General features: G+C 53.5%; 3 protein-coding genes across 3 annotated transcripts in view; 2 read left to right on the top strand and 1 right to left on the bottom strand.

Annotated features, from left to right (window-relative positions):
• The first annotated feature begins 25,096 nt into the window (after window positions 1–25,096).
• On the top strand, window positions 25,097–31,326 carry LOC123346014 (C-type lectin domain family 2 member D-like). Its single transcript, XM_044983204.1, has 5 exons — window positions 25,097–25,868; window positions 26,593–26,700; window positions 27,983–28,152; window positions 29,575–29,678; window positions 29,912–31,326. Exons 1-5 carry the CDS (start codon window positions 25,733–25,735, stop codon window positions 30,180–30,182), a joined length of 789 nt encoding a protein of 262 aa, XP_044839139.1. The 5' UTR covers window positions 25,097–25,732; the 3' UTR covers window positions 30,183–31,326.
• A 569-nt stretch (window positions 31,327–31,895) lies between these two features.
• LOC123346034 (killer cell lectin-like receptor subfamily B member 1B allele A) lies at window positions 31,896–51,175 on the bottom strand. The gene is made up of 8 exons (XM_044983233.1): window positions 50,902–51,175; window positions 49,260–49,646; window positions 41,177–41,272; window positions 38,147–38,308; window positions 37,161–37,315; window positions 36,485–36,597; window positions 34,489–34,617; window positions 31,896–33,927 (listed from the first exon to the last, which is right to left on the bottom strand). The coding sequence occupies exons 2-7, from the start codon at window positions 49,402–49,404 to the stop codon at window positions 34,494–34,496; spliced, it is 795 nt and encodes a 264-aa protein (XP_044839168.1). The 5' UTR covers window positions 49,405–49,646; window positions 50,902–51,175; the 3' UTR covers window positions 31,896–33,927; window positions 34,489–34,493.
• A 9,897-nt stretch (window positions 51,176–61,072) lies between these two features.
• Window positions 61,073–69,335, top strand: part of LOC123346025 (killer cell lectin-like receptor subfamily B member 1) — a 26,631-nt gene continuing 18,368 nt past the window's right edge. Inside the window, exon 1 of the mRNA XM_044983219.1 lies at window positions 61,073–61,157. Coding sequence (XP_044839154.1) covers window positions 61,073–61,157 — 85 coding nt within the window. The remainder of the gene's footprint in view (window positions 61,158–69,335) is intronic.

Here is a 69,335-nt window from a genome sequence, read left to right as displayed (position 1 = left end):
CAACAAGCTTGTCATATTCGGGGGTCATATTTGAAGTGGATATTTTCATAATGTCTTCCAAATGGTCATCAGTCAGAGAAGAACGTTGCTTGTTTTTATTCATGTTCATGATGGAAAATGTTTGTTCACATATGTAAGTGCTTCCAAAAATGCTAAACGTTTTCAGTGCAACTTCGATAAGATTCTTGTATTTTTCATCGTCCAGACTTTTGTAGAAGTCCCACAGGCTGCTTTCTCTGTGCTTATTTCGGTCAATTGCCAAACACTGAAGTTCAATAACCTCCAACTGCAAATCTCCTGGCACTTCTTCTGGATCCACAGAAAAGGGATCTTCAATCAGCTTCAACTGGATGTCATCATCTTTAGACAAAGTAAGTCTTCTGTCAAATTCTTCAATCAAAAGATTGATGTGCTTTGCGTATTTTTCTCCTAACTCGGCGTGTTTGTGCTGAGGGATACACTGTGCACAAGTGGGAAAGTGACACATTTCACCTTTTGACAGCTGACTTCTGAAAAGTTTCAATTTCATTTTGAAAGCTTTCACTGCTGCACACATTTGAAATATAAGTTGATTTTTTCCCTGAACTTGAATGTTGAGATCATTCAGGTGTGCTGTAATATCACAAAAGAAAAAGAGATCTTGATTCCAGGACTCATTTTCAAGCTCTGGGAATTTTATTGGCCCATTTTCTAGGAATTTTGCTATCTCCTCTTTCAAAGCAACGAAACGCTGGAGCACTCCTCCTCAACTCAACCACCTCACTTCTGTATGGTAGATTAAGTCGCTGCACTCGGCGTCTTCCCATTCAAGAAAGGCTCAAAATGTCCTATGTTTTAGTCCTCTAGAACGGATGTAGTTTACAATGGAAACTACCACTGACATTACATGCTCAAATTTTAAGACTTTGCTACACAAAACCTGCTGATGTATACAGGGGCGGCTCTAGAAATGACGCTGCCCCAAGCAGCGCGGAGCGCTGCGCCGCCCTTCCCCGTTCCAGCGGCGGGTCCCCTCTTCCCGCGACTCCTGTTGAGGATGTATAATGCAGTGCTATTTGGTTATTTGTCTCCCAATAAATTCTTCAAGAAGACTAACGGCTCCAACATTTTTTCCGCACATAGCTGGAGTACCATTAGTACAAATGGCCACCAAGTTTGTGAAATCTAATCCCAACTTATCATTCATGCACTTGATCACTTCCCTGGAGATTTCTTTTCCGGTTGTGCGACCTGTCATGGAGCACATGCCAACAAGTTCTTCTGTAATTTCAAAGTTTTTATCAATACCTCTAATAAAAATAAGAAGTTGGGCAGTGTCTTTTAAATCGGTGCTTTCAGCCATAGCTAGGGAGTAAAAGCAGAATTCAGTGGCTCTCTGCTTTAACTGATCACTTAGATTGGTAGAAATGTCTGCTATTCTTCTCTGTACAGCCATGCGTGGTTGACTGACATTCTCATATATTCCTCTCTTTTCTGGACTTAACTCAGATACAGCAATCAACATACACTTTTTTAAAAACTCGCCTTCTGTGAAGCATTTCCCAGCAGCAGCAATTTCCTTAGAAATCTGATAGCTTACTTTAGTAACCATATCGTTCTCAGTGCTCACTTTCTTGAAAATTTGCTGTTCTCCACTAAGGTTTTTCACTAAACTGGCTGCTTTAATTATTTTTTCATTTGGACTCAATTTGGCGAGATTGGGATGTTTCGTTTCAAAGTGCCGCCGAAGGTTGTATTCTTTCGGAACAGCTAATGTTTCGCGACACACGAGGCACAGTATTTTGTCTTTAGAAACAGTACATAAGTATTTATTCGTCCATTCAGTGTTGAAAACTCTGTGCTCTGATTCTATTTTTCTCTTTTTCTTTTCACTGGTAGTAGCCATTATGAAGCTCAAGATTTTGTTGAATAAATTTACACACAAGGGAAACACTCAGTCACACACAAAGAGAAGAGAGATCTCACGGCGCGTGGCACACCAGCAAGGTACTGACAGTGTGTGGAAGCCTGTAGAGGGGGAAAGAAATGGCACGCATAGGGTAACCAGCTCACAGCAGTAAAATAGGACTGCCCCTCCCTGCTCGGCCCCACCATTACACTCCTCTTCAACCCCCCAAGGGTCACTATATTACTGCACACAGCAGTACCAAAAATTAAAATACTTAAAATGGATGCCTCCCTCTAGCCACCAACTCACCGCTCACCTCCTCATCGGCCCCCAAGTATAAAGCCTCACCGCCACTACCTGCCCACCCACCCTCTTGGTTCATCATCCCCCTACGAAATAAGGGGAGGGGGAAAGGGGGACAGTTTGAAGGGATTTTCTGGGGCTATGAACTAAGCCAGGGAGAGGAAAGTGGGGGCAGTGTGAAGGGATTGGATGTGACTGTCCAACACACAAACACTGGGGCCACAGGGAGCCTGCGGGAAGGGGGGAGAAGCAGTGTGATAGGGGCCAGGGGTAAGGTCCCTGGACCAGGGAAGGGGACAGCAGTCGGGGCAGGGCAGGTGCAACGCACACACGCAGGGCCGCCCGGGGGGGGGGGGGGGCAAGTGGGGCAATTTGCCCCAGGCCCCGCAGGGGCCTCCACGAGAATGTCGGAGGCTCCACCCCACCTCTGCCTTCACCTTCCCCCATCTAGGGTGACCAGATCAGAGAGGCGAAATATCGAGATGCAGGGGCGGAGCCAAAAAATAAAAAAGGTGGCGGCGGAGGAAAAAAAAGCAAAAAAGCATGAACAAGTGGGAAGTGCCTGGGCTGGCGCTAGGGTGACCAGATGTCCCGATTTTATAGGGACAGTCCCGATTTTTGGGTCTTTCTCTCACATAGGCACCTATTACCCCCCACCTCCTGTCCCGATTTTTGACACTTGCTATCTGGTCAGCCTAGCTGGCGCCAGCCATGCAAACATAAACGGCGTCCCCGGCACTCAACAACCCCCATCCAGAGCCCGAGGACTGACACCCCGATGACGCGGAGATGGGCATGGACAGGGGGAGTGCCCCCCGCCAGGTCCCTGCGTGGAGACCGGCCTGGGCTGGCACCAGCGGGGAGCAGCCCCTTCCCTGGTGGGCTCCAGCTCCCCACGGGCCTGGGAGTGCGGAGCCATAGCGACCTTTGCGCCACTGGGCTACACCCTGCTGGAGAAAGCGGGCCCTTGCCATGGCCCCCAGGCCGGGACCCACCTCAGCATCGCGGGATGGGATCTCCTCACCTAGGGTCGCACACCCAGCCAGGCACACACTGCTCCCCCTGCCCTGCCCCCCAGAGGCAGACAGACTCACAGATACTAATTATCCCCAGCACTGCTCCCCCAGCATCTTCCACCTGCTCCTTCACCTCTCCCTTGCTGCGTGTAACCTGGCACTCAGCGCCAACTACACCCGCCTTCCCGCCCAAGCAGCAAAGCTGCGGCAGCAGCCAAACAACCGCACGGCACAGCGCCCCCGGGGCAGCAGGAAGGGAGACTCTCAGGGCGAGCCGCCGCGGAGCTGGCTTCACAAACACGGGCTGGGCAAGGGGACTGGCAATCCAGAACCCAGCTGCCCACAAAGCCTGACTCTGCCACCCTTTGCAAAGCGCCTGGTGGGGCACGGGACCACTTGGCTGGGGCACGGGCAGTAGAGCCGCAGCCGGCATCTCCCACCCCTTCCCCGGCGCCGAGGCCAAAACCTCTGCCGCCTCCCCTCAGGGAAGGTATTTGGGGAAGGATCCAATGGGGCAGTGAGGGAGCGGGGATTTGGGGAGGGATCCAATGGGGGAAGGAGCGGGTGGAGTCGGGGGGGGCGCGAGCCCCCTCCGGGCTGTGCCTGTGGAGGCAAAATAACTGGACAATTGGCATTCCGACCGAACGTCGGTCAGGACACGGGACAATGAAGTAAATATCGGGACAGTCCCAATAAAATTGGGAAATCTGGTCACCCTCCTCCCCATCCCCCGGCGCCTCAGCATGCCGCGTCCAGGAGCAGCCCTGGACAGCGCTGCAGTGGTGTCGCTCCAGCGAGGCCTGAACTCCTCCCGCTCAGAGTCGTGTGGTAAGGGGGCGGGGCTGCAAGCTGCAGCTGAGCGGCGGGAGCTCACACCCCGCTGGAGCCAGGCCGCTGCAGCATTGTCCAAGGCCACTACTGGACGCGGCGCACTGAGGCTCCGGGAGAGGGAGGAGGCGGGGGTAAGTAGCATGGTCAGCCACTCTGAGCCGGGCATCCCCCCAGCCCTGAGCCCTTCTGAGCCGGACACCCCCCTGACCCCATCTCCCCCAGCCATGACCCCCAGCTCCGTCCAAGCCCAGCCCCCTGAGCCGGACACCCCCCTGGCCCCATCTCCCACCCCTCTGAGCTGGACACCCCCCGACCCCATCTCCCCCACAGCCCTGACCTCCAGCCCCTCTGAACCGGACACCCCCCAGACTCCATCCCCCCCATCCCTGACCCCCAGCTCTGAGCCCAGCCCCTCTGAGCCGGACACCCCCCTGACCCCAGCCCCCCCAGCCATGACCCCCAGCTCTGAGCCCAGCCCCTCTGAGCCGGACACCCCCCTGACCCCAGCCCCCCCAACCCCCCAGCCATGACCCCCAGCTCCATCCAAGCCCAACCCCCTGAGCCGGACACCCCTCTGGCCCCATCCCCCGCCCCGAGCCCAGCCCCTCTGAGCCGGACACCCCCCAACCCCATCTCCCCCACAGCCCTTTTCCCCAGCCCCTCTGAACTGGACACCCCCCAGACTCCATCCTCTCCATCCCTGACCCCCAGCTCTGAGCCCAGCCCCTCTGAGCCGGACACCCCCCTGACCCCAGCCCCCCCACAGCCCTGACCCCCAGCTCTGAGCCTAGCCCCTCTGAGCCGGACACCCCCCCGACCCCAGCCCCCCCCACAGCCCTGACCCCCAGATCCAAGCCCAGCCCCTCTGAGCCGGACACCCCCGACCCCATCTCCCCCACAGCCCTGACCCCCAGCCCCTCTGAACCGGACACCCCCCAGACTCCATCCTCTCCATCCCTGACCCCCAGCTCTGAGCCCAGCCCCTCTGAGCTGGACACCTCCCTGACCCCAGCCCCCCCAGCCATGACCCCCAGCTCTGAGCCCAGCCCCTCTGAGCTGGACACCTCCCTGACCCCATCCCCCCCAGCCATGACCCCCAGCTCTGAGCCCAGCCCCGCTGAGCCGGACATCACCCTAACCCCCCCAGCCCTGACCCCCAGCTCCAAGCCCAGCCCCTATGAGCCAGACCCCCCCCGACCCCATCCCCCCCACAGCCCTGACCCCCAGCCCTGAGCCCCTCTGAGCCGGACACCCCCCTGACCCCAGCTCTGAGCCCAGCCCCGAGCCCAGGACACCCCCCTGACTTCAGCCTCCCCCATCCCTGACCCCCAGCTCTGAGCCCAGCCCCGCTGAGCCGGACACCCCCCTAACCCCCCCAGCCCTGACCCCCAGCTCCGAGCCCAGCCCCTCTGAGCCGGACACCCCCCTGACCCTATCCCCCCCACAGCCCTGACCCCCAGCCCTGAGCCTCTCTGAGCCAGACCCCCCCCTGACCCCCCCATCCCTGACCCTTAGTTCGGAGTCCAGCCCCTTTGAGCCAAGGAACCCCTGACCCAGCCCCCGCTGTGGCTCGAGCCCAGGCCGGGTGCCTCTCCCCTCGCTCTCACTTACCAGCTCTGCCTCGTGCTTCCTGCCTCAGCAGCTCCGGAAGTGACGGTGTAGGAGGAGCAGGAGACAGAGACGCCGGCCGCGCTTCTGACCATCCGGGCGGTCGGAGCGCGGCACGCAGGGCTGTGAGGTCGCGGCCCCCCAGCAGGAGGTGAACCTGGTCAGAAGCGCGGCTATCGGGTTTGCCTCCTGCCCGGGGGAGGGCCGACCTCACAGCCCTGCGCGCGCGCACTACGCTCTGACCGCCCGGACGGTCAGAAGCGGGGGCTGTGAGGTCGCCCTGCCCCCCCCGGGCAGGGGGCGAACCCAGCAGCCACGCTTCTGACCGTCCAGGCTGTCAGAGCGTGGCGCGCGGGGCTGTGAGGTCAGCCCCCGCCCGGGTGGGGGGGGTGAACCTGGAAGCCCCCCCGCCGCTTGCCTGCAGGCCACACAGTGGGACCCTGCGGGCTGCCTGTTGTGCAGGCCTGATTTAAGGCATCATTTCACTTAGTGGAGATAAGTTTGTATCTCAGAGCGATTGTTTCAGGCTGTCTGCAGACTCAGGCAGAAGTCACAGCACCCGTTATACTTGGGGCAGTTCCTATAGGAATTGCCAGAATGGATCAGACCCAGATCCGAGGTCCATCTAACCCAGGACCCTGCCTCTGGCCAGTAACTGATGCTTCAAAGGCCAATGTAAGTGCAGCAGAAGATGTGGGATAATCTGCCCCCCATATTAGGTCAGACCTTGCTCTCTAATAGTTAGACTGAGCTATGCCCTGAACCCAGATATTCCCTGCCACAATTTTTTAGCATGAACTCCTCTTTATGCTGTGATACAGCATGGCCAGAGGGCAGCAGGAGAGGGTTACAAGGGAGCCTTATTCCCTGCAAGGGGAAGAAACTTTGCTATAGATTAACTAGAGCCCCTGATGCCAATTAGAGCACCTGCAGTCAGTCACCTGATAAAAACCCCCTGCTTCAATCAGACAGGGTGGGAGTTGGAGCAGAGAGCAGTTTGGAGAAGTGTTGCGGTGGGCTAAGAAGTCCCAGACCCTAGTTAAAGGGACACCTGGCTTGTGCAGAGGGAGGGCAGGAAGCCCCCCCCCTCCCAAGCTGAAGGGCAGGAGAGAGAAGTAACCCAGGGGAAGGAACCACCAGTTCAAGTGGTTCACCACTATCCTCAGGGCCCCTGGGCTGGGACCTGGCGTAGAGGGTGGGCCCAGGTCCCTCCCTCTCCACTCCCCTCCTCTAGGACACTAGTGGGGCAGTTAACATTCCAACGTAGGGGCAAGAAATGGTGCCCTGAACCCCTCCAAAGAAGAGAAAGCGCGAGACCCATCATAATAGTGCCAGCAATTTGCCACAATGCATAAAAGGGTCCAATCCTTTTTGAATGTTACAAAGTTCTTAGCCCCGACATCTTCCCGTGGCAATGAGTTCCACAGTCTAATTATGTAAAATTACAAGTAACTCAGCCTAAAGCCACGGCAGTCACTTGATCCCAGCCAGTAATCTAATCAGGAAGGAGGATACAACTGGTTAAGTTCTCCTTCAGACCAGCTGGGTGTCTGGGACGGAGGAGTGGCCACCCAGCTGGCGATCTGGCCCCATTGACTCCAATGGAGAGACACTGACACACACCAGCTGGATCTGGTGTTTGTTGTCCTGTGGCTCTCAGTGACCTGTGGGGAGGGAATGATTTAAATAACAGCTCAGGTACATACAGCTGCTCTGGGACAGGAAGCTGTAAACCAGCTGCTCTCAGACTCTGCCAGCAGGGAGGGGCTGGGGGAAGGGTGATCTCAGTGCAGGGCTGGTATAAAAACTGAAACTTTTGTTACCTTTTGAGGGTGGGTTTTTCTGTGACCTAAAAAGCCAGGGCTTGGACTGACTCAGTTAGTGGTGCTCACTGTGTCCTGAGCCAGACGCAGCCGGAGCAGCACCGTGTGTAGCTGAGCCTGGCACGTGGGTGTGTAGTCAGTAAACTTTGTGACTGGGAACTCCCCTGTGCCTGTGTGGATGCTACACACTATTTTGTTGCGCAAAGAGCGAAAGACACAGCACAGTCCCTGCCCAGGAGAGTTTATTATCCAAATAGACAAGATGGGGGAGGGGAAGAGACGGGCCCAAGGTCATGCAGCAGGGAGGGGGCTGAAACAGGGATAGAAACCCAATTTTCTTCTTCGAGTGATTGCTCCTATCCATTCCAGTCAGGTGTGCGCGCCGCGCATGCACGGCTCTTCGGAACATTTTTACCCTAGCAACTCTGGCGGGCCGGCTGGGCGCCCCCTGGAGTGGCGCCGCTATGGCGCCTGTTATATACCCCAGCCGGCCCATCCGCTCCTCAGTTCCTTCTTACCACCCGTGACGGCCAGTTGGAACAGTGGAGTGCTCCTTTACCTCCACAGCCCTAGGGTTTCTCTATTTCCTACGTGTACATAGTTGGTTAAGTTAGTTAAGTTGTTAGATTAGTTGAATAGTTTAGTTAGATATAGTAATAGTAAGGGAATTAGAGGGGTTAGCCCCTCTTCTTCCACAACCGGTGCGGGCTCATGTCCAAGGCACCGGGGTTTAAGCCCTGTGCAGCTTGCCAGCGGCACATGCCTGTCGGGGACCCGCACGACTCCTGCCTGCGCTGCCTCGGGGAGACCCATCGTCCAGATAAGTGTCCTATCTGCACGGCGTTTAAGCCGCAAACTAGAAAGGACCGGGACTCTCGCCTGAAGCAGCTCCTTATGGAGGCGACACTTCAACCTCCCGCGCCAACCCCAGCGGCACCGAAATCGTCATCGGCGCGCAGCGCACCGGCGGCCCCGAGCCGCTCCGATACCGAGACTGCTCGAGCTCCGCAGCCGGCACCGGCGTCCCGGCACCGTTCCCTCTCTCCAGCGAGGAAACACAAGATGGCGCAGACAGCCTCTAAGCCGCATGCTACGGGACCGCTTGCCCAGCCACCACCGGCGCCTCCGGTACCGGCTGTGGCGGTGCACAAACTGTGCACTGTACCGTCGACTCCGGCGCCGCAAGAGCCGTTGAGTCCGGTACCACCCTGCTCCCCGGTGCCAACTGCGGTTGAGCTGCAGTTCCCGTCCATGCCCGAGACATTCTCGACGGCAAGAGAGCTCATCGAGCTCACAGAGGCACCGAGCCCCCGGCACCGCCAGTGTGGGCCGTTCAGTCAGCGGGCAAGCCAGCGATGTTGCGGCCGCCTCCCCCTGACAGACGAGATAGACGTCGGTCCCGGTCTCACTCCCGGTCCCGCAGACGGTCACCGCCACGCCGATCCAGATCTCGGCACCATTCACCATCGCGGTACCGCTCCCCGTCTCGGCACCGGTCGCAGTCCTGGTACCGCTCAACATCGCGGTACCGGTCGCACTCCCGGAGACGCTCCCGGTCCCGGTCACCCGACCGTCAGTACCGAGGGAGGTCCGGATCCCGGTACCATTCCCGGCACCGCGACTCCCGAAGCCACTCCAGACGCCATCGGTCGAGGTCACGGTCAAGCTCCCGGCACCGGTCGAGCTCCCGGCACTGCGACAGTCGCTGGTCCCGCTCTCCATCCTGGCACCGCGATGACCGGCACCGATCCTCGGCACCGTCCAGGGACCTACTGCCGGCATCCACGGTGCAATCTTTCAGCGCCTCTGCCCCGCCTTGGCCTTCTCGTCAGCCCTCAGTCGCCTCTCAGGCGGGCAGTGGGAGAGATCTCCGGGCCGACCCCCAAGGCCAGGACCACGGACCACAGCAGTGGGGTTTTTGGGTCCCCTGGGCCTACCACGAGCCTCAAGGACTCCCCTTCCCCCCATGACCCACGGGCGCTGAACATAGGGTGCCCGAAGCCACGGTGAGCAGACCTCCCCCATCACCACCGGGTGAGGCCCCGTCGCCACCTGGCCCCACACAGCATCCAGGGTCCGAGGAGGCACCACACCCCCTGGAAGAACCAGCTCCAGAAGCGGTGGTCCAAGGTCTGTCCTCATCATCCTCGCCGGATGAGGCGGTGGCGGGGGCTTCTACGGCAGACCCCCCTCCTATTGACTTGCGGGCCCACCAAGACCTTCTTCGCCGGGTGGCAAAGGCTATCGACCTCCCCGTGGCGGAGGTCCCAGAGGATGATGACCCGGTGACCAACGTCATTGGAGCTGAGGCCCCCCTGCGGGTGGCCCTGCCCTTCATCCGCACCATACAGCGGAATGCCACTACCATCTGGCAGTCGCCGGCGTCCGTCCCTCCCACCGCGCGTGGCGTGGAGCGCAAGTACTCGGTCCCGCCCACCGGATACGAGTACCTCTATACGCACCCGACTCCGGACTCCTTCGTGGTGCAGTCCGTAAATGACCGGGAGAGGCATGGGCAGCCCGCTCCGGTGCCAAAATCCAAAGACGCACGGCGCATGGACCTGTTGGGCCAGAAGGTCTATTCGGCTCCGGATTGCCAACCAGATGGCTCTTCTTGCTCGTTACACCTTTGACATCTTGGTGTCCCTGGCGAAATTTTCGGAGCTGGTCCCAACAGCCTCACATCAAGAGTTCTCGGCCCTCCTGGAAGAAGGCAGAAAAGCCTCCCGGTCCTCCATCCAGGCTGCTCTGGACTCGGCGGACTCAGGAGCCAGAACCCTGGCATCTGGTGTGACCATGAGGCGTATCTCCTGGCTGCAGTCCTCCACCTTGCCGCCTGAGGTGCAGTACACCCTTCAAGACCTCCCGTTCGACGCTCAGGGTCTCTTCTCGGAGAAAGCGGACTCCAGAATTCAGACCCTCAAAGATGGTCGAATTGCCATTCGCACCTTGGGTATGCACACACCGGCTACCCAGAGGAGGTCATTCCGGCAGCAGCCCTACTGGCCCTTTACCCAGGCCAGGTCAAGGCCCTATAATAGTCGGCGTGCTAACCTAAACCGCCGTAGACCATCGGGCAACAGACGCAACCAGGCCCAGGCCCCTTCCAAGGCCCCTCAAGGGCCCAAACAGGCCTTTTGATGGGACGCCCGAGGACGGCCCATCAGTCTCTTTCCCGGATCCTACCCCATTATTTTACAACCGCCTTTCCTGCTTCCTTCCGGCGTGGTCCCAAATAACATCAGACAACTGGGTCCTTCGTACTATCCAGTATGGTTACCGCCTTCAGTTTGTTTCGCCCCCTCCTTCCCACCCACCTTCCCCGTCCCTCTTCAGGGACCCCTCTCACGAGCAATTCCTCCTACAAGAGGTCGAGACTCTGTTGAGCTTGGGTGCCATAGAGGAGGTGCCGCACGACATGCGGGGCAGGGGATTTTATTCCCGATATTTTCTCATCCCCAAGGCGAAAGCAGGTCTCCGACCCATACTAGACCTCCGGGAGCTCAACAGGTACCTGCTCAAGCTCAAGTTTCGCATGGTCACCCTGGGGACCATCATTCCCTCCCTGGATCCAGGAGACTGGTTTGCCGCCCTCGATATGAAGGACACCTACTTCCATGTCACGATTTACCCTCCCCATCGACGCTACCTGCGCTTTGTGGTCAACAGCGTGCACTACCAGTTTGCGGCACTACCCTTCGGCCTGTCCACCGCGCCAAGGGTCTTTACGAAGTGCATGGCAGTGGTTGCCGCAGCCCTCCGCCATCATCGCATACACATCTACCCGTATCTCAATGACTGGCTGGTTCGCGGGACATCCCGACAGCTGGTAGTGGACCAGATGACAGAAATACTATCCCTATTTCGGTTCCTGGGCCTTCTCATCAATGCCGAGAAGTCCACTTTAACTCCATCCGCAACGAGTGGAGTTCATCGGAGCGGTCCTCGACTCCAGTTTAGCCAGGGCCTGCCTCCCTCGATCTCGGCACCAGACAATGGTCTCCATCATCCGGGACCTACACACCTTTCCCACGACGACGGTTCGGTCCTGTCTACGCCTCCTGGGCCACATGGCGTCCTGCACATTCGTGACAACGCACGCCAGGCTGCGCCTTTGCCCATTTCAATCTTGGCTGGCGTCGGTGTACCGCCCACATCGCGACCCCATAGACATGGTGGTCACGGTCACGAAGCCTACCCTCGATTCGCTCAGCTGGTGGCTGGACCCAGAGGTCGTGTGTGCAGGAGTCCCGTTCCGCCCTCCTCGCCCATCCGTCACCCTGACCACAGATGCCTCGGCGTTGGGATGGGGGGCTCACTTGGGCGACCTTCACACACAGGGTCTCTGGTCGCCCCCACATCAACGTCCGGGAGCTGCGAGCGATCCGCTTGGCGTGTCTCGCCTTCCACGCCCGTCTGCAAGACCGCTGCGTGGCGGTGTTCACGGACAACATGACGGCGATGTTCTACGTGAACAAGCAGGGCAGAGCCCGCTCCACCCTGCTCTGCAAGGAAGCCATGCTCCTGTGGGACTTCTGCGTGACCCACTCGATTCACCTGGAAGCATCCTTTCTTCCAGGAGTGCAGAACACGCTGGCCGACCATCTCAGCAGATCGTTCCTCTCCCACGAGTGATCTCTTCGTCCGGATGTGGTGCACACAATTTTCCGGAGGTGGGGGTTTCCCCAGATAGACCTGTTTGCCTCCAAGGAGAACAGGAAGTGCCATCTGTTTTGTTCATACCAGGGTCGCTCCCCGGGCTCCCTGTCGGACGCATTCCTCTGCTCCTGGACGGATCACCTCCTCTACGCCTTCCCTCCGTTCCTGCTCATACACCGGGTGCTACTCAAGCTTCGGAGGGACAGGGCCCACGTAATATTCGTCGCTCCGGCCTGGCCGAGGCAGCACTGGTACACCCTGCTGCTCAAGCTCTCCGTTTGGGATCCCATTCCCCTTCCGTTATGGCCGGACCTCATCACACAGGATTCGGCAGACTCTGCCACCCGAACCTACAGTCCTTCCATCTTACAGCTTGGTACCTGCGTGGTTCACCCACGCAGAGAGGGACTGTTCGGCGGCAGTACAGCAAGTCCTACTTGAAAGCAGGAAGCCTTCCACTCGCTCCACCTACCTCGCGAAATGGAAGCATTTCGTGCTCTGGTGCGATCAGCGCAGCCTTAATCCCTTCCTAGTCCCTATCCCTACAATCCTGGACTACCTCTTGTACCTTAAAGAACAAGGACTCGCGGTCTCCTCCTTGAAGGTGCACCTGGCAGCCGTGTCCGCCTTTCATCCATCCATGGGAGGTCGGTCCATCTTCTCCAACCAGATGGTTTCCCGCTTCCTTAAAGGCCTGGACCGCTTGTACCCGCTGGTGCGGCGTCCTACCCCGACCTGGGATTTAAATCTCGTTCTGGCCAAGCTTATGGGACCACCCTTCGAGCCCCTGGCCGTGTGCTCTCTACTCTATCTCTCCTGGAAGACAGCCTTCCTCGTCGCGATTACATTGGCAAGACGAGTTTCCGAGCTCCGTGCCCTAACGGTTGGTCCACCATACACCGTCTTCCACGGAGACAAGGTGCAGCTTCGACCACACCCGGCCTTCCTCCCTAAGGTGGTGTCGGCCTTTCACCTCAATCAGGAGATCTTCCTTCCGGTCTTCTTCCCGAAGCCGCACGCCTCACCTCGTGAGCAACAGCTTCACACCCTGGACGTCCGCAGGGCCCTCGCTTTTTATATCGAGCGGACGAAGCCCTTCCGGCGTTCGACCCAGCTGTTTGTAGCGGTTGCCGATCGCATGAAAGGCGAGCCGGTCTCCTCGCAGCGGATTTCCTCCTGGGTGACGGCATGTATCCAGACATGCTACGAGCTTGCTCGCGTGCCACCATGTCGCCTGACCGCTCACTCGACGAGAGTGCACGCCTCGTCGGCCGCCTTTCTAGCCCATGTCCCCATCCAGGACATCTGTAGAGCGGCCACCTGGTCTTCTGTTCACACCTTCGCTTCCCACTACGCGTTGGTGCAGCAATCCAGAGACGATGCAGCCTTCGGCTCTGCAGTCTTACACTCTACCACGTCTCACTCCGACCCCACCGCCTAGGTAAGGCTTGGGAATCACCTACATGGAATGCATAGGAGCAATCACTCGAAGAAGAAAAGACAGTTACTCACCGTGGTAACTGTTGTTCTTCGAGATGTGTTGCTCCTATCCATTCCAGACCTGCCCTCCTTCCCCACTGTCGGAGTAGCCGGCAAGAAGGAACTGAGGAGCGGACGGGCCGGCTGGGGTATATATTCAGTGCCATGGCGGCGCCACTCCAGGGGGCGCCCAGCCAGCCCGCCGGAGTTGCTAGGGTAAAAATGTTCCGAAGAGCCGTGCACGTGCGGTGCGCACACCTACATGGAATGGATAGGAGCAACACATCTCGAAGAACAACAGTTACTACGGTGAGTAACCATCTTTTCTGAGTCCTACTTAAGCCCCTTCGTTTTCAGTTTAAACCGATTTTTACCGAAAAATTCCCGGGTTTTACAAAAAAAAAAATTCTTTTTTTTCCCCAATTTTCACCCTCTTTTGTATCATTCATGTATGTAAAAAATAACTTGTTTTATGAGGAAAATACATTACATTGTGTGCAATCTATGCATTATGATCGTACATTAGTCTGGGTGTATATGCAAAGCTGCCTGTTGAAGTGAGGCCACGTATTAGTCTAGAAGATACACACGATAAACAAACAGGCATGAACGCAAGCTCTGAACGTACTGCTGAATCTCACACCCACCACGGACACATTTCCAGCTGTTAGCAGATAACGGTTTCGAGATCTGACACCCTAAAGTGGGAAGGAAACGAAAGTCTGTCTCAGAATACGGTTCAGAACACGCGTATTCAAAAGTTTTAAAACCACAAAAAGAGGAGAAAAGGATGAAGTTGAGTGTAGGCGCTACAACTGGTGCGGCCCAATTATTAAATGTAAATAGAGGCAAATAGTTCTAAGTCCACAGCAGTAACTGTTTGTTCATATTAAAAGTTGTATTTGGGGATTACAGAGCTGTGACCGTGTGTGTGGAGATCCCTTTCAGTCCTGCAGCAAACCGCACTGGTGAACGGAATTCAAAGCATCAATCTACAGAATACTCCCCCTCCCTTTCCATCCACCAAAACAAACCCCGATATTCACCCAGAAAAATTAAGAATAGTGTTTTGCCCTGATTTTCACCTGTTTTTTCTTGTGGTAACACTGATAAATTCCCCCAGGAAAATGAAACCTCCCTAGGCAATTTATTCCAGTGCTTAGCAGCTTCCCAGCAGGCAGGGGCGGCTCTAGGATTTCCGCCGCCCCAAGCAGGGCAGCACGCCTCGGGGGGCGCTCTGGCAGTCGCCGGCCCTGCGGCTCGCAGGCATGTCTGCGGGAGGTCCGCCGGAGCCGCCTGCCGCCCTCCCGCTGGGACGCCGCCCCAAGCGCGTGCTTGGTGCGCTGGGGTCTGGAGCCGGCCTTGTCAGCAGGGCTAGCGGAGACCAGCAAGATCACACAGAGCTAATCACCAGCTCTGTCCATCCATCCAGCTCTCCTCCTCCTCTGCTGCCCACTTCTGCCGTTATTGCCCGTCATCCTGAACAGCCAATGGGAGAAGGAGTGGGCGGGCTCAGGAGATAAAGCAGGAGGGGCTGAAATGCTGCAGTGCTCAGTCACTGCACGGAGCAGGTGCGATGCATTTAGCTCGCTGCAGGGTAAGCGGTGCCTTGTGCCCGGTGGGTGTGAGATTTTTGTGCCCGGGGGAAGTGGGGCGGGGGAGGGGTTACTGGATGTGGTTGCTGGAGGCAGAAGAGGGAAAACCCCCTTCAAGCCCCCAGGGGTGCGGGGGAAACACCCGGGAAGGGACTGGGGGTTGGACCCTGGGGGAGCGGATCGAGGGAGGGGAAGAGGCGCGTTCAGGGCGGTGAATTGGCCCAGCCAAGCAGGGGGCAGCGCTGGGCTCGGGGGCGTTTCTCTGGGTCAGGCTGACTCTGGGGAGCTGCAGCTGATCGGCTGCAGGAGGGCGGGGTTGGGCTGGGGAGCAAAGAGCCGGGTGCTGGCAGCACCTTCCAGCGTCACCCCCCAGCTCAGCTCAGCTCTGGCCTGTCCCCGGGGAGCTTGGCAGGTTGGCACCTTGGGTGTGTCTGTTTTGCTGGGGGCAGCGAGGAGGGAGGGGCTGTCACAAGGACGCAGGGTGATTTCCATTAGTCTGGGGCCTGCTTGTCTCCAGCCAGCTGCCTGGATGTACCTGTGCTGGGCCACACCCTCAATCCCAGGGGAAAAGGGAGCATGGGCGCCAACTTATATGGGCTCTTGGAGCTAAAGCCCCAGGAATATTCATAATCAGGGGCTCTACTCCACCAATATTTGGAAATATTAGATTTTTCCCCCTCCCCAGAGTTTTCCTGCCTGAATGTAAAGAGAGCACATAGCACGTCTCTCTCACTCTCCTTTGCTGCTGCTGCCGGTAGCCTAAGGGCTGCAGCATTAGCATAAGAGGAATGTGCTAACGACCGATCGAAAGGGAGTTGGGTTCAGATCCCCGAATCCGGAGTGGCGGAGGGCGTAAGAGGAATGTGCTAACGACTGCTGAAGCACTCAGGAGGGGGAGGGGAGTGGAGGGGGCCTCCCCTCCCCTCCCCTTACCTGGAGGAGACACAAACGGGCCAGGAGACAGACATCATTCACCTTAGCAGCAGTTGGGGCTTCCGTGAGTGTTTGACCCTATGATTTTTTATTATGTTTGAGTGTTTGACCCTATGATTCCCCCCCAGCCCCAGTCCCAGTCCCAGCCCCTACTCCTACCCCCAGTGAGGCGCAGCAGGCTGCACAGGGGAGGCAGGAAGCCACATGTGAAGGCAATGCCCCCTCCCCCAGCACCCACCAACCCACCCGCCACAGGAGGGATGGGAGAGGGAGGCTTCCTAGACCTGAGCAGCTGGGGCTTGGGTGAATTTTATGACACCCTGCTCCCCCACCCCATAGCCACCACCCTGCAGACCCCACTTCTGCCCCATGCTGGGCAAGGGGCAGCCCCATCCCCCATCCACAGTGAAGTTATGGTGAGGGGCAGCAACATGGAAGGCCACCTGTGGCCCCCCCCCCAGTACCCATCATAGGGGAGGGGAGTGAACTTTCTGGACCTGAGAGGGGCTCTAGGAGCATGTGCAGAGTGTGTGTGCCATGGGGGGCAGGAGGGGACCCTCCCCTGGAGCTTGCTGCTGCCAGTGGTGGTGATGGGGAGTCCTCTCTGGCCCTAGCCCTGGGGCAGCCTGTCTGCACCCCAAGTTCCTCATCCTCAGCCCTGCCTCACCCCAAAGCCTGCACCCCCAGCAGCGAGCACGCTCCTGCACTGTGAACCCCTCATCCCCAGCCCCACCCCAGAACCCTCACCTGAGGGGAAAAACATGCAACTTAAATTTGGTGGTCAGTTTGGAGTATCATTGTATTTAGCACAATATTTGATTATTTTACACCCTTCAAAGTATGTAACTGGTCGTATACAGGTGTTTTCTCTGAATACTGTCTGTGTGCCTCAGTTTCCCCAATGCATTTCTTAAGGCTCTAGATGGTGGGATAAGGGGGTGTGATTGTTGGAAAGCCCTAGAGGGCCAGTGTGATGCTGTCTGCACAGAGAATGGCTGCAACCCTGCCTCCAGGCAACTGATGGCCTGGGCCACTCTCCTGCAAGGTGCCAACTGAAGGTGTTGGAGAACAAAGAGATCAGGTGGCCTCCTAATGCCTGGAAAAGAGACAAAGGCCAGAGGAGGGAGTGTCAGTGCCTGTGCGGATTTCTGGGAAGCGCATGGTGTGGAAGGGGATGCTGGGATGCTTTGGAACAACTCCATACAAAGCCAGTCAGGACTCTGGGGGAGCCTCCTCTCTCTGAGCAGACTGTCTCCAGGGCAAGAAGCTGACACCTTCCTGGGTCTGACCTCGGAGCATTCAGCCCTTCCACACCGTGCGCTTTCTGCAGCGAGTCTGCCCAGGCAGGTCCTGGGGCAACCAGAGGTCCCTGCACCCCAACTCCGCAGTCAGATGTGACTCTCAGCCAGACAGTAAAACAGAAGGTTTATTAGATGACAGGGATACAGTCAAAAACAGAGCTTGTAAGTACAGAAAACAGGACCCCTCAGTCAGGTCCTTCTTGTGGGGTGGGGAGCCCAGACCCAAGTTCTGGGCCTCTCCCGATTTCCCCAGCCAGCTCCAAACTGACACTCCCTCCTCTGGCCTTTGTGTCTCTTCCGGACAAGGAGGCCACCTGATCTCTTTGTCCCCAACACCGTCAGTTGGCACTTTGCAGGGGAAACTGAGGCACCCACACAGTATTCAGAGAAAACATTAAAAACATTCCCACTTTGTCACAACAGGTGCAACAAAATTTAATACTGTATATTAGGTATTAATAGGCAAGTGCTGCTTCTGACTTTCCACTTTTAATTGACCCTTGTAATCTTGTGGTGCTGACGCATTGTAGCTTCATTTTATATCAGCTTACAGGGTGAGAGCGGGGGGGGGACGGACCACCATTTTGGGCCCCACCAAAAATTATACGAATCTGCCGCCTATGAAAGGGAGGGGGGTTCCCGAGTGAAGGCAGGGTCGGGGCATCTGTGGGCGGATGGGAGCCGGGCGGCCGCACAGAACAGATGGGCGATTGTGGGTTTGCTGGATCCCCTCCCTTCCTATGGGGCCTCATGCAGGGAGAGCCGCAGCCATAACCAGCCCACGCAGCTAGCAGCCTCCCCCTGCTCTGCTCGGATAGGCTGGGGAAGGGTGGGAGGCTCTCAGCATGGCGGGAAGGAGGCTCCCTTGTTTTGGGAACAGCAGCGCTGGGGTGGGTGGATCTGGGAATGGGGGGAGGGAGGCCCCTGGATTTGAGGGGTGGGGCAGGAGGGGAGATCCAGGCTTGCTGGGGGAAGGACGGAGGCGGCTCATTCCATGGGGAAGGCAGACAGCAGAAGGGGTCTGGTTTGCAGTAGGCAGGGTGGGTCTGGGCTAAGGGAGCGGGGTGGGATGGGGCCGGGTGGGGGAGCAGAGGGGAGCAGGGTGGGAAGAGGAGTCCAATGTCTGTTTGCAAAGTGAGGGCCTGAGTCGGGGTGCAAAGGGGCTGGAGGGGAGGGGTCAAGGCCCCCCTGCTTTGGGAATCCCCCAGAAATCCCCCTCACCAGTGCAGGGGCCTTTCCAGGGACGGATGGGAACAAGCTGCCCATCCTGCACTGTGTGTTGCAGGCTGTTCCTCTGCACCCAACGCACAGAGGATCTGGGTTGTTTGAGCCCAGCTCAGCTCAGCTCACACTGGAGCAGTTCATGCTGGTAGCGCTGGAGATCTGGACTCAGTCCCTGCGGCGTCAGCCAGGCCAGCAGCTGTCACCCTGCAGCAGGGCACCAGGCCGGAGGCCTGAGAATGGAGAGGCTGGGCTTGAGGAGGCCAGGGAGGGGGAGAGACGTGCAGTGAACCCAGACTGTTTGTTCACTTTCTGGTCTGTGTCTAGGCCTTGTGGCCAGTGGAAAAAAGCTGGAAAACATGAATCCGAAAGGCCGAGAAACCAGGAGGTGAATAAACAGAACCCTCCTTGGAACTCCCAGCAGCCAGCGCAGGCTTTTCTTTTTCACCGTTTTCAAGATCTGCTCCTGGCTCTTTGTCGGTGCCCAGCGTTCAGAGCCATATAAAAATGCAGGCGAAATTATCGTCTTGTAGCTCTTACACTGCAGTTTGATATAGGCGTCCTCCTATTGCAGCTCACTCTGCTCACGTCTCTACATTTAGCCCAGGCTTTCGGATGCAACATGCTCTTATTTGAGAGACAAAAGCATTAGAGAGAACATGTGTCATAAACATACAGCTAAGGGTAGCATAAAATCCCTCCTTTACCTGTAAAGGGTTAAAAAGCTCAGATAACCTGGTTGGCACCTGACCAAAAAGATCAATAATGGGGGAAGATACTTTCAAATCTGTAGGAGAAGGGTTTTCTGTGTGTTCCCTCTGGGTCAGCAAGGAACCAGGGCAGGGAAAATACATCTCCCAAAGCCATATCTGAACTAAGTATCTAAGATTACAAATTATAATAGGAAAGAAATGTGTTACTTTATCTTTTGTTTTAGCTTGTGAATTTTCCCTGTGCTAAGAGGGAGGTTTATCCCTGTTTTTTGTAACTTTAAAGTTTTGCCTAGAGGGGAACCCTTTGTGTTTTTTAATCTGATTACACTGTAAAATTACCTTCCATCTTGATTTTACGGAGGTGCTTCTTTTACTTTTTTCTTTATAATAAAGTTCTGTTTTTTTTAAGAATCTGATTGGTTTTTAGTGTTTTAAAAACCCAGAGATTTGGTCTGTGCTCACCTGTACCAATTGGTGAGGATATTATTCTCCAGCCTTCCCCAGGAAAGCGGGTGAAGGGGCTGGGGTGGGAGAGGATATTTTGGGGCAACAGGAACTCCAAGTGGTCCTTTTCCTGAATCTTTGTCTGACTCACTTGGTGGTGGCAGCGATACTGTCCAAGGACAAGGAAGAATTTGTGCCTCAGGGAAGTTTTTAACCTAAGCTGGTAGAAATAAGCTTAGGTAAGGATCTTTCATGTGGGTCCCCACATCTGTACCCCAGAGTTCAGAGTCGGGAGGGAACCCTGATGACATGTCAAAGGTCTAAATGCACATTCATCTTACCAAAAGCCACACCTCTCTCCTAGTGGTTTCTGGTAGATCAAAGCTCTCGGAACAAAAATCCAGCAACCCATAGCATAAGTCCATGTCAGTTTTTGTGTTCTGGCCTTTCAGTCAATTCCACAGACCCTTTGTACCAAAACAGCTGGCCCTCTTAGCCCGGTACGCCTTTGACATTTTCGTGTCCCTCACGAAATACACGGAACTGATCCCGACGGATTCCCGATGATAGTTTTCGGCTCTGGTCGAAAAGGGCAGGACAGCCTCCCGCTCTTCCATCCAGGCTGCTCTGGATTCGGCGGACTCAGGGGCCAGGACCCTGGCCTCTGGAGTAACTATGCGGCGCATCTCCTGGCTGCAGTCCTCCACCTTGCCGCCGGAGGTGCAGTATACCCTCCAGGACCTGCCCCTTGAGACTCACGGCCTGTTCTCAGAGAAAACAGACTCGAGGATACAGACCCTGAAGGACGGTCCTGTAGCTATCCGCACTCTGGGTATGCACACGCCAGCTACCCAGAGGCGCTCCTTCCGCCAACAGCAGCCCTTCCGGCCTTTTACTCAGGCCAGGTCAAGACCTTATAATAGTCGGCGCAACGGCCTCAACCGCCGTCGACCTTCAGGCAGCAGGCGCAACCAGGCCCAGGCGTCGTCCAAGGCCCCGCTAGGGCCCAAACAGCAATTTTGATGGGACGCCCGAGGATGGCTCATCAGTCTATTCCCAGGATCCAACCCCTTTATTTTGCAACTGCCTTTCCCGCTTCCTCCAGGCGTGGTCCCAAATCACATCGGACAGCTGGGTACTCCGTACTATCCAGTATGGTTACCACCTTCAGTTTATTTTGCCCCCTCCTTCCCACCCACCTTCCCCGTCCCTCTTCAGGGACCCCTCTCACGAGCAATGCCTCTTGCAAGAGGTCGAGACTCTGTTGAGGTTGGGTGCCATAGAGGAGGTGCCGCAAGACAGGCGGGGCAGGGGATTCTATTCCCGTTATTTTCTCATCCCCAAGGCGAAAGGAGGCCTCAGACCCATACTGGACCTCTGCGAGCTCAACAAGTACATGATCAAGCTCAAATTTCGCATGGTGACCTTGGGGACCATCATTCCCTCCCTGGATCCGGGAGACTGGTTTGCCGCCCTTGACATGAAGGACGCATACTTCCATATTGCTATTTACCCTCCCCATCGACGCTACCTGCGTTTTGTGGTCAACGGTGCGCACTACCAGTTTGCGGTGCTACCCTTCGGCCTATCCACCGCTCCGAGGGTCTTCACCAAATGCATGGCAGTGGTTGCGGCAGACCTCCGCCGTCGTCGAGTTCACGTCTACCCTTATCTCGACGACTGGCTGGTTCGCGGGCCATCCCGCCAATTGGTAACAGACCAAGTTGCCGAGATACTCTCCCTATTTCGGGCACTGGGTCTTCTCGTCAATGTGGAGAAGTCCTCACTGACTCCATCTCAGAGGGTGGAGTTTATTGGAGCGGTCCTCGACTCCACGGTGGCCAGGGCCTGTCTCCCTTGCGCCCGACACCAGACGATGGTCTCCATCATCCGAGACCTGCACGCTTTTCCCACTACGACGGTTCGGTCCTGCCTACGCCTCCTGGGCCACATGGCGTCGTGCACGTTCGTCACCGCCTACGCGAGACTGCACCTTCGCCCATTTCAATCTTGGCTGGCGTTGGTGTACCGCCCACACCACGACTCGATGGACAGAGTAGTCACGGTCACGAAGCCTGCCCTCGCTTCGCTCAGTTGGTGGCTGAACCCAGAGGTCGTATGTGCAGGAGTCCCGTTCCGCCCGCCTTGTCCATCCGTGACACTGACGACAGATGCCTCGGCGTTGGGATGGGGAGCACACCTGGGCAACCTACACACCCAGGGCCTCTGGTCGCCCCAGGAGCTCTCCCTCCACATCAACGTCAGGGAGCTGCGGGCAATTCGCTTGGCGTGCCACGCCTTCCACGCCTGTCTGCGAGGCCAGTGTGCAGCGGTGTTCACGGACAACACCACAGCGATGTTTTATGTGAACAAACAAGGCGGAGCCCGCTCCTCCCCCCTCTGCAAGGAAGCGCTGCTCCTGTGGGACTTCTGCATGACCCACTCAATTCACCCGGAAGCATCCTTTCTTCCGGGAGTGTAGAACACGTTGGCCGACCGTCTCAGCAGGTCGTTCCTCTCCCACGAGTGGTCCCTCCGTCCAGATGTCGTCCACACAATCTTCCGGAGGTGGGGGTTTCCCCGGATAGACCTATTCGCCTCCAGAGAGAACAGGAAGTGCCACCTGTTTTGCTCATTCCAGGGTCGCTCGCCAGGCTCCCTGTCGGACGCCTTCCTTTACCCCTGGACGGATCGTCTCCTCTACGCCTTCCCTCTGTTCCCGCTAATGCGCCGAGTGCTGCTGAAGCTTCAGAGGGACAGAGCCCACGTCATACTCGTAGCTCCCTCCTTGCAGAGGCAGCACTGGTACACCCTGCTGCTCGAGCTCTCCGTTCGGGATCCCATCCCCCTTCCGTTGTGGCCGGACCTCATCACCCAGGACTTCGGCAGACTCCGCCATCCGAACCTGCAGTCCCTCCATCTTACAGCTTGGTACCTGAGTGGTTGACCCACGCAGAGAGGGACTGTTTGGAGGCAGTACAGCAAGTCCTGCTTGAGAGCAGAAAGCCTTCCACTCGCTCCACTTACCTTGCGAAATGGAAGAGATTCGCACTCTGGTGTGATCAACGAGGACTCAATCCATTCGTAGTCCCGGTCCCTACCATCCTCGACTACCTTTGGTACCTTAAGGAGCAAGGTCTTGTGGTCTCCTCCTTGAGAGTACACCTGGCAGCAGTGTCCGCCTTTCCTCCATCTATGGGAGGTCGGTCCATCTTCTCTAACCCGATGGTTTCCCGCTTTCTTAAGGGCCTCGACCGGTTGTACCCGCCGGTGCGGCGTCCTGCCCCGACCTGGGATTTGAACCTCGTTCTGGCCAAGCTTATGGGACCGCCCTTAGAGCCTCTAGCCACGTGCTCTCTGCTCTACCTCTCCTGGAAGACAGCCTTCCTCGTCGCAATTACATCAGCGAGACGAGTCTCTGAGCTCCGTGCTCTAACGGTTGGACCACCATACACCGTCTTCCACGGGGACAAGGTGCAGCTTCGACCACACCCGGCCTTCCTCCCCAAGGTGGTGTCGGCCTTCCACCTCAACCAGGAGATCTTCCTCCCGGTCTTCTTCCCGAAGCCGCACGCCTCCCCTCGGGAACGACAGCTTCACACCCTGGACGTCCGCAGGGCCCTTGCCTTTTACATCGAGCGGATGAAGCTCTTCCGGCGTTCGACCCAGCTGTTTGTGGCAGTCGCCGACCGCATGAAGGGTGAGCCGGTCTCCTCCCAGCGGATTTCCTCCTGGGTAACGGCATGTATCCGGACATGCTATGAGCTTGCTCGCGTGCCACCATGCCACCTCACTGCTCACTCGACGAGAGCGCACGCCTCGTTGGCCGCCTTCCTGGCCCATGTCCCCATCCAGGACATCTGTAGAGCGGCCACCTGGTCTTCTGTCCACACCTTCGCCTCCCATTACGCGTTGGTGCAGCAATCAAGAGACGATGCAGCCTTCGGCTCCGCAGTCTTACACTCTGCCACGTCTCACTCCGACCCCACCGCCTAGGTAAGGCTTGGGAATCACCTAACTGGAATGCATAGGAGCAATCACTCGAAGAAGAAAAGACGGTTACTCACCGTAGTAACTGTTGTTCTTCGAGATGTGTTGCTCCTATCCATTCCAGACCCGCCCTCCTTCCCCACTGTCGGAGTAGCCGGCAAGAAGGAACTGAGGAGCGGACGGGCCGGCTGGGGTATATAACAGGCGCCATGGTGGCGCCACTCCCGGGGGCGCCCAGCTGGCCCGCCGGAGTTGCTAGGGTAAAAATGTTCCGGAGAGCCGTGCACGCGCGGCGCGCACACCTAACTGGAATGCATAGGAGCAATCACTCAAAGAAGAACTGGCTAGATGGTCGGGCTCAACAGGTAGTGATCAATGGTTCCATGTCTAGTTGGCAGCCGGTATCAAGTGGAGTGCCCCAAGGGTCGGTGCTGGGACCGGTTTTAGTCAATATCTTCATTAACGATCTGGAGGATGGTGTGGACTGCACCCTTAGCAAGTTTGCAGATGACCCTAAACTGGGAGGAGTGGTTGATATGCTGGAGGGTAGGGCTAGGATACAGAGGGACCTAGACAAATTAGAGGATTGGGCCAAAAGAAATATGATGAGGTTCAACAAGGACAAGTGCAGAGTCCTGCACTTAGGACGGAAGAATCCCATTCACTGCTACAGACTAGGGACCGAATGGCTGGGCAGCAGTTCTGCAGAAAAGGACCTAGGGGTTACGGTGGACGAAAAGTTGAATATGAGTCAACAGTGTGCCCTTGTTGCCAAGAAGGCTAATGGCATTTTGGGTTGTCTAAGTAGGGGCATTTCCAGCAGATCGAGGGATGTGATCATTCCCCTCTACTCAGCACTGGTGAGGCCTCATTTGGAGTACTGTGTCCAGTTTTGGGCCCCACACTACAAGAAGGATGTGGATAAATTGGAGAGAGTCCAGCGGAGGGCAACAAAAATGATTAGGGGGCTGGAGCACATGACTTATGAGGAGAGGCTGAGGGAACTGGGATTGTTTAGTCTGCAGAAGAGACGAATGAAGGGGGATTTGATAGCTGCTTTCAAATACCTGAAAGGGGGTTCCAAAGAGGATAGATCTAGACTGTTCTCAGTGGTAGCAGATGACAGAACAAGGCGTAATGGTCTCAAGTTGCAGAGGGGGAGGTTTAGGTTGGATATTAGGAAAAACTTTTTCACTAGTAGGGTGGTGAAGAACTGGGATGGGTTACCTAGGGAGGTAGTGGAATCTCCTTCCTTAGAGGTTTTTAAGGTCAGGCTTGACAAAGCCCTGGCTGGGATGATTTAGTTGGGTTTGGCCCTGCTTTGAGCAGGGGGTTGGACTAGATACCTCCTGAGGTCCCTTCCAACCCTGAGATTCTATGATTCTATGTGTTTGTCAAATGCTTTGGGATCCTTCCGATGACAATTGCTGTAGAGAAACCAGGGCCGTCCTAGCACTGTCGGCTATAACCGACCCTGTGGCTGGGCAAAGCCTCTCCACAGGCAAAGCCTCGAACCCAGACCCCACGGGACGGGATGTCAGTGAAAGGAAACAGAACAAGGATGATTCACCGACCTGGAGTCGATTTGCTCAGCGCCTGCTAAGGCCTGGTTGACCCTGGGGATCAAAGCAGTGTCAGGGAAGCTTTGAAACAGTTCAATCGAACACACCCCTGACACAGCCTGGCTGATTGGGGTCTTCGGGCAAAATTCACAATCCAATTATTTTTGACAGGAGTTTTTCCTGATCACCCCACGTAGCCAAACCGCGCCTGAGCTGTAATCCAGTGAGCTGCTTTGAAACTGTCCTTACGAAGGGCTCTGCCGGCACCGCCAGACCCAGTGCGAACAGGCCTCAGTTACCGGTGGCTGCAGAAAGGTGAACGTGTCCCCTGGTTTGGAGTCCACGAGTCTTTCAGAGAGAGAAAAGATGCTGGACGAGTCGTCTTCTGCTGAGGAGCCAGAGCCAGACCTGGGTTCCCAGGAAACCCAAATGAAACAAAACAGAACAACCCACGTGCCCATCACCCCCCAGGGTGGAGAGAGCTGCACAATCTGCCCTACAGGTACAGCTGCCTCTGTGGGGTCTTCTTACCCTTCTCCTGTCCAACCCGCATTCACTCAGCGAGGGCCTTTAGCTCCCTCTAGTGGCTGGTCCGTGTAAAAGATACAAGTCAGCCACGGCCTTCAATATACTGAAGCCCTTAGCCTAGGCTGGAGCATCTGTGGCTTTTGATCCAGAGGTCCCGGCTCAGTCCCTGCGTATTCACCCCACTTCCTCCATCCGCGCTAGACAGGCTGGTCAACTTTCCATCAGCGCCTTCTGGGTGGGAAATGCTTTTTCCACAATTTTTTTGTTCCAAAGCTTTCAGGGTTTCAAATGGAAACAAGCCAGTCTGCATTCCAGATGGACACATTGGGAGGAGGGGGGTTTTTTGTGTTAGAAAATATGAGAAGAATCAAGTTTTGATTTATTATGTTGGGGTCTCCTCCCCCCATTCTCTCCCTTTTTAAGAAAATACTTTCACTGGAAACATTTTCAAGGGGCCAGGAAAATCTCTGAAAACCTCAAATTGAAACCCACATTTTTTCTGCCCGAAAAGTTGAAAGGATTCACACACTCCCCAGTTGGAATGAAAATTTTCACTTCATTCACTCTAAATGTCTCTCTCTATTTGCAGAATAGCCCCTGTTTTCAAACCAGCTCCAGCTGATGCAGTTAATCAGTGTAGGGCCCTGCACCCCCTGCCGTCACAGCAGCACGAGCATTACGGGCTGTTTCTGTTACAGGTTTGCTGTCTGGGTTGAAACCATGGGCCCGTCGCTGGGCAGTTCCGAGTGTGGTTCTCAATCTCATCCTGAGCATCCTCCTCCTCATCGTCACCATCGCACTGTCAGGTGAGTGTGGAGCCCGCACTGACCCTGTCTCTGCACCTTACACTCTGTGCTGGAAACCTCCCAATCCACCCCCAACTTCTCCCCCCCCTCCCCCCACAGCCCACCCCTGCTTCAACTGTCACATCAGACTCTGCTGAGTGGGGTCGTCTCCTCCTCCAATGTCCCACTGGCTGTCCGGTAACTTTGCTGTGTCACCCAAACACACCTGGTTACCCAGGGCTGTGGGTCACCGTCTCACCCCCCCTTCCTGCAGTGGGAGGGAGTCGTACCTGTGGCTGGCTGGCTGTTAGCTCCCTAAACCCACCAGCCTTTCAGCCTCACAAGCCCTCTCCTCCTGGCTAGGCCAGCCCTGGCTTTGCCCTGCAGGTAACAATAGCTGCACCCCAGTCCCTGCGTCCCTTTGCAGCGCTGCCCTGTGACATCCAGCCCTGACACTGGGTCCTCACAGAAATCCCAGATCCGCTGCCCCCAGAGATGCCATGTGTCCCTGTCCAATAGTTCTACTTTATATTGCTGTATCACGCACAGCACTTCTGAGCACTGAGTCTACACTCAGCTTTCCTGACTAATAAAGCCACCCACCCAAAGTCCAGTCTCTTGCCAAGCTGGCCGGCTTCACAGGAATGAGGCTCCAAGCCTGCCTGAAAGCCCCCTGCTCCTCCTCGGTGAATGGATCCAGTGGGGCCAGTACAGTGAGAAGTTATTTAAAAGCTCTGCTCACTCGATAAAATGTTCTTCTGACCCCAAAGGGCCAGTCACATCACCAGGCCAGTATTAGGTTGGATCTTACCCAAAATACCACCCTGCCAGCCAGTCCTTTAGTACCGAAATCTAAAGGTTCATTATGGAAGGAGGAAGAAGAAGAAAGTTGTTAAATGGTCAAGCAGTCAGATACATAGAGACTTCATCATAATACTTTCGCTGCTACCTCACATGGCCTGTCTGGCCAGCTTGTTTGCAATTTGATATTATTGGTATCAATAACATCAATAAGTGTTCCACATATTCCACACAGTCTGTGCCTGCAGGTACCTGCAAGGTGCAAAATGGGGACCCCAGGGCTGGAAGCGAGACCCCGAATTCACAGCTCACGTCGCTGTGGGGAGCTGGTGGGTGGCGCTGGCCTCTCTCTGTGGTGCAGGGGAACGTGCCCAGGCACAAGCTCAGATTCCCATGGTGTGGAGGGGGTGCGGGGTTCCATGGTGTGGTGTCACTGGGGCTTGTTGCCGTGGCTACAGAAGGTGACGGGCAGATCTCTCACCCTGTTACTTCTCATCTCCAGCAAAGAAACCTGAGCCGTGTCTAGCTGATCCCACCTGCCCAGACGGCTGGGTCAGGCACCTGGAGAAGTGTTACTATTTCTCACAGGCTGAAGGGAACTGGACCTACAGCCAGAGCCACTGCTCTGCCCTCGGTGCCTCCCTGGCGGCGATTGACACCCAGCACGAAATGGTGAAACCCAGATTCTGGGCTGCACAGGGTGGGGGTGGCAGGGCTTGTCCTGGGGCTGGCAGGGCCCCAGATGCTGCTTGAATTTAGAGCAAACTTCTCACATCCCAGAATAGCCAGAGTACAGAGAGATCCACCCACTTTCCATCCTCCCTGTTCACTGGGGGTTGAGCTGGAGCAGTATAGGGCTCATGTGCTGACCCTCTGCTCCCGGGAATTCCCAGCAGGGGAATCCAGTTGCTTTCCAGCCCCTTTAATGGGACAGGAGCAGCACTACTAACCCAAGTGTTCAAAAATCATCGATTGGGACCCCCCCAAACCATGAGATTGACTTTAAAATAACAGCTGTCACAGCCTTTCATTTGTTTTCTGGTGTTTAAGTTTTTCTCTGCAACCATGAGGGCTAGAAATTTTATGAAAGATGAGGGTCTCTTGTAATCACCTGACTCCAGGAGCTGGGGTGTTAAGAAAAATACCAAACAGCATGAGACTCTCAGTAAAATTATGGGATTTGGTAAGAATGCAGGAGTGGTAAAGGTCTGGAATGCAGCCGAGAAGCTTTGCCAGGTAGCTGCTAAATCAGAATTTTGATGGGACATTCTGATATTTTCACATTTGTCTCTATCATGAGTCAGGACAAGAAGTTGAAATACACAAACTTTTTACTTTGCATTCAATTCCAGAAATGTGTGGAAAATATCTGGTTTCCACATTTGATCAAACCAATTTCTTTCATCATTCACATATCAAAGCAGTTTGGTTTGTCAAACCAAATCAGAACATTTTGTTTCAGCTTGGTCCAACCTTGAACAGCACCTGTGGCTCCTCATGGGAGTTGTAGTTTGGGGGCCTTCTGCCCACTTCTGTGTGCTGAGATCCTGGGTTGGACTACATCTCCCATGATGCCCCACAGTGGCTCAGCCAATAGGGAAACCCCGGTGCATTATAGGAGATGTAGTCTGGGAGAACCCAATCCAGAGCGGATAATATGAGGCCCAAACTATAACTCCCATGAGGCACCTTGGTAACTCAGCTGGCTACAGATTAATGTTGAATTGACCCAAAACAAAATGATTGCTCAATGGAAAATTGAAAAATGTCAGCAAAATCGACATTTACCTTCTGAAAAATTCATTTTTACAGGAAACACATTTTCTGCCACAGAAATATTTGGATGGAAAATCTTCAGTCAGCTCCATGAAATACTCTAGACCAGTCTTAGCACCATGTCCCTGCATGGGCTGACCAACCTGTAGCTCATGGAGCGGACGGGTGCTGCCTCTGAGGTTGGGATGTCATTTCTGGTGTAGAATTCCCAGCCTGGACCAGCGCCCTGTGTAGCAGCCCAGAGAACCCAGCGTAGGTTGTAGAGATCCCAGACACGGAGATGTGTAACGTGTATTTGCTGTTACTTTTTTAACAAAGGATTTCCTGATGCGCCATAAAGGACCCTCTCACCACTGGATTGGCCTCCGGAGGGAACCGGGCCAGCCCTGGATGTGGACCAGTGGCACCGAATTCAACAACTGGTGGGGCCCGTTCAGTTCTATTAACTCAGTAAATGTTGCAGCTCACATGTGAAACAGGACACTGGCCTTGTGGCTCAGGCCTGGGGCTGACTTGGGAAGTCGGGGCTCAGTGCCTGGCTCTGCCATAGATTTGCTGTGTGACCTGGGGTGAATCGCTCGGGGCTGGATTTTCACTGCTAGTCAAAGCTGCTCTAACAGTTGTGTCGGGTTTTTATTATTTGTTGCTGTTGCAGGTTTCCAATAGTGGGAGGAGGCCTGTGTGCTTTTGCAGAGTATGGCGAAATTGTCAGTTCAGGCTGCTCCAGGGATAGACGCTGGATCTGCAGCAAAGCAGCAGAGAATCCAGCAGGCAGAGCAAAGAGACTGACCCTGGATGCGCCGGGCCTTGTCCTTTCAGTGGGGCTGGGCCCAGCTGCCTCAGCGCGTGGGGAACTGGACGGGGCTGGGGAAGGGGGACAGCCCAGCAGCAAGGAAGAGAGACGCTCGCTGAAGGACATCAGGTAGCTCCTCCCCTTGGAGCCTCTGGCCCCCGTTGGCCCATTGGGGGACTGGGGTGAGGGAGCGGATTGGCCAGCAGCCCCCAGCTCACTCTCTGGCACAGAGACAGGAACCTTCTGACTTGGAAATCAGCAGGGGAGCAGCCAAGCTGCTGTGTCCCTCCTGGCAGGGGCCCAGGGCAGGAGCCTGGCCCGGGCTGTGGCTAGAGCCAATGTACCGGCTGGGGCCAGCGGGAGGTGCTGTGACCCCTGCAGCCATAGAATCATAGAATTCAAGATCAGAAGGGACCATTATGATCATCTAGTCTGACCTCCTGCAAGATGCAGGCCACATAAGCCGATCCACCCACTCCTTAAGCAAGCGACCCCTGCCCCATGCTTCGGAGGAAGGCGAAAAACCTCCAGGGCCACTGCCATGGGATGAAGGGGCCGGTGTGAACCCTGCAGCCTGGGCCAAGGACGCATGAACTCTGCTGTACAGCGAGAAGGGCTGTTGTGCAGGCCCTGCTGAGCGCTGTGGGACCGTGAAGAGACGCCGTGGACAGAAGGGGATTGCTGGGACGTGCTAGGACAGAGGGGTGTGTGTGTAAAATTATTTGTATAATAATACACCAGTTCCCACAAGGGAAACATTTTGTTTTGTAAACTTAAATCCTCATGTGAATGGCTCCTCCCAACTGAGCAGGGAAACTGAGGCAGCAGCTGCATCCTCCCACCAGGGCTGTGAGAACCCCTCCCCACACGGACTAATGAGCTGACTCCCTGTGTGTCTTTTCCTGTCATCCTCCCTGTTTCCCCTGTCTGCTGGGGAGGGGCTCCCTGAAATGAGGGAAAACTCTGCCTGAGGGGGTGATGCCCCCTAGTGGAAGGGCAATTCTCTCACTGGCTTTTCTCTGGACTCTGCCTATAAAGGGCCTGCTCTGCACTGGTGTCGCTGCCCTGGGGAAGAAGAACAGGTCTGTCATGAGCGCACTGGCACAGGGAGGAGAGAGATCAAAGAGCCGGGCTGTTCGTTCTCTCTCTCGCCAGGCGCAACCCCCAGGCACAATTCCTGAGGAGACAAACTGCGAACAGTGACACACACGCACCCTAACCCTGTGCTAAGCATCAGAAAGATAAAAAGATTATTTGTCTGACATCAGCAGTGAGAGGCTCCATCTGAGATCAGGGCCCCGTTGTTGCGGGCGCTGCACAGACACACAGGGAGAGACAGTCCCTGCCCCAGCTGAGATCAGGGCCCCGTCCGGCCGGGCGCTGCACAGACACACAGGGAGAGACAGTCCCTGCCCCAGCTGAGATCAGGGCCCCGTCGGGCCGGGCGCTGCCCAGACACACAGGGAGAGACAGTCCCTGCCCCAGCTGAGATCTGGGCCCCGTTGTGCCGGGTGCTGCACAGACACACAGGGAGAGACAGTCCCTGCCCCAGCTGAGATCAGGGCCCCGTCCGGCCGGGCGCTGCACAGACACACAGGGAGAGACAGTCCCTGCCCCAGCTGAGATCAGGGCCCCGTCGGGCCGGGCGCTGCCCAGACACACAGGGAGAGACAGTCCCTGCCCCAGCTGAGATCAGGGCCCCGTTGTGCCGGGCGCTGCCCAGACACACAGGGAGAGACAGTCCCTGCCCCAGCTGAGATCCGGGCCCCGTTGTGCCAGGCGCTGCCCAGACACACAGGGAGAGACAGTCCCTGCCCCAGCTGAGATCCGGGCCCCGTTGTGCCAGGCGCTGCCCAGACACACAGGGAGAGACAGTCCCTGCCCTAAGCAGTTGAAGTCTAAATAGACAAGACAGGCAAAGGCTGGGAGAGGAAACTGAAGCACAGAGAGTGTAAGTGATTTGTGGAAAGTCACAGAACAGGTCAGAGACAGGAATAAACCCAGCTGTCCTGAATCCCAAGCCAGGGTCTGGCCGCTCTGTGGCCCATCAACAATAAACACACTCAGCTTTTGCACAGTTCAACAGAAATCTTTACTGTCTGTGCGATAGTGATAATCCCTCGCTCTGATCTAGAGCTTTCCAGCAGTAGAGCTCAAAGCCCTTCATGAAGGAAGCTCAGTCTCCTTATCCCCATTTCTCAGCTGTGGAAACTGAGGCACAAAGGGTGACTACTCTGCAGTTAGACACTTTGGCTGGCCCGTGCCAGCTGATGTGGCCTCAAATGAAGGGGCTGTTTAACTGCAGTGTAGCGGTTGGGCTCTGGCTAGCACAGCACCTCCCTATCGGTGCACATACCAAAATTCATGTGATTGGGGTGGGGCCGAGGGGTTCGGAGTGTTGGAGGGGGCTCAGGGCTGGGGCAGAGGGTTGGAGTGCAGGGAGTGAGGGCTCCAGCTGGGGATGCAGGCTTGGGTGGGGCTGGGGATGAGGGTTTGGGGTGCAGGCTGCCCTGGGGAGAGAGGACTCCCCCCAGCCCTCTCACAGCAGCAGCTTGGGGGAGAGGGAGGCGTGTGGGTCTTAACTGGTAGCTGTGCGGCCACGCAGCTTAGAGGGAACTTAGGTCACAACACCTGTGACGGGTTCGGTCACAGAGACCCCTTGGGACTGTTACCTGATGTGCTGAAACTACCTCTGAGCCCGTTTCCCCTGCCAGCTTGGGACTCCAGCACCCTGCCTTGTTGAGCCAGACACGCCAGCCTGCTACAACCCAGACCCAGGTCGGGCTGGGCCTAGGGAGGGGCTCCTCTCCCCCAGCCGCAGCAAATCCGGGGCAGCTCCACGCTGGGGTAGAGTCATCTCAGCCCGCTGCAGCCCTGGGCCCCTGCATGCGGCTTAATCGGTAACTGGGCGGCTGTGAAACTCAGAGGGCTCTTAGGTCGTGACACTATTTTAATGGGGTCGCCAGGGCTGGTGTTGCTGGGGCTGAAGCTGAAGACGGAGCCCCACTGCCTGGGGCCGAAGCCTGAGGATTTCAGCCCTGGGTGGCAGGGCTCAGGTTCCAGCCCCCCGTCCCCAGGTGCAATGACATTGGAGAACCCCTGGTGCAGACAAACCCAAAGAGATGAAGTGTCTTACGCGGAGTCACCCAGCAGGCCCGGGCATCCTGCTCATCAGCTGGGGGGCTAGAGAGGGTGCAGCAAACACCAGGGTGGCCCTTTTGTAACATAGCCAGGAACAGAACCCAGCCTTCCCTGTCCCAGGCCAGTGTGCTATCCACTAGGCCACGCTGCCTCCCTCCCCTGACATCGCCGTCAGCAGGGTGCATTCGTCCAGCCCCAGTGACCAAACCCAAAATGAGTCTGTTCTCGGCAGCCCTGTCTCTCCCGCAGACCGGCCCAGTTCTGTTCTCCGGCAGTCACAGGCCCAGCTGTCTGGGGGGGGTGGGGCGGCTCCTAAAGACACTGGGGTCTGTTTGGCTTGTCCAGCCAACCTGCCCTCCAGCTTTCCCAGTCCATCTCCTCCTGGGCCGCCGGACCCCTGAGTACCAGGGCGTTCGTTAGCCCCCAGCCCTCCCCGGGGTGCTCCCTGCACTGCCACCGAGCATCCCCACCCTGCTCCTCTGACACAGACAGTGACCCCAGACATCACCCAGCAACACGCAGGGAAAAGCTCCGTTTGGGATCGGGGCTCTGATCCCCTTAGCGATGCTCTGAGGAGGTAGCAAGTGGACAGCACGTCAGCCTGACTGGGGAAGCTGAGACCCCATCGTTAGTGACAGGAGTTAACGATCCCTTAGGGCAGGATGGGCAGAGGTGCGTCAGGTCACAGGCCGGACGGGAGCAATGGCCGGGCCGGGGAAGAGAGCTCAGAGTGGGACCTGGCAGAGAGGTGCAAATAAATGAATCAGGAGCAAAATACAGGTGAAAACCCAGATCCCCACCTGGTGTGAATCCGCCCTAGCACCACTGGAGTCACTGGGGCCAGATCCCAGCTCGGGTCAGTCAGTGCTGCTCCATTGGAGTCCCTGGATGGAGGCTGATTTACACCCGCTGAGAATCTGGCAGATTCCTCCCTCCCAGTTCCAGGGCGGAGAGAGTTAAACTGCCCCAGGGCTGTGCAGAGCGTTATAGCTACGGCCCAAGCCTGCCCCTGTGTAAGGCCAGAGCTGGGAATTGTTCTTCTCTATGGAATTAACCCTTTAAAGTCTTCTGCCTGAGGTAGGACTGGAAGCCAGGACTCCTGGGTTTTAGTCCCAGCCCTGGGAGAGGGGGAGGGGCTGGTGCATTAGAGGGAGGCGGGCTGGGAGTCAGACCCCCTGGGCTCCATTTTTACTTTGCCACAAACTCGCTGTGATCTTGGGCAGGTCAGTGTCTGTGGCTCGGTTTCCCCGTGTGTGACATGGAGATAACGGTGATGCGCTCTGAGGTCTCCTCCATACCTTGTTCAGAGTGGGACGGGGTCTCTCTGGCAAATCCACTGAAGTACAGAGCCGCAGATGTCAGAATGAATCTGATTCCCCTTCACCACCCCACAACTGCTCCCGTCAGCCAGGTCTGACACCAGGAGCCTGTGGGACAAAGGAGAAGGTCTGAGGGGCCCTGTCAGCACGTGTGGGTCCATCACACTCAGTTGGTAGCTGCTTTTCCCTGTTCTAACGGGATCCACAGCTGTCGTCTCCTCCAGCTCTGCCCTGGGGGCTGCCCCCTCTCCCCACTGTCATGGCCCTGGCCAGGGTCTCTAATGGGCTCTCCCTACCCAGAGCCCAGGGACCTGCTCCACCTAGAATCATAGAATATCAGGGTTGGAAAGGACCTCAAGAGGTCACCTAGTCCAACCCCCTGCTCAAAGCAGGGCCAAGCCGGGCCTTAAAAACCTCTAAGGAAGGAGATTCCACCACCTCCCTAGGTCACCCAGTCCAGTGCTTCACCACCCTCCTAGTGAAAAAGTTTTTCCTAATATCGAACCTAAACCTCCCCCACTGCAACTTGAGTCCATTACGCCTCGTTCTGTCATCTAGTACCACAGAGAACAGTCTAGATCCATCCTCTTTGGAACCCCCTGTGATGAAGTGGGAATGTTCTTAATGTCTTCTCTGAATACTATGTGGGTGCCTCAGTTTCCTCTAATGCATTTCTTAGGTATCTAGGTGGGGGGGGAGTCAGGGTGTAAATTGTTGCAGAGCCCAAGAAGGCCCCTGTGATACTGTCTGCACAAAGAATGGCCAACACTCTGTCTCCTAGCAACTAATGGCCTGGTCCCCTCCTCTACAAAGGTGCTGACTGAAGGTGTTGGAGAACAACAATCAGGTGACCTCCTGGCCTGGGAAAGACAAAAGGCCAGAGAGGAGGGGCTGGAGCATCCCAGTTTTGGAGCTGGCAGGGGACGTGCAGTGAAGTGTAGGCATGGTTGTCTGGGTCACTGCCCCACAAAATGGACCCAGCTGAGGGGTCCTGTTCTCTGTACCTACAAGCTCTGTTTTAGACCATGTTTGTGTCATCTAATAAACCTCTGTTTTACTGGCTGGCTAAGAGTCATGTCTGACTGTGAAGTGCGGGTGCAGGACCCTCTGGCTTCCCCAGGACCCTGCCTGGGCGGACTCCCTGTGGGAAGCACATGGAGGGGCAGAGGATGCTGAATACTCTATGTCCCTCTGTATCCCATCCCTTCCCTCCAGTGTATCTACCACTCCTCCCAGTTTAGTGTCAGCTGCAGACTTGCTGAGGGTGCCGTCCACGCCTTCCTCCAGATCGTTAATGAAGATATTGAACAAAACCGGCCCCAGAACCGACCCCTGGGGCACTCCGCTTGATACCGGCTGATAACTAGACATGGAGCCATTGATCACTACGCGTTGAGCCCGACGATCTAGCCAGCTTTCTATCCACCTTACAGTCCATTCATCCGGCCCAGACTTCTTTAACTTGCCGGCAAGAATACTGTGGGAGATCATATCAAAAGCTTTGCTAATCCTCATCCTCCCTGCTGGGCTAGATCCTGTTCATCTCCCTCCCTGCTCCATGACTCCTCCTCACTAGGCTGGGCCGACGCTGCCCCCTCTTGGTCCCCTCCTGCGTCTCTGGCTGCTGTGTCTCCCCCTCCCCCCACTGGCTGGGGGATCCCCAGGGCTCTGGCCTGGCCCCTTTGGTCTTCTCACTCCACATCCTGTCTCTGGGCCACCTCCCCCACCCCCAGGGCTCCAGCCACCATCTCTGTGTTGGGGGAATGTGCAAATCTCTCCCTACCCCATGGCCCTGTCTGCTCCCACCCAGCTCCCCTCTCAGTCAGGCTCCCGAGCCCCCCTCCTGGGGTCTCAGCATCGTCTGACACTGAACACGGCTCCCCTGAGCTCCCGACCGTCCCCCCAAACCTCCCCATCCCTGGCCCCCTCTGCCCACGGAGGGGAGGGAAAGGGTTTGACTCAAGGAATCACTCACTGGGTCTGATCCAACCGGGAGCCGTCCAGCCAGGTCCAGGCCTTCTCCGGGGAGGGGACGGACAGTCCGATCCAGAACTGATTTGAACTTTGTGTCAGGTCCTTTAGGAACTCCTGCAGGGAGTGTGCGACAGGCAGCTGGTGACCAGACGTGCGGTCGGGCTCTTTTCTTGTGAATCCAGGTTGTCAACAACTTCAGGACCAGAACGTCTCTCTCTGTCTGTCCATCTATCCATACACACACCGAGTATCCATCCCCATACATCTATCCCAATACACACCCATCTATCTATCCAAGTATCCCCCATATACACCCCTCTATCCATCCATCCATCCGCCATCTCTCTGTAACCCCCATCCTCACACACCCCCCAGCCCCTCTCTCCAGCTGAGCTGTGGTGGGCACACCCCAGAATGGGGAAGGGTACCGGTGGCTTTAAGCCTCCTTTGTGTGCCCCTGATCCTGGGGCTAGTGATTTAGGCTGGGATTGTCAAAGCTGCCTAGGTGGGGGGGTTGGACACCCCATTAACAACAATTAATGGGAGCGGGGTGTCCAAATCCCCTAGGCAACTTTGACAATCCCAGCCCTACCATGTAGCCTATGCGCCCTTGGACTCAGTACCCAGGGCCCAGCCCTGCAGGGGCAGCTCCAGCAGGAAGGTATCGTCCCCTTTACCAGCTCCTCCCGGTCCCGGATCACCAGCAGCTGGGAGCCCCTCGCTGAGCAGTCGGCGCGGCTCTCGCTCCACATTTTACCTCTTCTGGAGACCCAGTAGCACTTGTCCCTGCGCAGCTGCCAGTCCGTGGGGCAGAGTTTGCACCCGGAGCCCCCTGCAGAGAGACAGGCGCCATTAATGCTCTGAGCGCTCTGGGCCTCATTCCTGGCTACTCCCTTCCTGCCACTGGGGCAGGAATGGGGTTCAAATGGGTTTGAGTCCCCTTTATGCTCCCTGAAATCTGGGGCCGGGCCAGGCTCTGCCTAGCTCCTGGCATCAGTTACAGCAGCCTCGGGGCTGCTCTGCCTTATCCAGTGCTCCCATATGGACCCTGGGGAGCAGAAAACACCCATGGCGCACTGCACTCTAGCCACACCACCAATCTGCCCCCCCATTTTGGGGGTTGAGAACAGGGTGGGGGAGGGCCCTTAACCCAGCTCCACACCAGCCAGAGAGCCCCCCCCAGGACAGGGGAGATTCTCAGGGGCCTATGGACCCACTTTAAGGCCCTTTACACGGCCAGAATGGCCTAGAAGGGTCTTGGAGGAACTGGGGGGAAGGGGTGGTGTTGGGGAGGCTGGGACTCAGGGGTGATGGGGACTGGGAGGGGACATGGGGCCCAGATGACAGGGAACGGGAAGGGTGGGCCCATAAGACAATCTCACTAATAAGATGTGAAACCCTCGCACACGCTCACTGAAAAAATTGGACACCTTTGTATGACATTGTTATTAAAATCTTCGTGGCTGGGTATTACCCTGAATGGCCACTAGATGTCACTGCCCCAGGCCCGGTCTCAGCTGAGGCAGGTACATTCACAGCCTGGCACCGAGCGGGGCTGGTGGCAGATCGGTGCAGCCAGCACGGGGCGGCGTGTCCCTGCCCTGCAGGATCCTCAGTGCAGCCGGGGCAGAGAGCAGCTCAGAGACACACGAGCTGGGGTTACCTGCTGGGCCGGGCTGGGCCAGGTGGCACAGACGTTGGGTCAGCTGGGATCGGAAACGCTCCAGGTGGGCGCTGCATTCTGCTGTGCTGGGGTCTCTGCTCCCAGCTCCTGCACAATCAGGGGCTGCCGGGGTCTGTCTCTTCTCAGACACTAAAAGGGAAACTGCAAAGCAGCGTCGGTGGGAGTGAGGACGACCGGTCATGTACATTGGCCAAACCGGACAGTCTCTACGCAAAAGAATTAATGGACACAAGTCTGACATCAGGAATCATAACACTCAGAAACCAGTAGGAGAACACTTCAACCTGTCTGGTCATTCAATGACAGACCTGCGGGTGGCAATTTTGCAACAGAAAAGCTTCAAAAACAGACTCTAAGGAGAAACTGCTGAGCTGGAATTGATATGCAAACTAGATACAATCAACTTGGGTTTGAATAGGGACTGGGAATGGCTGAGCCATTACACACATTGAATCTATCTCCCCTTGTAAGTATTCTCACACTTCTTATCAAACTGTCTGTACTGGGCTATCTTGATTATCACTTCAAAAGTTTGTTTGTTTTTTTCCCTTACTTAATTGGCCTCTCAGAGTTGGTAAGACAACTCCCACCTTTTCATGCTCTTTGTATGTGTATCTATATCTCCTCAATACATGTTCCAGTCCATGCATCCGAAGAAGTGGGCTGTAGCCCATGAAAGCTTATGCTCAGATAAATTTGTTAGGGCTTGGCTACACTTGCAAATTTGCAGCGCTGCAGCAGGGTGTGAAAACACACCCTCTCCAGTGCTGCAAATTGCGGCGCTGCAAAGCACCAGTGTGGTCAAAGCCCCAGCGCTGGGAGCGCGGCTCCCAGCTCTGTACATTATTCCCCACAGGGAGGTGGAGTACGGACAGCGCTGGGAGAGCTCTCTCCCAGTGCTGGCGCTTTGACTACACTTAGCGCTTCAAAGCGCTGCCATGGCAGCGCTGCCGTGGCAGCGCTTTGAAGTGCAAGTGTAGCCATAGCCTTAGTCTCTAAGGTGCCACACGTACGCCTGTTCTTTTTGCGGATACAGACTAACATGGCTGCTACTCTGAAACCGGTCAATGTTGTGTGAGTTGCTGGTAAAAGCACCAGCACAGAGCCATGCGGAGACACCGGGCCGGCCCCAGAGCCTGTTTAGCCTCATCGCCACTGACTCCAATGGACTTCGGAGCAGCCCCAAAGGGCCCTGGTCTAAAAAAGTGTCTTGACTGAATATCAGTGGGAGCTGGGTGCCTAAATCCCTTGGGCCATTTTGCAAACTGAGCCCGTGTTTGCATCTGTATAAGTTTCCCAGTGCCCATCATCGGTGTATCAAAGCACCTCACAATCTGTACTGGATTTATCTTCTCAACCTCCTGTGAGGCAGAGCACAGGGCTGTTATCCCCCTTGTACAGGTGGGGAAACTGAGGCACAGCGCTCCTCAAGGTGTCGAGGACCAGCCTGGGTTCCAGGGTGGGGAACAGGCCTCCTGAGCTGCCCCTCTGGGGCTGCAGGTTCACTGTTGTGTAGCCCTCCTCATCCTGAATCACACCCCTGTGAGAGGAGGGGCCGAGCCACGTGGGCGGGGGTGTGAGATCGCACAGGAAGCTGAGATGCTGGGCTGCAGCCGTGTGGGTGTCAGGGCGGTGGTCACAGCGTCCGGTGTCAGGGGCTCTCTGCTGCTGTGGACGTTGGCTCAGTCAAAACAGGGCTCCCAGACAGCCTCCCCCTCCGATGCAGCCACCCAGATCTCAAGGTGAGGGACACAACCTGTCTGTTGTAGAGTTTATCTGGTCCCCATCACTTGCTGTCTCTGACTCTCACCCACATTTCCTGTGATGCAGGGGAGGCTCATGGGGACAGATTATTAAAGGGGTTTAGGCACCTAAAGCTGCAGATAGGCCCCAAGTAATGTTTTCAGAAGCACCTAGCTCCCTTGGGTGTTGGGCACCTAAACACATCTGAGAACCTAGGTCCTAGGTGCCCAATTCCCATTGATTTCAATAAGCATTAGGTGCCTAAAAACAACCCACCAGGTGCCTAGCTGCATTAAATAAAACAAAATAAAATAAATTAATGGAGATATCCTCTCTCCTAGAACTGGAAGGGACCCTGAAAAGTCACTGAGTCCAGCCCCCTGCCTTCACTAGCAGGACCAAGTACTGATTTTGCCCCAGATCCCTAAGTGGCCCCTCAAGGGCTGAATTCACAACCTTGGGTTTAGCAGGCCAATGCTCAAACCACTGAGCTATCCCTCTCCTCATTGTTAGGACCCAACCCCCTGTGGACCCCCCCTTAAGCTGCCCTGATGACCCTGCCAGGAAGGAGCAAGGGGGATGGTGGCACCGCTAAATAAATTCATACAGGATGAAAAGAAAGTTGTTATACCCTGGTGAGCAGAAGGCAGGATCCAGAAGAACCCAGGCATCTCCTTCAAAACCCATCAGGAGACCGGTGCTAAGAGGAGGCAACTGGGCGGATAGGGAGCTCTACATATAGAGCAAAATCCTAATTTTCCATTTTAAAAATGCATTTGGATGAGAAATTCTCAGTCAGCGCTAGTAACAGAGTTGGCTGAAATTTTGTTCTAGTTTTAAAATATCCATGTAATTTTGAAATTAGAAAAAAAATTAGGAAAAAAGTTGAAACTTTCAGCTAATTCTCCTCGCTCTCTCCCATTTTTCAGCCAACTGCAGAGCTTTGCAAATTTCAAATTTTCAGAATTTAGGGGGTATTTTGAAAAGAGGGTGACAAGTTGTGTTTTTTAAATATATCAGTAAATTTCCCTCATTTTTAACCAGTTCTAGCATATGCCTGGATCTATCTAGTTATCCATCCATCCATCCCCATGTACACCCATCTATCTAATTTTCTCTCTGTGTTACAGTCAAGCTCTTTGGAACATCAAAGAAATGTACCAGCTAGTGGGAGGGGCTCCACAATGGAGTTCTGGAGGGACGGGACAATCCATGCTATACACTGATGGACCCGCACAAATAAACACGGAGCTGTCAGCTACTCACCCCAAATCCCGAGCGCTATCACAGCAATCACCAGGACAATATTCCCAATCCATCCGACCCACAACGCTGTCCGATGCCACTGGGGAATCGGGGGACCTGTAAGAGCCAACGTCTGGTGAACAACAATCGGAATCTGGTGTATGAAAGACTGTTTCAAAGAAAAACACAGCCCTGATCTTACAGTGTGGGCAGAATCCTATGCCTATATGGAGTTTATTACAGGATTGGGGCCTATACGCTCAACTGTTCATCTTGTTTTCCTTCAAAGGCCAGTCCGGGGTGACTGGAAAGCTGCCTGACTCCTTTGTAAAGGCAACGGAGGTGAAATTTTGGCCGTTTTCTCAAAAATGGGAATTTTTATGAAAATATCGACATTTTCTCAGTCTTTTACATTTCCCACATTTTTAAATGTTCTGCCTCTTTTTTTATTCCTCGCCATATTTATTTGTTGTTCTTCAGGTTCTCTCTGTTTGATTGCATTGTTCTTAATTATTGTCTATTGTGTTCATTATGTATATTGTCTATTTGCATACCTTGGCAGTACTGCACAGGCCGGTGAGTATGTCCAGGAGGAAATAATGCCACAAATTAGCAAGGCAGCAGCTGCATGGACCAGCTTAAACAAGATTTAGTCATTGAAAATCTACAGTTTAAAGACCAAACTACAAATGTTCAACTCAACTGCTATTTCCACCTTAATGTATAGATGTGAAAACTGGAAATCCACCAAAGGCGTAGCCAGATGTCTAAATACCTTGGACAGAAAATGCCTTAGAAAATTACTAGACATTAAATGGAATGAATTAATAATAAATGCCAAGATCCCGTCAGAGAGTCCAACATCACCTGCTCTCTAAAGTTATCCAGAACAGAAAATGGAAAGATCTGGGATTCATTTTCTTTGGCCATTGTTGGAAGACAGGATACTGGGCTAGATGGACCATTGGTTTGACCAGGGCCGGCTCTAGGTTTTTTGCTGCCCCAAGCAAAAAAAGTTTTGGCTGCCCCCCGTCCCAGCCCTGGGCTCCCCCCTGCACCCTCCTGCTGCCCCAGCGCTGGGCTTCCCCCTTCCCCCCCGTGACCAGTGCCCTCCCCCCACCCCCCTGCTGCCTCAGCCCTGGGCTCCCCCCTTCCCCCCACCAGTGCCCCCCAAACACACCTCCTGCCGCCCCAGCCCTGGGCTCCCCCCCACACCTGCACCCTCTTTCCACCACAGCCCTGGGTCACTGGTAACTCGCTCCCAGGGCAGGTCATTCAGCAGGAATTTTGGATGTGCACAGAACACAGACAGGATTGGTTCCCATATGGTTATAGAGCTGCAGTAAAGTGGAACAATTTTCAGCTTGTGTGATTGGAGGATATCTGGATGCATATTATAAGACTGTCCTCCATAAATGAGGAAAAGTTGAGGTGCTTTTATTATTCTTTTGTTCCACTCTTTCTATGGGGAATTTGCCAATGCAGTATCACTGTCTTCCTTTTAAACAAACAAACAAACAAACAAACAAAAGGCAATGGCTATTGAAAATAGCAATTCCGTCCTAATAACCACTGGGAAGCATTTCTTGCTCAATTTTATCCTACTTTTTCTACAGCAAGTTACAGTGGATCAGTATATTTGATTTGGGAGAAATGAAGTAACAGCTGCCCAAACTGAGCTTGAGCCCTCCTGAACTTTGAGGTGTTCAAACCTGGAAGGCGGGTGCTGGGTGTGTATGTGGTGGGGGGGCTGTGGGCTCCATGGGGGGGCGGGCACGGCAGCATGTATGCAGCATTGTGTCTGGTGCTGCACGAAGCCAGACACGCTGGTGTGAGTGGCACGGTAAGGGGGCTGGGGGGTTGGAGAAGGGGTAGGGGGTTCCGGGTGGGCAGTCAAGGGACAGGGAGTGGGGGGGTTGGATGGGTCAGGGGTTCGGGGGGGCAGTCAGGGGACAGGCAGCGGTTGGTTAGGCATGGGAGTCCCAGGGGTTTGTCAGGGGACAGGTAAGGGGTGGGGTCCTGGGGGGAAGTTGGGGGGGGGTCTCAGGAGGGGGCAGCTGGGGACAAGGAGAAGGGAGGTTTAGATAGGGGGTGGAGTCCTGGGGGGCAGTTAGGGGCAGGGGTCCCGGGAGGGGGCAATCTGGGGACAAGGAGCAGTGGTGGTTAGATAGGGGGTGGGGTCCTGGGGGGGCAGGGGTCCCAGAAGGGGGTGATCAGGGGACAGGGAGCGGGGGGGGATTGGATGGGTTGGGGTTTCTGTGGGGGGCAGTCAGAGGGAGTGGATGGTGGCAGGGTGGGGCTTCCCTCCCCATGGAGTGTCCTGTTTTTTTAATGTTAAAATATGGTCTCCCTGCCATTCACAGTGCAACTCTCCACTCACAGCACACTGCCGCATGAGGTCCCCACCTTCCTTTCCAGTTGGTAGAGGTCAAGGGAATGCTGGGAAATGTAGTTCTTTCCCTGCTCCGGGGCTGGCTCTATAGGCAGGGAGCTAACCAAGGAATTGTTGGTTCTCAGCTCCCATGCTGGATTCCTGCCGCCCCTGCAAATGGGCTGCCCCAAGCAGGTGCTTGCTTTGCTGATGCCTAGAGGCGCCCCTGGGTTTGACCCAGTGTGGCCATTCTTACGTTAAGAGTGAAGTGAAGCATCGGCCATGGGCAGTTGGAAGAACATGCAAAAGGGGCCTAGCAAAGACTCCCTCCATCGAATAGTCCTGAGACAGAGAGAGAGACAGAGAGAGAAAAAAAATTTACGGAACATAACAACACAGAAGACAGGCAAAGAGAGGCCCAGGTTAGCCAGGGATGGTGGAGGCTGGGTCGTGCCCTGAGCAACCTACGATGGCCCGAGCAGGATTCAGAATCTATTATTTTTGCTTTCCCAAATTTGATTTTCTCGAAAGGTTCCATTTGCAACATTTTTTGGCTGGAAACTTTTCATGTGTAAACATCTTTGGTTGGGTGCTTTCTCATTCCGTTTTCAAGGTTTATTTACTATATTGCATTGCTGAGCATGATTGGTCAGCTCGGTCACATGACATTGTTTCAAAATGAACATCTTTCAGTCTTGAAGTCATAGAATCATAGAAACGAAGGGCTGGAAGGGACCTCAAGAGATCATCTAGAGACCACCTTTCCCTTCCCTCACCCCGCACTGAGCCAGGACCAAGTTTACCCCTGACCATTCTTGACTCGCGTTTGTTTAACCTATTCCTAAAATCCTCCAACAACTGAGATCCTACAACCTTTCTAGGTAACCTGTTTCAGTGTGTAACTATTCTTAGGATTAGAGAGTTTTTTCCTAAAATCTAACCTAAATCTTCCCATTGCAAATTAAACTATTACTGTTTATTTTACCTTTAGTGGCTATGGACAGAAATTGATCAACATCCTCTTTATAACAACCTTTTTCATAGTGGACGACTGATATCCTGTCCCCCCCTGATACCAGGCAGCTCTGTGTTCTTGGGGAACCAGGGCACAGTATCCAGCTTGTCTGACTCATGAAAGGACCCTCCCCCCCAGCCTCTGCTTGAACCAAAACCAATCAAAAAAAAGTCTTGAGGAGAGCAGTGAAGGGCAGTGGAAGACGCACCTAAACCCCTCCTGACTAGGGTGACAGGATTAAGGCAATGCCCCAGCCTCATCTGCATCAAAGATGGGACAGGGAGGCATCTCCATTAGCCTACAGAATGGAGAACAGAGATTCCAAGGCAAGAACTGCACTGAACTCTGGGACCAGAAAAGCAGGGAAGCACTGCATCATGGGGGATCTCTGCTCCAGACGTTAATGAACCCACGTCTGCACACACCCAGCTCAGCAGTTATCAGACCAATTCTAGTAATGAATCTTTGATTGATATCTAAAATATGGAAGCAGCATAATTGTATTGTGAGCTCCCAGGAATGAACATCACCCATAGCTAGGAGTGATCAGCTCCTATTGTCTACCCTAAAGAAACCCTTGAGTTATCAGTTTACCATAAACAAATCAGAAGGGTAGAGGTGTTAGTCTGGATCTGTAAAAGCAGCAAAGAATCCTGTGGCACCTTATAGACTAACAGATCAACAGAGCCAGACATGTACCCAGAAGCCTCCTACTGCAAGACAAACCCAAGAAAGAAACTAACAGGACTCCACTGGCCATCACATACAGTCCCCAGCTAAAGCCCCTCCAACGTATCATCAGGGATCTACAACCCATCCTGGACAATGATCCCACACTTTCACAGGCCTTGGGTGGCAGGCCAGTCCTCGCCCACAGACAACCTGAAGCATATTCTCACCAGTAACTGCACACCGCACCATAGTAACTCTAGCTCAGGAACCAATCCATGCAACAAACCTCGATGCCAACTCTGCCCACATATCTACACCAGCGACAACATCACAGGACCTAACCAGATCAGCAACACCATCACCGGTTCATTCACCTGCACGTCCACCAATGTAATATATGCCATCATATGCCAGCAATGCCCCTCTGCTATGTACATCGGCCAAACTGGACAGTCTCTAAGGAAAAGGATAAATGGACACAAATCAGATATTAGGAATGGCAATATACAAAAACCTGTAGGAGAACACTTCAACCTCCCTGGCCACACAATAGCAGATCCTAAGGTGGCCATCCTACAGCAAAAAAAACTTCAGGACCAGACTTCAAAGAGAAACTGCTGAGCTTCAGTTCATCTGCAAATTTGACACCATCAGCTCAGGATTAAACAAAGACTGTGAATGGCTTGCCAACTACAGAACCAGTTTCTCCTCCCTTGGTTTTCACACCTCAGCTGCTAGAACAGGGCCTCATCCTCCCTGATTGAACTAACCTCGTTATCTCTAGCTTGCTTCTTGCTTGCATATATATACCTGCCCCTGGAAATTTCCACTACTTGCATCCGACGAAGTGGGTATTCACCCACGAAAGCTCATGCTGCAAAACGTCTGTTAGTCTATAAGGTGCCACAGGATTCTTTGCTGCTTTTACATAAAAAAATCGAGTGTTCCCCCTTGAACCATTGTTGTTTCCCTACAAAAAACCCTACTAACGCTCCAGTTAGTGTTCTGATGCCTGGACCCAAACTCTGCATCAGTTCCACTGGGATTTCATCTTCTCCTGACTGATTATGCTGGGGGCTCTGCCTGTCTCCAGCCCTCAGGACCCTGAGCTACCACCTGAGAACCCCAACCAGTTCAAGCTTCAAGGAGTGGTGAGATCCCAGCTCTCCCTCTCTCTTTCTGTTTTCTTTTCTACCTCAGGCAGGTATAGTTTTCTATATATGACTTTTGTAACCCTTAACAATGTAACTATTATGTTGGTTTAGGCTCCTTGTGTAGTTATCACTATTATTCAATAAATAACTTTTATGGTTAAGCTGGTTGCTTCTCTCTCTCTGAACGTTACTCTTTTGTGTTTTTAGCTTCCCCATTTACTCTGCAGCAACGCTCCTCTGACCTAAGCTAAAGATCCCTGCAGCGCCCCAAAATCCTGTGGGGTTTGCTCATCAAGTGTGTTACTACCAGAACAACTGTGACGTGAAAGTGGGGATAGGGATGTGCTGAACCTGTGACATACGAAGGTGACAGCTTGAAAGTGCTGCTTGACCCAGTCCGCTGAGTTCAGGGGCATATAAGGATGGCAGCCTGGAAGTGCTGTTCGACCCAGCCTGCTCAGGCTTACTCTGTTCCAGTGCAGTACCTGTGGCACAAAAGGGTGGCAGCTTGAAAGTGCTGATTGACCCGGTCCGCTCAGACTTGCTCTGTTAATGTATGTGTGTGTGTGCACGCGCTCATCTGGTTCTGGGGCTGGAGGAACCCAGTGCTGGGGAACCTAGGCCCTGCAGGGCAGCTCCATTGGGAGGGAACTTGCAGAAGGGAGAAGTAGAGCTCCGTATGAACACACAGGTGACGCAAGCAGCACATTGATAGAATTAGAGAACCGACCCCCCACCCCGAAGAGTAACCCTAATAAATGAACATACCCCAAAGTAACAGGCAAATCTGGTAACACCCCCCCATCAGCCGTCTCTTCTGTAACACTGAACACGTCCAGTTCTTTCAACTTCTCCTCACAGGTCATGTTTTCTAAACCTATTTGAAACTATTTTCTGTCTTGAAACCAAGACAGTTCCCATTTCAAAATGATGATGATTGAAAAAAAAACAAACAAACCCATGGTGATTATACAAAGGTTCCATGGAAAACGTCCAAGAACAAGGATACCAGCCCTTGTCACAAACCGACTGAACTAACCACAGTTTAACTATGAGCTACTCAGAGATTCCAAGTCACTCTGGCCTTTGCCCTCTCTTTGTTGAACAGATTGAGCTGTTTGAGTCTATCACTATAAGGCAGGTTTTTCTAATCCTTTAATTATTCTCATGGCTCTTCTCTGAACACTCTCCAATTTATCAGCATCCTTCCTGAATTGTGAGCACTAGAACTGGACACAGGAGTCCAGCAGCGGTCACAGCAGAGCCAAATACAGAGGGGAAAATAACCTTTCTACTTCTCAAGATTCCCCTGTTTATGCATCCCAGGATCGCGTTAGTCCATTTGGCCACAGCATCGCACAAGGAACTCATGTTCAGCAGATTATCCATCTTGACCCCCGAATCTTTTTCAGACACTGCTTCCCAGGAGATCCCCCCATCCTGTACATATGGCCTGAATTCTTTCTTCCTGTTGGACTCAGTCCACAAGACGCTGTGTGCACAGGATAAAATTCACCCCTGTGTAGACAACCAACACAAAGGCCAGACTCCACTTAAGTCCTGTTTGGCAGGCTATAAGGAAGGCATTGGCCTTTGCGCTGGACCCTCTGCAGAGTTGTGAATTTCCCCCACAGAGGTAGGAAGGCAGGGGAAGGAAACAATAGCTTAAAAATAGCCACTGTGAAGTCAGAGCTGCCCAGCGAGAGCTTAGAACAATAGGCTTCTTGAAGGGTTTCTTAAGAAGCGTGTTAATGGCATGGGTTGCAGAGATGCTGTACAGCACGGAAAGTGCAAGCCCTGGGGTTGCTCTAATTTATGGACAGTCCAGAGCAACTCAGATTATCCGGAGCAGCAGAAACTCTCCTCACTGCTCCCTGACCCACCCCTGGAAATTGTTCTGTACGAGAGTTTTTGAGGGGGTTGGCAGTGTAGCTTTTGGCCACTCTATGCTACACCTGCACTGGGGGAAATTCTCCTCTGGCCACTTGCAGCAAACTCCTGCCCCTGTGTGCTGCCGGTGGAAAGTATAGGGGCCGGGGCTGGCTGGGTGATGAGCTATTTAGTACAAATTGGCTCCAGCTGTGGGGGGCTGAGCACTTGAATAATCTGGCCTTAAATAAGGACCCACCATGCCCAGATTCCCAGTGCAGGGGCTTACCCCGGACGCCAGCCTTCCCTGCCCAGCCAGCGCTCCTCAGCTTCCAGTAACAGCTCTAGACTGTGGACCATTACAGAGGATGCCCGGCTGCAGCATTACAGTTGTACTTACCAGCTTTCCTCTGAAGGACGTGTTCACTACAGTTACACCCCAATGTCCTGTGTGAGATCAGGGCGCTGCTGCCCCGGGGGCTGCACAAGCATATAGGCAGAGACAGCCCCTGCCTCAAAGCGCTAGATGGGAAGGCAAAGGAGCCTGGGCTAGAGATCAGGTCTGCCGAGGGCCAGTGCAATGCTGCTAGCCACTAGCACCCGCTGCCTCAAGAGCGCTTGGAGTTAATGCAGTGCCTATGGCTCATCCCCACTCCAGGGAGGAGTCTGAGCAGTTTTTTATTCTTGCCAATGCCCTGCATCCTGCAACCATCCACAACTCCACAAGCCACCAGCCAGAGCTCTGTGGGTCATAATTGGAGAAGTTGCACCATCCTGATTGGCGAGTGGGTGCATGGACTTCCCCTTTCCACCCCAGGCTTTTGCACTGAGAGCCCTGCACACGAAAATGAGCTGTGACAGTGCGCTGATCAAAACTGTTGCAGCCACCTCCCCAAAAGCCAGAGGGTTCCCCCTGGCACAGACCCACTCTGGGGCTGCCATTGAAAGCAATGGGCTCCCCAGCAAAATCCATCCTTGGGTTTAATATGAACCCCCCCCCCAATGGAAATAAAAGTCACTTACTGAGGGGCTGAGCTGAAAGAGGCATCCTGGAGCTGGGAAAGCCAGAGGTGAGGTGCAGGTCGGCGTAGACTATTTCCCCTGCCATGGTGCAGCTGATAAGAGCACCTGGCTGTGTTCGTGGGGCAGCCTGCTGCTCTATGTGCATGAAATTGACATCAATCCAACGTCAGGAAGTGCCGCCTCTGAGAGCTGAATTCCACTCCTCTCACATGTGACTGCGAAGGGTCCCGTCAGAGTGAGGGCTGTCTAGGTCCTGCAGCCTTAAACTAATGCAACTGGCCTTGATATGTAGAGATCGGTGCAGTCTTGGGGCCAGGGATTTCGGATGCACCGTAGCTTTGAGGTACCTGTTGTAGGGTCTAGTCACAGGGGGGCTAAAATACTGGGCTGTGAATTAAAAAAAACTGACTTTTAATCTTAGTTCTTTCACCTGCTGTGTGAATTTGCACAGGTCACTTCTTTTCCCTCTGCACGTTTCCCCTTCTGCTTCTTGTCTATTTAGATCGTGAACCATTTGTGGCATGGACTCCTCTGTGCGTCTGTGCAGCGCTTGGCACAACGGGGACCTAATCTCACGGGGGCAGGTTCTGTCTCTCGCTTTGTGTCTGGGCCCTACGTGACTTGCCAAGATTACACTCAAGTTAGTGGCAGAATTTTGTAACCCAGATCTCCTGGGTCCCAGTCCAGTGCATTAACCAGAAAACCATCTTCTGTTCTCTTTTTAAGACCTCCTGAGGATATTTGTTCAGCCTGGGAATGATTTACCCAGTGCCGCTGGTGTGCCTGGCATTTTGCTGAGGAACAGATCAATATCACTAACATGGCTCACAGAGTTCAGCAGAGGGACTAACGGAAGAACAAACCAGCCAGACTAGTTGTTACCTGAAGCTTTGGACGATGTATTTTGCAAGTGTGGTCTGAGCACATATCGGAAAATATTACTGTCATACCACAGCCGGCCAGCCAAGAAAGGTGTTGTGTGACAGTGGTTAACAAGTATCTAGGGCCGGATCTCCAGCTGCTGTGAATCGGCCCCCTTCGCTCTATTGGAATCAGAGGGCCCCAGCCCCTGCCAGAGCAAAGTCATTTTTTCCCTTATGTGCAAAGTAATGTATGTTGGGAAAAATAATCCCAGATACACAGACATCATGATGGGATCTAAACTGGCCGTTACCATCCTACAAAGAGATCTTGGAGTCACCACGGATTGTCTTCTGAAAACGTCCACTCAGTGTGCAGCAGCCGTCACAAAGGTTAACGGAGCTCCTAATCCCCCGCAGTGGGTCCTGCACTTCTGGGTAGTAGTTGGCCGAGTATTTTCTCTCCCTATCTGGGAAAACCAGCCACTCTCGGTCCAATTGTTCACCCCACTGGCTCACTACAGTTCTCAGTCTAAGCCCTTTACCTTAGGGACAAGCCATAGTCTGTTTTAGCCAGGCTCAGCATTGGCATAGCAGGGTGGGAAAGAGAGGGGGAAAAAAAAATCTCTTCATCTATAGTGGCCTCTCCAGAGACGGAGGCAATAGACTACATTTATTAACTCAGTCTCTCCCCCTCTAGCAGGGGTTCACCTCCCTCGGACTTCTGGGGCTCGAAGGGGCTGTTCCCCAGGCAGGGCTCTCCCTGCTCCTCTCCTCTGTACCTGCGAGGTTCCCTCCTGGTACTTGACAGTGTCTCTCCAGTTCCTGCTCTCCAGCAGCACATCCTCCTTCCATCACTCCTGCTGCACCCCTAAACTGACTAAAGGGGAGGCTTTTAACCAGTTCCAGCCAGTCCTTGATTAGCTCCAGGTGTCCCAATCAAACCTAACTGTCTTCACTGGTTCTAGCAGGTTCTAGGTTGCCTCCAGGTGTCTTAATCAACCTGTCTCCACTGATTAATGCAGGTTCTTGATTGACTCCAGGTGTCTTAATTAACCTGGGATAGACCTTGTTTGGTTACCAGGGAAACAGGGACTTGTTTAACCTGAGGCTAATCTACTGCTTGTTGTTACTTTCTTGTAGCCATCTGGCCCAACACCATGACAGTTAGAAAAGGGATAGAAAATAAGAGAGAAAATACCATTATGCCCCTATATAAATCCATGGTTTGCCCACACTTTGAATACTGCATGCAGTTCTGGTCGCTCCATCTCAAGAAGGAGATAGTGGAATGGGAAAAGGTTCAGAGAAGGGCATCAAAGATGCTCTGGGGGTATGGAACAGCTTCTGTACAAGGAAAGACTAAAAATATTGGGGCTATTCAGCTTAGAAAAGAGATGACTAAGGGGGAATATGATCAAGGTCTATAAAATCATGAATGGTGTGGAAATCATGAATAGAGATGTGTTATTTACCCCTCCCACAACAACACAAAAACCAGATGTCACCTGGTGAAATTAATAGGCAGCAGGTTTAATACAAACAAGAGGAAGTCCTTTTTCACACAATACACAGCGAACCCTGCGGAACTCATTGCCAGGGGATGTTGTGACGGCCAAAAGTATAACTGGGTTCCAAAAAAAGCACTGGGTAAGTCCTTGGAGGATAGGTCGATTGATGGCTGTTATCCAAGTCATGGATGCAACCCCATGCTTGGGGTGACCCTAAGAAGCCAGGAAAGACAGAGGTGAATTTCTCCAAAACTGCCCTGTTCTGTACATGCCTCCTGAAGCTCGTGTGCTGGCCAGTGTCAAAGACAGGATACTGGGCTAGATGGACCATTGGTCTGACCCAGTCTGGCCTTTCTTATGTAAATTAGCCATGGGTCCATTGGAGCCAATGGGGCCTGATCCCTACCGTGTATCTGAATTGATTGACTGAGCTCACTGGAGCTGCGCTGGGTTACGCTAGTTGTGGGTTTGGCCTGTCACACTTCAGAAAAGACTCAGTCACTACCTGCTGCTAACCACATCCCTATTCCATTGAGTGAAACGAATCCTCTTTGAACTGGCACTGCGCTTTCTCATGGTTTCATGACACCCTTTGGTATAAAGGGGATGGGAGGGGACAGGGGAAGGGGTGTGTGGATTTGAACTGACCGTTCTCGCTCGAGCCCTAGACTCCAATCGACGCAGCGGAAAACAGTGAGGCAAAAATTAACCCAGCCAGCGGCTCGGCGGTGGAAGGACACAATTTAACAGGGAGGCCACTTGGTGATGTAGACACCGAAATAAAGAGCCATTCAAGGGTGGGGTAGTCAGATATCAGTGCTCCACTGAAGCTAAACACAGCTGCGTGTCGTGTTTAGGAATGGGTTAGTGTCTCTTTAATTAGTTTATGTCCCCTCTAATGACGCTCACTATATTGTACCCTTTTATTGACCCCTGTTACTGTAACGTCCATGCACCTTCTAGCCTGTGCCGCACTTACTGGCTCTGCTCCCAGCCCCCACTCTTAGCCACGGCTCAGCCACAGGCCTCTGCTCTTGGCCCCCGGCCCCAGCTCCCAGCTGTAGCTTCGCTCCCAGCCCTGCCACCCGTGACTCCGCTCACAGCCCGGGTGGGGGCCCAGACACATTCCATTACTGGTAAGGGGGAGCATGAGAGGAAAAGTTTGGGTACCATTGGACTCGATGATCACAATGGTCCCTTCTTGACTTGGGATCTACAAACCAGCTGCTTTTTATGCCACGTTAGATGATGTAGCTTGTGCATCACTTCAACATTAGAGCGTCTGTGGCAGCCGTAGGGTTGCCAACCCTCCTGCTTTTGCCGGGAGTCTCCCGGAATCACGCCCTATCTCCCCGATGCTGCCTCAGACAAACTGGGAGATTTTGAGCACAGAGGGTATGTCTTCACTACCCGCCGTATCGGCGGGTAGCAATCGATTTCTCGGGGATCGATATATCGCGTCTCATCTAGACGCGATATATCGATCTCCGAACGCGCTCCTGTCGACTCCGGAACTCCACCAACCCGAACGGCGGTAGCGGAGTTGACATGGGGAGCCACACACATCGATCCCGCGCCGTGAGTATGGTAGGTAATTTGATATAAGATACTTCGACTTCAGCTACGTTATTCTGGAGGGGGCAGGAGGTCTCTGCATGCTGCCTTCACCCAGCTGGGGCCAGGACTGTCTCTCACTGTGTGTCTGTGCAACACCCAGCACAACGGGGCCCTGATCTCAGCTGGGGCAGGGCCTGTCTCTCCCTGTGTGTCTGTGCAGCACCCGGCACGACGGGGCCCTGATCTCAGCTGGGGCAGGGCCTGTCTCTCGCTGTGTGTCTGTGCAGAACCTTGCACAATGACCCTGATTGAGGATCTATGGCACTATCACAATAAAAATTAATAATAATTCAGCCACCAGGAGGATAGACTCAGTCGTCTCTCATGGGAGAGGCTCTTCCCTTTCTCTGGAGGTGATAGATCAGATCACCTTTCTAACAGCCCCAGATTGCCTTGTTTCAATATGACTGGTTTGAAATGTGTGAGGACGTGACCGTTTGCTTTCCAGCTTATGGCTGCTCCCACTGCTTAGCCAAAGGCCTTAGCTTAAGAACAGGGCCTCAGGGTATGGCTACACTTGCAAATTTGCAGCGCTGCAGCAGGGTGTGAAAACACACCCTCTCCAGCGCTGCAAATTGCGGCGCTGCGAAGCGCCAGTATAGTCAAAGCCCCAGCGCTGGGAGCGCGGCTCCCAGCGCTGTACGTTATTCCCCACAGGGAGGTGGAGTTCGGACAGCGCTGGGAGAACTCTCTCCCAGCGCTGCCGCTTTGACTACACTTAGCGCTTCAAAGCGCTGCCGCGGGAGCGCTTTGAAGTGCTGATGTAGCCATAGCCTTAGACTGTCACAGGGAGAGAAGGCCCTTACACCGGCAGACAGTGATTTTGATTCTTTCTTTTATATCTCTATAACTAGCTAAAAGATAAACATATACCTACAGTCTTAAAGTATAGGCCTTTACAGACAGGCCTGAATATCTATATCCTAACACTTTAGTTTTCATGGACAGTCACTTCAGAGAAAGGGTCAAGACACCCTGTAATAGTCAGGTATGGGATAACCTGCCCTATAGATCGACCCCACCCCACCCCAAAAAAGCCATCCAGCAAGGCCCTGGAATTCTGCATCACTGTAGAGGAGTGACAACAGACTGAGTGTATCTAGATGCAAAACTTCACTTCCTCGATATAGAATCAGAAAAGACACCCTCTTTCCAGGGAGCTTCTTATTCCCAGCCCTAGATTCAAACCACAGGCAGGGGAAGGAGACCTCTGATGTGCTCTGAGCCGGGAGGTGGATGGGCCAGGGCCCTGGTGCTGAGGTGGGTCTAGAGGAGGCCCCATGTCTTGGTATGTCAATAGCCTCAGATTGCATCAATCTAGCCCTGGGATCCCAATTGGCCTTAAACCCATCAAACCATGTCACCTACAGGCACGTTAGAGCTAGCTGGGATTTTTCTTTTTCCTCCCCCCAAAAACTTTAGATGAAAATAATTATTTTCCATTTTTGTCAAAAGTTTTCTTTGAAATTGAGAGTTTGGGGGTAGGTTTATTTATTTATTAATTTTTTGGATGATTGAAAAAATGTCAATTTGTGGCAGGGATTTGGGGTGGAGTTTTTTTTTTTGACAAAAACCCAGCATGTTTTGAAAAATCAGGACTTGAAAACAGGAATTTTCAAAAAATCACACACACACACACGTTTTTCAGAACACGATCATTAGAGCTGGTGACAATCTAGGAAAAACAGACAAAAGCAGCAAAGAGTCCTGTAGCACCTTATAGACTAACTGACGTATTGGAGCATGAGCTTTCGTGGGTGAATACCCACTTCATTGGATGCATGTCATATATCACGATACAGAGTCGGAAAAGACACCCTCTTTCCAGGGAGCGTCTTATTCCCAGCCCTAGACTCAAACCACGGGTCCGAGCCAAGAGGTGGATGGGCCAGGGCCCTGGTGCTGAGGCAGGTCTAGAGGTATCGAGATATATGACATAATATAGGAAAAACAGAGTGGAACAATGTGAAAGCCGATGGCATTGTATAGCTGTAAGTCATAAAGCATTAAAGAAAAATAGAAATGGACTGTGAAGTTAAAAATTGAATGGTAACAGACAGCAAGTCTCAGTGATGTTTCACCCTGGTGATAGTCTGAACAAAAAGAGCTCTCGGCCACGCTTGCAGCAGTCTCCCTCCCTTCACGCCAACTCTACAGACTTTCTAAGCTCCAGAGCGACACACAGACAGATGACAATCCTGGAATCTTATTCTAGAGATTCAAGAGATAGTCAGGGCTGGCTCCAGGCACCAGTGGAGGAAGCACGTGCCCGAGGCAGCACATGCTACGGGGCGGCATTCCATTCATTCTTGGGGTGGCACAGTCCGGGCAGCTTTTTTTTTTCGTTTGGGGCAGCAAAAATGGTAGCGCCGTCCCTGCAAATAGTAATGCAGCATCCTTTGAGGAAGAACAGCTGCGCTAGATCTCCATTGTAATTCTAAACACAGACAGTGACTGTCTCCTTCACTCCTTAGATTCACGGTACTGGGACCTGCTGAAGAGAACAGCTGTGCTGCAGTAAACAGGAATCAGATCCAGTCTGAAATCTGCAACACTGACTATAAATGGATTTGCCAGAAAACTGCTGTCCTAATTTAAATCACTGGATTCCTGGGGCGAGATGCTCAGGTGCTGGGAGAAGTGTTGAAAATTCACCAGGCAACTCAGACTGACACAGCCCTGATTCCCCCTATTCCTTGGGTATGAAGTACCCCAGCATGGCAGTGTCTGCACATTTCATTCCAAGAGACAAACCTGTTGTTAAAGCCAAGGGAGCAGGAGCCATGATCAGGACGGATTCTCCCTTTGTAACACTGGAGTAGAAATGATTCCATAGTGCTCGGCTGGGCATCCCTCCAGCACAGGGGAGTCCCTGGGGGGATACATCTCCTCTAGTTCCCTCCCTGCGGCATCTGTCACCCTGCAAGTGCCACTACTAGAGCATCCTACCCACTAGACTCCACTGCCTCTCAGGTTGATGTAGGGAATGAAAGGAGAGACACAGGCAGTTAAATCCAGCATTGCTGATTCCAAGTGTTGAAAAATCATAAGTCAGGGCCCAAAAATCATGAGATTTTTAAAATAAACTGATGGAGTCATTTGATTCACCTTCTGGTTCCCAGATCCATAGAGGTTTAAGGCCAGAAGAGCCAATTAGATCATCTAGTCTGGCCTCCTGTGTAGCACAGGCCATTTAATTTCACGCAGCTACTCCTGTATGGAGCTGAATAGTTTGTGTTTGATTAACCTAGACAGGTTTCCAGGCTCCATCTGCAGACCCCAAGAGAAGGAGACTACGCTCTCCCTCCTCCCCGCTTCCCCTGGCAGTTTGTTCCAATGATTAATCACCCTCTCATAATCACCCTGTCCCTTCCTGGCCAGGCCTTGCATTACAGCACTCTGCCTCAGTTTCCCCCCCTCAGGCTCTTGATCCCATTTCAATCACATCCTTGTCCAGGCTCATTGACTAAGACACACCCAAAACTTCTAGGTCCAAAGATAAAGTCCTCAGAGTCCCAATCAGATTGCGTCCAACAGCTGAGAAATCCTAGACAGAGATCTCCCATCGCCACCAAAACTCCTCTTCCAGGCTCACCTTTCCCAGGTCCTAATAAACGTAAGACACACAAATTCAGCCCCCTTCCTGGGCATCCCTCCTGCATCCTGACCTCTGCATTATCTCCCACGGCTTCCTCCCTGGAGGGTCTTTTCACCTGTAAGTTCCTACTGCCTGATCTCTCTCTTCCCCCCACTTCCTGTCCCCTCTCCTTACCAACATCATCTCTTTATGGGGAACTTGCCCCATCTCAGCTGCATGTGATTAATGATCCAGGTTGGCTGGCCCCAGGCTGCCCTCATTGTTAAAAATTGGTGCCAGCCCATAGAGCAGCATGGGCAGAGTCAGCCCTAGACCAAATGGCGCCCCAGATGAGGAGCGTCTTTGGCGCTCCCCAACTCCATTTATTAAACGGCCGGTTGACAACATTCTAGGAGGTTCAAGGAAAATGCAGTTTTCACAAAGTCTGGAAGGTTCCACAAGATTCTACAAAGACCCAGAACATTCTAGGAAGTTAGTGAAAAATGAATCCACATACGGAATACCTGAATTATTTTATTTCAAACATTCTATTTTCCCTTTTGTCACTAACAACAAAAACAGCACCCCAAGCCCAGTGCCCCCCAAGCCTGGCACCCCAGGAAGTCTCCTGGGTCGCCTGCCCCTAAATATGGTCCTGAGCATGGGGACACGATGCTACAGAACTAGAACTCCCGTGAGGCCACTTCAGACTCAAAGTATTATGGTTGGTGGGTGTGGCATCCTGTACCTCAGAGTAGCACCCTGGAACCCCTATATTCACCACTGTCATACAATTACGATATGTTTTGTACAAAGTATGCCTTGTGAGGTATCATTTTAAAAGACTTGATCTGTTCAATATTAATATCCTGTTGGATTGTATGTGAAGGGGAGGTGGAGCATGAGCATACGTGCTAAGACCCAAAAGATGGTGAACTATGCATGGGCAGGGCAAAGCCAGAGAAAACTCTGGTGAAGGTCCATACCGGTCCTGATGTGCAAATCAGTCGTCCGACCTGGGTATAGGAGCGAAAGACTAATCGAACCATCTAGTAGCTGGTTCCCTCCGAAGTTTCCCTCAGGATAGCTGGCACTCGTCCGTCTCCGCAGTTTTATCTGGTAAAGTGAATGATTAAAGGTCTTGGGGACTGAAACGATCTCAACCTATTCTCAAACTGGCTCGCTGGCGTGGAGCCGGGTATGGAATGCAAGTGCCTAATGGGCCACTTTTGGTAAGCAGAACTGGCGCTGTGAAATAAACTGAATGCTGGGTTAAGGCGCCACATGCCGACGCTCACCAGACCTAAAAAAAGGTGTTGGTTAATATAGACAGCAGGACGGTGGCCATAAAAGGAGACAGAATTGTCAGAGAAAAACAAGAGTTCTCACTCTCTTTGGTTGGGTGCAGCAGAGTCAGATACTTTATTCTTAAGCAATTGCACAGAGGGAGGGAGTGCACTAGGACACAGGGTTTCCCCCTCCTAGGCATGTCTCTCTTTAGGTAAACAATTACAGCAAGCATTTATACCTTTTGTTACATACAATAATGAGCAACAGCTGCATTTTGTTTATACATAGGTCATTTCGATATTCTATTTTTTATATTTATTTAGACTTTAGTTTACATTTTACATTTATTTACACAAGGTTGCAAGAATTTCTCACAGTTCTTTCCCACTCACCTCACACAATCCTCGCTTCTACAAATTTTGCATAATTAGGGTTACAGCTAGCCTCACTCTTGCTCACAGAAGAGACTATTTGCATTGAAATAGTCTCTTCAAATCCCTGTCAGTTCTTGCTCTATTTTCACACACGTTATGAAGCATTGCTATGTATGTGTTGGTGTAATATGTTACGAGGTTGGAACACCTACAAACAGCCTTTCAGATACAACAATGGAATAGCCAGATGTGCTGGTGGCCCATTAAATGGAATCCACTCTCCCAACAACCATCCCAGAAGACTTCTCAGAGACAGCATGTAGACAATGGAGACTACTTGACTAATGGGCCCCCCACATTACAAGCATAGATTTTTCCAGCAAGCTGGAAGAAACTATAAAAGAGGGGAAGTGCCATCATGACTTGGCCTCACTGCTCCCACAACTCAACATCTGGAAACACGTCTGGAGGACAAAGACAAACTGAGGGAGAGTGGTCCTAGGCTGGAAGGCAGTTCCAGTCTCTGTATTGAAGATCTGTGACCTGTTTGTATCATCCATCAGGGTGAGCTACTGTTTGATTCAAATCATATTTAGTTTGTAGAACTCAGACTACAAATTTATTTTTGTTTCTTAGATAACCAACTTTAATCTCTACACTTGCTACTTATAATCATCTAAAATTGATCTTTCTGTAGTTAATAAATCTGCATTATATTTTACCTAAAACAGTGTATTTTGGTTGAAGCGAGTGGGAAATATCAGTTCAGGTTACAAAGGCTACAGTGTGTCCGCTCTACATTGAGGGAGGGGTGGATGGGTAATGAACTTACACTGGCCAGGCTTCTGACCAGGGCAAGACAGTACAGTTCTGGGATGCAAGACTGCAGTGCTGGAGGGAATTGGCTGGAGCTTCCCTATTGTTGGTTCATGAGTGGCTGGGAGATCATCCATGTAACTCAGTTGGGTGCCCCTGCCTATAGATGTTCATGTCACTGCAGTACCTGCCAGAGGTTTGTGGCACAGTAACATCATCACAGCGTGAGAAGGATACCCTCAAGAGTCGAACAGTCTTGGCTGCACTCTGGGAACCCTGTCACATTGGGCCTTTGGGGATTTTTTTAAAGAAAACTTCAAATTTTCCATGTTAAGCCCAATACTTTTCAAGAAAATTTGGTTAAATGGTAAAACCAATTTTCCATCAAAAAACCTGTTTTGAGGGATTAGTTTGTATCAGTCCTATGCAGAGAGTCGTTTTTTTTTTAAAATGCAAGTTTTCATTGGGAATCAGATATAGAAAAATTGTCACTTAAACAATCCCCAAATTCGTCAGATTTCAGCAGTTCGGGACTGAACAATTGTTGGGTTTGGGCTGAACCTTTTCAGTTTTTTGCAACTGAAAAGTTTTCGGTTCATGGCTTTTGGGCAAATCCAAATTTTCCATGGAAATCAAATTCATTTTCTGCCCAGCTACATCTGTAAACATTCAGTCTGGTGTTTCTCTTGCAAACTCAGCAGCTTGCTTGATAGCACAACCTGTGCTAACATGCTTTAGCTCCCTCTTAGTAACAAAGCCAAAACCACTAACAGACTTATCTGTATAGCTCAAGCACTAAAGATCTGTGTATTTTAGATCCAGAGGTCATGGGTTCAATCCCCACATGCCCCATCCAGCTGTGCTATTACAGTAATGTGTGTGAATAAATAAAAAGCATGTGAAAAATCCATCTGGCTCCTGATTTGTGCACAGAGGGATAGATAAGACGGACTGGAAGGGGGCAATTATACTGTGTGGTGGCTATAAAACATTACAGAGCAATGACCTTCATAGCTGTACATCTCTTCATCACTCTGTACCTTCACCATGAGGGGGAGTCTGATCTCTCTCTCTCAGTAAATTACTGTCTGGAAGTCTGTCATGGATTTACCAGCTGTGCTCTCCCTGCAAGTTTTCGCAGTCTCTCTGGAAGTGCCCCCTTTATTATGCTTCACTTTCCTATGGGCAAGCCACACAGCCCCGTGACTCTGACACTGTGCCTTGGGAATCCAGCACCCCAACATTCACACCATGACTCCTCAGTGGGTCCAGTGAGTTCAGATGCCTGGTAAAGACTTCACCCCTTGAAGATGCGATGCTGCCACCTTTCCAAATCAAGCCAATACAGGTCCACCGCCTCTATGTCTCAAAGGGAAATTGAACCCCTTTGAAGCCAGTGGGGGAAACTGAGGCATGCACCTTTTTCATAAAAATGTGACAGTTTCAACATTGGCACACAGATGCTACAGTGACAGGGGCTGCCTAAATCCCTACAATGACAGACTGTGCCCCTCACCCTGGTATCAGGGTGGCCGTAGGCTGCACCAGTTGCTGGCTGTGATGGGTCCTTATATGACTTGAGGCACCTTCTGCAGCAGCAAAGAGCCCCTCAGGCTGGGGGCTCTGACCATCACCCTGTCACCTACGCGGCTGCAGGCCAGCATCACAGCTTCCTGTGCGGTCTCACACACCCCTTCCCACAGGGCTCTGAAAGGTTCCCTGCTGCATTGTCGCTGCCTCCTCTCTCTGAGGAACAATACCCGCGCTGATGGAGGACGAGGAGGGCTACACCGTTCTGAACCTGCGGCCCAAGGGGAGAGGCTCGGTGGTCCCATCCTTGGACAGGATCCAAGGTATTGATTTCAAATTCCGCTTCTCACCTTCGGGCTCCACGTCCCAGCAGCAGGAAGGGCACACAGCATGGCTGGGGCTGGGGTAGAGTCTGGGTTGGACCAGGGCGGGATTAGCTGTGCACACAGCAGGGAAAGATATGGGGCCTGATCCTTCAGCATCCGCACACACAACTGAGAGCACCTACGGGAGCTTTGCATCCCAGGATCTCCAAGGTGGGGGCAACGTGAAAATTGAGGCCCAGATGGGGGGAGCGTCTCGCCCATGGACATGCAGCAAATCAGTGGCACGGCTAAGAAAAGAATCCCCTTCCTTTCCCCTGCCAGCCCCGCCAAGCACCAGATCCCACAGTCCTCACGGAGCTGAGACTGGAACCCCCACGTCCCGACCCCCAGATCTAACCAACAGCCCCCACTTCCCACCCACGGGAGGGGAGAGAAGCCAGGTGTAACACCCACTTCCCAGCTCTAACCCAATGCACCCACCCCTCCCCCACAGCCAGGGACCCCCCCAGCTCCATCCAATGCACCCCCCATCTCAGAGCCAGGCACCCCCCTGCCTCAATCCAATGCACCCCACCCTCCCCCAGAGCCAGAGACCCCCCAGCCCTCCCTTCCCCAATCCAACGCACCCCACCCCCCACCTCAGAGCGAGGCACCCCCCAGCCCCATCCAATGCACCCCATCCCCACCTCAGAACCAGGGATCTCCCTGCCCCAATCCAACGCACCCCATCCCAGAGCCAGGGACCCCCGCTACCCCAATCCAATGCACCCCACCCCCACCCCAGAGCCAGTGACCACCACCCCCGTTCTAACCACTAGCTCCCACTCCCCTCCCAGAACTGGGGAGAGAACCCAGGATCCGGGCTCCCAGCCCCCCGCCCCAGGGCCGTATCAGGGCGGGGCGAGTGGGCAGCAAAGCCTGCGGGGGCGGAGCCCGACCTGTGGCCGTGCCGCGGATGGCGCCAAAACACCCCCCCGCGGGCTGAGGCGGCGCCGGCACCTACCCGGGTCTCACTGGGGGAAGGCTGTAGGAGGAGCCCCCGCCGCCGCCGCCGCCGCCGGACGCAGCCATGGGGAGGGGGCGGGGATGCCGCCAGCCAGCGCCTCAGTCCCGGGCTCGGGCCCGGCGAGCAGCCTGCGCGCGCTTTTCCCTGAGCGCGCGGGGGGAGCGCGCGGGCAGAGCGGCCGTTAACGGCACCGAACGTTCAGGGGGACGGGACCGTTCAGCCCCCCGCGAAGCGCCCGCTGCTGCGCCACCGGGGGGAGGGGCAGCAACGGCCACCGCTCCCCTCGCTGGGGAGAGACCCGAGGAGTCCTGCCCCCCCCAACCACTAGACCCCGCTCCCCTCCCCTCGCTGGGGAGAGAACCCAGGAGTCCTGCCCCCCCCCAACCACTAGACCCCGCTCCCCTCCCCTCGCTGGGGAGAGAACCCAGGAGTCCTGCCCCCCCAACCATTAGATCCCGCTCCCCTCCCCTCCCCTCGCTGGGGAGAGACCCGAGGAGTCCTGCCCCCCCCAACCACTAGACCCTGCTCCCCTCCCCTCGCTGGGGAGAGAGCCCAGGAGTCCTGGCCCCTAGTTCCCCCTCCGCTCTAACCACTAGACACCACTCCCCTCCCGTCGCTGGGGAGAGAACCCAGGAGTCCGACTCCTGGCCCCCCCCCCCTATAACCACCAGCCTCCGTTCCTCTCCCCTTGCTGCGGAGAGAACCCAGGAGTTCTGACCCCCATCCCCCCTCTAATCACTAGACACTCCCCTCCCCGGGGAGAGAGCCCAGGAGTCCTTCCCCCCCCTGCTCTAACCACTAGACCCCACTCCCCTCCCCTTGCTGGGGAGAGAACCCAGGAGTCCGACTCCTGCCCCGCCCCCATAACCACCAGCCTCCGTTCCTCTCCCCTTGCTGGGGAGAGAACCCAGGAGTTCTGACCCACAGCCCCCCTCTAATCACTAGACACTCCCCTCCCCGGGGAGAGAGTCCAGGAGTCCTGCCCCCCCCCCCCCGCTCTAACCACGAGACCCCACTCCCCTCCCGGAGCCGGGCACAGGACAGAGGGTTTCTCCTGATCTCTTGCACCCCAGGGCTGTAGAATTTCACCCCTGATCCCTGCAGGGCTGGGAGTGACTGTCCGGCCCCAGGAGCGAACCCTGCTGAGCGCACTGGTTCCTTGAGCTGGGCAGGTCCTTCCTCTGGTTGGGGGTTGAGGTTTTCGGAGGAAATGGTTTTTCCATTTTTAAAAACTGCCATTTCCCAGCCCAACATTTTTCATTTCCAAGAGCGTAAAACATCAGGAAACAGGTTTTCAATGCTGAAAAATCCCTCGTGTTCCTAAACTGCCCAGTCCAACCTGGCAAAGAAAATACCCCCAGGCGTTGGAAATGGAAAAGGAAATTATAAGTTGAAATGGGTCACCACCGTAACCAATACAACCACAAAAAGGTGTTTTCATAACAAAAAAAAAAGGTTCGAAAACTGGAACATTTTGGGGAAAATCAACCTGTTTTCACACAAGTTCCAAGTTAAAGAAAAAAGTAGCAAAATGTAATTGAAAAACTTTGACCCACTCTAAATCTGACTGTCAGTGGAGAGAAGAGAGGCAGACGAGTGCCTGGCCTCACTGGAAGCCTGGAGCCGTGTTGGCTTTTCAAATATTAATTAGTCCTGTGCTCGATTCGGATTGTGTTTTACCAAATGTCAACTCCTCCAAGTTCTCCTCAGCACCCGCCATGGCACCGACTCGCTCAGTGGGTTGCCTGGGTTGTGATCATCGCTTTGCTGGCAGTTGTAGCGCTGGGGATTTGGGGTAAGTGCCAAAAGCTGGGTGTTTATTTGTGTATTTGCATAAGTGTGTAGCATGGGTTCTCTTCCTCTCCCATTGCAGAGTTCACTTCCATTGTAGACAAACAACCAGAAGTTGCTGACAGCTTGACTGAAACAGAGAGAGAGAGAGAAAGAGGGTGGTTGTGCGCACGTGGGTTTGTATATATATATATAGCTATATTGATTGTGTGTGAGAGGATAAATACATTGTGCGTGTGTATAGATAGGGTGTGTGAGTGTGAAGATAGGTAGATCCAGAGATACACTAGAACTGGATAAAAATTAGGGAAAATTTTGGCGCCCTCTTTTCAAAATTAAAAAAAACAAAAAACCTAAATTTTGAAAATTCAAAATTTGAAAAGGTATACAGTGGATTAAAAATGCAGGAGGAGGTGGTGAGAATTATGTAAGAGTTTCATCAACATTTTTTCAACCAACTCTAATACTAGAGTTGATTAAAAAAATTGCATGAAACATTTGCAAATAAAAATGAAGTTTTTTGCAGAATTGATGTTTTTGCGCTAGTAAAAGTCAATTAATCAGGCTTAGCTGAGATCAGGGTTCTGTTGTTCCAGGTGCTGCCATAGGCGCCGACTTCTGCTGGCGCCAATGGCTGCCTGACCCCCCTCTGCCCCCAGCCCCGCTCCGACTCCACCCCTGCCCTGCTCCGCCCCTATTCCAACTCCTTCCCCCAAATCCCCCTCCTCACCAGCCCCATCAAGTTCCCCATTCGCTGAGGCAGCTTGGGACAGCCCCATTGAAAGGACAAGGCCTGACTCATCACTTTGTTCTGCCTTCTGTTTTCTCCACTGGTTTGCTGCAGATCTAGTGTCCCTCCCTGGAGCAGCTTAAACTGGCAATAACCTTGTGGTTCAGAAAAGCACATGGTCCTTCTCCCGCTATTGTAAACCTGCAACAGCAACAAGTAATAATAAAAACCCTACACAACTGTTAGAGCAGCTTCAACTAGCAGTGAAAATCCATCCCCGAGCAATTCACCCCAGGTCGCACAGCAAATAAAAGGGACAGCCAGAAGTTTAACCCCAGTTTTCCAAGTCACAGCCCCGGGCCTTAACCACAAGGCCAGTGTCCTGTTTTACATGTGTGCTGCAGCATTTACTGAGTTAACATAAGCAAAAGAGACCCACCACTTGTTGAATTCAGTGCCATTGGTCTACATCCAGGGCTAGTCTGGTTCCCTCCGGAGGCCGATCCGGTGGTCAGAGGGTCCTTCATAGCGCATCAGGAAATCCTTTGTTAAACAAATACAAGCAAATACGTATTACACATCTCCATCTCGTGAATCTCTACAACCTACTTACCGGGTTAGTACAGAGGCCCCCCAACCACGTTCTTGGGGGGGAGAGACTCCAACATTTTAAATAAAAAATGGATTCTCTTCCTATTTCAAACAAAAATCCCCACAAAACAAAAACTCGTCCATCTGGAATGAAGATTGGCATCATTGCCATTTGAAACCCTTTCAGATGTAGAGTGCTGGGCATTAAACCAGCCTTCGGAGACCGCAGCAGGGAAAACACTGCCATGTGTTTACACTGTCAGATTCAAGCGCACTGGTGTGGCCACATTAGCAGCTCTTGCAATGCCACAAAGAGAAGTGCATTGTGGTGGCTATTCCAGTGTTCAAGTGGCTCCAATGTGCTTTTTAAATAGGGGTGGGGGTGGAGTGTGAGAGGGAGTGTGTGGCTTGTATGTGGGGGGAGAAAGAGTTGGTTTTTGGGGTGCTGAGAGTGTCAGCATGCTAAGTTCAGACAGCAGCAGACTCCCCCCCCCCCCCCGCCTCTCCCTCGCACACACTCACAGCAAGCAGCATTCCACAGTAATGGTTGCTTTGTCCCAGAGCAGATAAGCATGCCAGAGGTCAGAAACGGAGCTTTGAAAGGGGATAGCTGCATTCCTACAGCCAAGTTCAAAACAATGACAAGAGTGGCCACTTGAGTTAAGGGGATTATGGGACGTTTCCAGAGGCCGATCACAGCGTAATAATGCAACACCTCATTCACACTGACGCCTGGGTGTTTCAGCTGGAGCGCAGCAAACATTTTGCTTCTCATGGAGGTGGATTACCAGGAGCACTCCAGCTGCAGAGTCCAGGTGCTGTAAGTGCCTTGCCAGTGTGGACGGGTTGGCAGTTAGGGCGCCTGGGGCTGCTTTAATGCGCTCTAACTTGCAAGTGTTGCCAAGCCCCCAGAAAACTCCAAACAAAAAAGTTGTGGAAAAAATTGTCTTGTCCAAAAAAGCATTTTCCACCCAGAGAACATTGATGGAAAGTTGACCAGCCTGTCTAGCACCGAAGGAGGAAGTGGAATGAATAAGTAGGGACTGAGCAGAGACCTCTGGATCTAAAGACACAGACTGCTCCTGCCTGGGCCAGTACCTTGAAGGCCGTGGCTGATTTGTGTCTCTTACTAGAGGGAGATAAAGGCCCTCATGAGTTAATACAAATTCCATTTGGAAAGAGGAAGTTTAAGAAGACCCCAAAGAGGCAGCTGTACCTGTAGGACCAATTGTGCTGCTCCCTCCACCCTGGGGAGAGATGGTCACTTGAGTTGTTCCATTTTGTCTCATTTGGGTTTCCTGAGAACCCAGGAGTGGATCTGGCTCCGTCGTCTCAGCAGGACACAACTCATTCCCCATCTGTGCTCTCTCCTAAAGCCTCATGGAGTCCAAAACCGGAGACATCTTCTCTTGAACCATCATTCTTCACCCATTGGTAACTAAGGCCCTGTTTACAGTGGGTCTGGCAGTGCTGGCAGAGCCCTTCTTAAGGACAGTTTCAAAGCAGCTCACTCGATTACAGCTCAGGAGCGGTTTGGCTCCATGGGGTGATCAGTAAAAACACCTATCAAATATAATTGGATTGTGAGTTTTGCCTGAATACCCTCACCAGCCAGACTGCATCTGGGCTGTGTTCCAGTGAACTGTTTCAGAGCTTCCCTGACACTGCTTTTATCCCCAGGGTCAACCAGGCCATCCCAGGTGCTGATCAAGTCGACTCCAGGTCACTGGATCATTCTTGTTCTGTTTCTTTTCACTGGCGTCCCATGGGGTCTGGATTCGAAGGTTTGCCTGTGGAGAGGATTGTCGGGTTACTCTGGCTGGCTTGTGTCAATGTTTTATCTGCCCAGCCACAGCCCTGCACAGCAGGGTCAGTTAGAGCTGGCAGTGCTAGGACAGCCCTGGTTTCTCTACAGGGATTTTCATCTGAAGTATCCCAAAGAACTTGACAAACTTAGGGCACATCTACACTGGCAAAGTTACAGTGCCGGCAGTTACAGCTCCGTTCAGAGAGCGCACAAGCAAAACCGTGTTTGTGTGTTCACACTGACAGCTGCCTGCGCAATAGCGTGTTCACACTTGTGGCACTTGTGGGACTATTCGGAGCGGTGCACTCTGGGCAGCTATCCCACAGAGCACCTCTTTCTCTTTTGCCGCTAAGACTTGTGGGAAGGTGGAAGGGGTCACGGGGCATCCTGGATCCTGTCCCAATGCCCCGTGATGCATTGCTTCGCATCCCAGCAATCCCTGTGCTTCTGTCTACATTTGGTGCCATTTTTCAATGATTTGTATACTGTGTGCCTGCCCTGCCTCTTTCTGGCTGCAGAAATGGATCCCAAGCTGTTGACAAGAATGCTGTTCGCACTGACCTACACATCACGAATGGCAGTGGAGTTATTCCTTCAACTACAAAGACAAGAGCAGTGCGACATTGATCTTGCCACGCGTAGTAGCTACGACACAGTATTTCTTGTGGCATTCATGGAGGTGCTGACCACTGTGGAATGCTGCTTTTGGCTCGGGAAACAAGCACTGAGTGGTGCACGTCTGGGTTGATGAGTGGTAGCTGCAGAACTTTTGCACGAGGAAAGCCACATTCATGGGCCTGTGTGATGAGGTCACCCCAGCCCTGCAGCCCAAGGACATGACAATGAGAGCTGCCCTGCCGTTGGAGAAGCGTGTGGCGATTGCACTGTGGAAGTTGGCTACTCCAGACTGCTACTGATCAGTCGCTAACCAGTTTGGACTAGGACAGTTGACTGTTGGACTCATGTTGATGCAAGTGTGCAGGGCCGTTAATTGCATCCTGCTCGGAAAGACCGTGACTCTGGGCAATGTGCATGAGAGTGTGGATGGCTTTGCACAAATAGGCTTCCCTACCTGCGGAGGGGCGATAGATGGCACGCACATTCCAATTCTGGCACCAGACCACCTAGCCACTGAGTACATTACTTGCAAGGGGTATTTCTCAATGGTTGTCCAGTCACTTGTGGATCACCATGCATGTTTCACGGACGTTAACGCAGGCTGGTCCGGAAAGGTGCATGACGCACGCATCTTTCGGAACACTGGCCTATTCAAGAAGCTGCAAGCAAGGAGTTTTTTCTCGGAACAGAAGATCACCCATGGGGAAGTCGAAATGCCCATTGTGATCCTGGGAGACCCTGCCTACCCCTTAATGCCGTGGCTCATGAAGCCATACACTGGGCAACTTGACCGCAGCAAGGAGCGGTTCAACAACTGGCTGAGCAAGTGCAGAATGACTGTTGAGTGTGTATTCAGCCGTTTAAAAGCCTGCTGGCGATGCCTTTATGGGAAGCTGGACATGGCTGATGACAATATTCCTATGCTTATAGCCACATGCTGTACGCTCCATAATATTTATAAAGGGAAGGGTGAAAGCTTCACTGAGGGCTGGACCGCAGAGGCTCAGTGCCTGGAGGCTGAAGTTGAACAGCCAGAGACCAAGGCTATTAGAGAGGAACAGCGCGGGGCCATAAAGATCAGGGATGCTTTAAGGCAGCAATTTGAAGCTGAAAGCCCTAATATTTGTTGCTATGCTTGGGATTGCTCTGCTTGTAATACTAGGAGGTGACTGGTGCACATGATGCAAGAAGGGGCCTTAACATAACTGTATGTATGTTGCTTTGCAGTGCTTTTTTTGCTTTCACTTAATAGAATAAAGATTCAAACCAATACACAATTATTTTATTGAAAGACAACAACCAGAGGAGAGAGTCAAATGAAAAAATTCATCAGCAGGAAGGGGGATGGGAGGATGGAAGGTCTCAAGAGGAGGAGGGGTCCCAGGATGTCTCCTGATTTGTGTATGTCCAGGGATCATACCCAACCATCTCCTTTGGACTATGTTGCAGCCGGTGTTGTTCTTCAGCGGAGCCAAACTGCAGATGGATGGGTGTTGAGTGCAGTGGGTATTGGGAGTCCACACTGCAGGACTGTGAGGAGGGAGAGGTGGATGCTGCAGGTAGAGAGTGGAGGCAGGAGGTTGATAACAGTGTGGTGGTGGTGTGTGTGGGGGGGGATGTGCATGGGAAAGA

Source organism: Mauremys mutica, chromosome 12, assembly GCF_020497125.1.
Source record: "Mauremys mutica isolate MM-2020 ecotype Southern chromosome 12, ASM2049712v1, whole genome shotgun sequence".
Taxonomy (NCBI): domain Eukaryota; kingdom Metazoa; phylum Chordata; order Testudines; family Geoemydidae; genus Mauremys; species Mauremys mutica.
This window is presented reverse-complemented; position numbering and strand designations above follow the sequence as displayed.

Coding starts and splice junctions, on each gene's coding strand:
- LOC123346014 (XM_044983204.1), top strand. CDS start 25,733: ATGCTGGACGAGTCGTCTTCTGCTGAGGAGCCAGAGCCAGACCTGGGT. Junction 26,701..27,982: donor CGTCACCATCGCACTGTCAG/GTGAGTGTGGAG, acceptor TCTCATCTCCAG/CAAAGAAACCTGAGCCGTGT. Junction 28,153..29,574: donor TTGACACCCAGCACGAAATG/GTGAAACCCAGA, acceptor TTTTTAACAAAG/GATTTCCTGATGCGCCATAA.
- LOC123346034 (XM_044983233.1), bottom strand. CDS start 49,404: ATGCACATAGAGCAGCAGGCTGCCCCACGAACACAGCCAGGTGCTCTT. Junction 37,316..38,146: donor GGCCCAGCCCGGCCCAGCAG/GTAACCCCAGCT, acceptor GTCTCTCTGCAG/GGGGCTCCGGGTGCAAACTC. Junction 34,618..36,484: donor TCCCGGTTGGATCAGACCCA/GTGAGTGATTCC, acceptor TTTGTCCCACAG/GCTCCTGGTGTCAGACCTGG.